Source organism: Xyrauchen texanus, chromosome 2 (assembly GCF_025860055.1).
Source record: "Xyrauchen texanus isolate HMW12.3.18 chromosome 2, RBS_HiC_50CHRs, whole genome shotgun sequence".
Classification (NCBI taxonomy): Eukaryota; Metazoa; Chordata; class Actinopteri; order Cypriniformes; family Catostomidae; genus Xyrauchen; species Xyrauchen texanus.
This window is the reverse complement of record NC_068277.1, coordinates 33,979,808-34,051,896: the sequence shown is the minus strand read 5'-3', so window position 1 is coordinate 34,051,896 and position 72,089 is coordinate 33,979,808. Positions and strand designations below refer to the sequence as shown.

General features: G+C 38.4%; 1 protein-coding gene across 1 annotated transcript; it reads left to right on the top strand.

The window, feature by feature from the left end:
• Positions 1–36,969: 36,969 nt before the first annotated feature.
• Positions 36,970–41,058, top strand: irx6a (iroquois homeobox 6a). The gene is made up of 7 exons (XM_052154987.1): positions 36,970–37,035; positions 37,860–38,123; positions 38,540–38,649; positions 38,756–39,039; positions 39,159–39,767; positions 40,070–40,175; positions 41,019–41,058. Exons 1-7 carry the CDS (start codon positions 36,970–36,972, stop codon positions 41,056–41,058), a joined length of 1,479 nt encoding a protein of 492 aa, XP_052010947.1.
• Positions 41,059–72,089: the final 31,031 nt, after the last annotated feature.

Sequence of the window (72,089 nt, the reverse complement as noted above, 5' to 3'; positions counted from 1 at the left end):
TGTCACAATAAATAACAGGGATGCAAACTCATGAGGGGTGAAAAGATTGTAAGACAATCACTGGTGGACAAACATGTTTCCTGGGGATATTTTTTTTAAAGAATAAGCTAAAAGCTTCAATTTTATTAACTGATTAGTTCAGTGACCCCTTTTGGAAATGTCACTAGGTGGCGAGTGAGTCAGTGATTCATTTTCGTTCATGAAATCGAAAGTTGTTCATGACTGAAATCTACCAAGAGTTTTTATAGTGTTTAAGCATTAAAAGAACAAAGCAGAGCTATAGTCTTCCTTTAGTCTGAGCATTATTTTTCATCCAAAAATACAACAGTATATAATAATAGTCTAATAATAGTGAGTTTAAATTACGTCCTTACCTTCTCCTTTATTAAAACTTGCTTGGCTACAAATCTACTGACTGACTGCTGAACACAAGACCACAATAATAGACAAATAATAATAATTTTGTTTCATTAATGTTCTTTCATCATTGTAAAGCTTTTCACTGTCGAGAGTCGAGTTGAGTCGAGGCATCAACACTCCGTTCAATGACAGCGTCAAAAGCCGCATTGCCCTCCACATGGCAAGAGTTGCAGAAAGCCTCATAGAGGGGCAATTTTATGAGTTTGCAACCTAAAAACGGAGGTGTGCACAATAAACATTGAAAACATGTATTTGGAAGAGAGAGAAAAAGCTTGCCGTTTCTCTGATAGCAGAAAGTATTAAAAGGACTCAAAACACATTCAATGTCTCTTCACAAATTTGGACAGTTTTTAAATATTTGTTGTTGCTTAGTACTCTCAAAGAGGTTATTGGTGAAGCAAAAACGTGTGTGTAAAAACACTTTGGTGTAAAGTGGCATCACTTCAGAGACTTCAATGCATTCTGCAGCGCTGACGCAAGTCATGTGAAATACCCTCAACGCATGTAAATATCCCTCACTTTTGCACATTAATCATTGCTCTTCACAATCACAAAAGTGACCGATGCAAAATGGCAAATATCTCAGAAAGGTGAGGAGATTGGATCCCTGAAATTATTTATTTGTTTCATGCATTTATTTATTTGGTGGAATTTATTCATTTTTCACAGCACACCTTACAATCTTTCACGGTAAACTAGTGTGCCACGGCACAGTGGTTGGGAAACACTGCTCTAGAGGCTCATAGAGAGCAAAAGCACTAAATTAGACAGAAATCAGTCTAGCTAGCTGATGAAGATCTCTCTGCTACAACTGAAAAACAGACAGCTTATTCCATTCCCAAATAATGAACAGCCCAATTCTTTATTTTCATAAATATATCAGGATGGATATACAGTGCAGAATATCCACTGTGTAAAATCTATTATTTTTTACTTTAAATGTTACCATGTTACCACATGAAACATATTTTTAAATACTTGACAAAACATTTTACAGTGTGCCTAACCAGCCATAAATCAAGGTCTAAATCTTCCAAATGGATGGGACTATAAAATACAATTTAAAATAAATATAATCAAATGTTTATATGGCACTATCATTTTGATGAGAAAAGCATACTAAAATGTAAGCAAAAGAAATGTAACGGTCTCCACCATTGATGCGCTTCACTTGGTTTTAATTGAAAACTAGTCAATCAGTTTGAATTATTCTGTTCCCAGAATATTCCCAATGGAAAACAAATTGAATTAAAACTAATTGGAAATGGACAAAACTCAAATGCTCCCTAAAACAAGACAACAGAAAACCCCCCAAAAAGAAACAGATCAGATCAGCTAAATAAACACAATAACATTTAAAATTGACACACATGTATGCACATACTATTCAGACAGCAATGGTACTTTTATAGCAGGCAGAGGGGAATCCCACAGGCTCCACTAGGTGTTTGGCAGTGAGGGAGAGTTTTAGATAAATGACGCTGCCCAAGAGCAGTGCCCTGGGACATGGCCTCAGCCTGCCCCCTGCCTTTGCCTGGCTAAATGGGCCGTTTCTGGGATGCCGGGGGCAGAAGCATATGCCACTAAATCCCTGGTGAGGCCTAGCAGAGAGTAAACAGAGACTCTGCTAATGGAAAACTGCCTGCTTCTGACCTTCAACTGATCTCCCCTCTGCTCTCTCTATCTTTTCAGTCTCAGCCTTGCTCTCCTCACTCCAAATCATTCTCTCTGTTATTCTTTCTAACTATCTTCTCTTCCTTTAAAATTCTTTTTATCACTCTTCTCTCATAGGATCTGCATCATGGTTAGTGTATACTTTAAATACAGCTTCTAAAAAAGTTCAAGAGAAGCATGTTTATATCATTGTGCCAGCAACATACAAATACACACTAGAGTAGGACACTCTGTGAGAGTAAATACAAAGAAATGCACAAAAAAGGTGAAACAATTTTGAAATTGTCTTTGCTATTAAGCCGAATTGCAGATACATTTCTAAATCCAGACACATTCAATCAGGGTAATTCCATTGTGTGGGTGTACAAACATAAACAGCAAACTGGAAGCATTTAGTGATGCACACCAAACACTAAAGTGCAGCTTGGGCTAAATAAGATGTCTGATAGCTAAAATAAACATGATGGCCATTGTTGATGCTGCCCACAATATACTTATGCTGCTGTGTTTGATACTTTTCTCAGCAAGGGAATTACAAATGTGATGTTGTTAGTTTTTGTTTAATATTCTTACGTAAAGTGTGGTTCTATAATATGTACAGAATATTTTTATATGTTTGCATTGACAACGAAACGTACAATGCTGACATATTTAAAGATTGTATGACACAAACATTTTAACATTTAAAAAAAGTTAAAGATGTACAAATGATTACAAATCTGTGGCAGCAGGGGCATGGTTGAGTGCACGTCCGTAGAGAAAGAAAGCGGTAGGAGTGCTTACACCTGAGCTAAATTATGTCTAACACCTGTCTCTAATTCCAGTCAGCATGGGGAGAGCAGCATATTAACAGCCACGCCACTGCCAGAAGGCAGAGAGAGAGCAAGTCAGAACACAAGCCTGGTGTATCTGCAGCAGAGAGACTGATTATTATTAAATTTACCATGTGGCCATGGAGCCGTGTTTTGTTTAAACCTGTGTCCTGGGCCCTCCTTCCTTGAACTTCACACTGGTGCCGAAACCCAGGATAACTGAAGTACGCCCCAAAGGGTCCTCCCAGCTGGCTGAGATCCTCCAGTCCCTCGCCAGTCTGCATTAGACCAACCATCAAGCCTTTATTGAGCTACAACAAGACCAGGATCACCAGTTCTTTGAGATTTTGCGAGCTCAAGCAGAGGACCAGCATGCGATCCGGAGCCTCCATGGCCAGAAAAGTGTGCCGGCCGCAACCCCGGACCTCCCCCCCAACGCTCCTGAAAATGGGCTTGAAGATGATGCTGAGGCCTTCCTCGACATGTTCGAGAGAACCGCAGAGATCTGGAGCTGGCTGTGGGACCAGTGGGCAGCCAGGCTTCTCCCACTACTGTCCGGGGAAGCCCAGCTTGTTGCCGACAGCTAAACTCCTGGCCTACGATGAAGTGAAAAAGGCTATCCTGCAGCGGGTGTGTCATAGCCTGGAACAGTAACCGTCAGAGGTCCTTGAACCTGGGGAAGACCGACCAGCCATTTGCTTTTTCCCAATGGCTCCGAGACGCGTGTCAGAAATTACTGCTGGCTGGGAATCATGACGTCGGGGGAGTGATTGATCAGGTGGTACTGGAGCAGCTGATTCGTCGACTGCCAAATAAGATGGCAGAATGGGTCCAGTGCCACCACCCAGCTTCACTGGATGAAGCTGTCCAGCTTGCGGAGGACCATTTGGAGGAGTACCAGAAGGTCTCTCTCTCTCTCTTTCTCTCTCCCCCCTGTGTGTTCCCCCCTTCCTCTCACTCTGCTCTCTCCCCAAAGCCTGTTCCTGCGGAGGCAGGGAGCTCTGCCACCAAGGCCATTTCCCCGCTCGAGGTGGCGGACACTGTAGAGGTAGGGGGCGGTGTCCACCACCTCGAGCTGGGCCAGCCTGCTGGGGTTTCGGGGATCTGGGGCTCTTCTGGGATAAATGCCCTGTGTTGGAGCTGGGGACGATGGTCCAGATACCCGACACCACGTAGGCTGCCCCCAACCGGGCCGGAGCGTACCGGATACCGGTAAGAATCAAGGGGGGTACTCAGCAAGCATTGGTGAACACAGAATGTAATCAAATCATGGTCCACAAATGCTTGGTACAACGCGAGGCATTGGGCACAGATAAAAGTGTGATGGTGAAGTGTGTGCGTGGGGATATTCCCAAATACCCTATGGTGACCCTGGTGATTAAATTTGGGGAGCAAACCATAGAGTGGAGGCCACGGTTAGTTCCTGCCTCACCCATCTGCTAATTTTGGGGACTAATTGGCCTCAATTCAGAAATATTTTGAAGGAATATGCACGAATGGGTCCTGCGCAAAAGTGTCAAAATATGAAATGTGACATCTTTGATGAAAACCTGCTCCAGAGCACACTGGGGCGAAGGTTCATCTTCCAACAGGACAATGACCCTAAGCATACAGCCAAGATAACAAAGGAGTGGCTACGGACAACTCTTGAGTGGCCCAGCAAGAGCCCAGACTTGAACCCGATTGAACATCTCATCCAACCTGAAGAGCTTGAGAGGTCCTGCAAAGAAGAATGGGAGAAACTGCCCAAAAATAGGTGTGCCAAGCTTGTATCATCATACACAAAAAGACTTGAGGCTGTAATTGGTGCCAAAGGTGCTTCAACAAAGTATTGCGCAAAGGCTGTAAATACTTATGTACATGTGATTTTCTTCTTTTTTTATTTTGAATACATTTGCAAAGATTTCAAACAAACTTTTTTCACGTTGTCATTGTGGGGTATTGTTTAAAGAATTTTGAGTAAAATAATGAATTTAATCAATTTTGGAATACGGCTGTAACATAACAAATGTGGAAAAAGTGAAGCGCTGTGAATACTTTCCAGATGCACTGTAAATGTCATTAAATGGGTCTTTCTTTCAGTATGTTTTTTTTACATACGCTGCTACCAAAAATATGCTTATTAAAAAATTATTATTGTCTATGCAAGAAAACAGCATTTACAGTTATACTCTGCTTTTGACATCAACACGTAAACAGTCAAGTGCACAACACTTGCGTACATTTGAAAAGCATCTAAATCTCTGATAAAAGTGTAAATCGTGGTAATAATAAAAAATCTAAGTGTGCTGATTCTTCTTTCACTTAAGGAATATGTGGAGAAGGCTCTGGAACTTTGCAGATCCCTTTACGGAACCTTGTCACATCGGGATTCCTTTAAATTCTCCCAGCACGACCGAAGATACAGTTATTACTATATCCAATGTTGACTCAGCCACATTGTCTTGGACCAATTCAGTACAAAAGTCCTTTTACAAATCTTTTCTAAGCCTTTCTCTTGTTCCAGAGAGGGCATATTTTTCATCCAAGGGTAAATAATGAGGATTATGGAGAAATGTAGTCCTGTTCTACTTCTGCCCTGATAGTGCGCTTGTAGATAAGAAAGTCTGAAACTGAAGTGACAGTCCGATCTGTCATTGTGAGAGTGAGGAGAGCAGAATATGTGAGCTATATTGGAGTATTAAAGGCCTCAGGCAACGGAGATGAATCAGTGCTTTTTAAAGGCCTTCTGAACCCAGGCTGGCACAAACTGAAAGAGAGACGAAAAATAGAATCATATTATACTCATAGATGTGTCAATACAATAGCTATTGTAATGGCACATGAGTTGTTGTAAGATCATGCTGTTGTCAAAAACTGTGTGTGTGTGTGCGTGCTTGCGTGCGTGCGAGTTAGGGTGGTTTACAAGGGCTTTTTTTTAGGTTACAAATTGGTAATAACAAAAGTGTTATGCTATAAATGTGGTTTATGAGGACATTTGTAGTGTCCCCATAATTAAAATCACTTAAAAAACATACTAACTAATTTATTTATTTATTTATTTTAAATGCAGAAAGTTTAGCTTTAGGGTTAGTAGATATAACCTATAGTTTGTACAGTATAAAATGAATTATGTCTATGGAGATTCCTCATAAGGATAGCCGCACCAACGTGTGTGTGTGTGTGTGTGTGTGTGTGTGTGTGTGTGTGTGTGTGTGTGTGTGTGTATGTGTGAGAGTGATAGCATTGTGACAGGTTTACGTGCCACACGCAAAATGCAAAATTTGTATTTGTTATCCCAAGGCATTTTATGTACCTGTAATATTCTGCTTTGATCAAAAACATCTGCAAAATGTATAAATATTTAATGCACAGTGTATATTCATGTTCATTAAAATCTGTGTAATAATCTGTAAAAAGTTAAATCCGAACATTACTCTATCTAAGGTGTGATGTTTTTTTTTGTCTCTGGAGCAACGCTATCCCATGTGCGTTCATTTGAACATTCTGGGAGGGTATGAGGTTTTCTCAAGCCCTCATAAAACACAAGAGGGTCATATATAATTGTGAAGGGACGAAGATGAGACTGGTCTAATTATCTTTATATGTTGACAGTAATATTTCATGAGTTGGGTGAAGGCCCATGCTAGTGTGCCTAGCGGGTATAATTTGGGGAGATTTATGAGGTGCGGATCTGTGCCAGTTCATGTGCCCGCAGCGATTTCAGCTGTCTCTAGATTGACAGAGCTAACAGAGATATTATTTATTCAGTGTGTTTATTCAATAGCCAAATACAAGAGCCCAGTTGTGACCTCAAGAGTCTCAGCCAGGAGGGAGGATGATCTTCCTTTAAGAAGAAAGAGAGAAAGAGTGCGCGAGAGAATGGAGCTATTGAGTAACAAGAGGAACACAAGCTCTGAAATGTTTTTTTTTTTTTTAAAGAACACTTGAAAGCAGTTCTGAGGTATTGAGCAGGTGGGCAGTGGGATATGAGGAGCAGGAGAGGAGGAGCATGAGAAATCTAGATCACTCTCAATGCAATGGAAAGACCCAAGGGCCTACTCTCACTCCTATACTCCGTTTCGTTTCTCACTTTCATAGGGTCTATCCTAGAGAGAAGGTGGAGCAGTTATAGTTATAGAGCTGACCTCAGAGAGTGACTTTAAGATAGGTGTTCAAAAGATGCTCTATGATCTACAGTAAAAAAGAAAAAAAAATCCATAAAATTTAGGAGGAATAAAAACCTGGTAGCTTCATTTGCCAGAAATTCACTGTAAAAATAAAGAAAAGAAAAAACATGTATTTTACAGTTCGCATGGTATGTTAAACATTTCCATAAACATAACTAATTTAATCAAATATAATCTAATATTGTTTTTCACTGCAATTTTAAAATTAGTTTAACATAAATATGTGTGTCTTGTTAAACATAGGGTTACATGTATTTTGACATAAGGTAAAATATACTTTTTTATCTTTTATCTTTTAGATTACATGTATTGTCTTGTTAAATATAATATAATATAATTATTCACTGTGTATAGTAACTACCAATTAAGTTAACCAATTAACATTTTTGTAGCACTTTATTTTACAGAACTGTTTTACATTTATGCACTATATAATTACAACAACTTTAGTATATACTAGGTACTAACCCTAAACCTAACCCTAACCTTAACCCATATTTTTCTTGATTAAGTACAATGTAAGTATAATGAAAGTACACATACTGTAAAATAAAATGTTTTTTTTTTTACTGTAGTATTTTTACATTCAATATACATTCAATGTTACAATTTACAATATAGCAATGTTAGAGGATAGAACAAACAATTTAGGTGGAAGATGTGCTTTAACAGCCTGTCTGACTTGTGAAACACTGAAACTCAGTGCAGGTGGTGTGCTTCTCAATAATAGAGCTCTCTAAATGGACAGGTTTTGGGTGTACTCAAATATTTGAGGATAGCACTTTATAATAGATTATCAAAAAGTACCAACACTCTAAAAAAATATGGAGGAAACTTCAAAAAAGTATCAATTATAAAGTAGAGCCTCTGAGAAGAGCAGCCAGTCCTGCATTGATACGGATTTCAATGCAAATCACCCGAGATTATCAGGATGAGGTGAAAGTATAACAGCACTGGATATCTATTCTTGTCCTTTCTCACACACCGACACACACAACCCTCAGAAGGATCATTCAGTGAGTAAAAATATTTTCAAGCAGTTCTTGTCACACTGCTTCAAAGAAAACAGACATTACACACTTTCAACACTGTATGGTACTGTCTGAAAATTACTGATCAGATCTCATTTTAGTATAGCCAGAGACATTCTCATGGGGATAATTGTAGAATGTGGAGTGGGTCAGAATATCGCGCGCCCGGTCCCCAATCGGCCTGATGAGGCGCGCGAGGGATAAAGGCGGCCGGTGACGATTGTTCGAGAGAGAGAGAATTACGGGCATGTCCGTCATGTGTGTTTGTTTATGTGTTTTTGAGTTTTCATTAAATTATTATTTATATTGACAAGCCGGTTCTCGCCTCCTCCTTGCCCATCCTTTAACTGTTTTACATTGGTGCCGAAAGCCGGGAGGGAGGAGGGATGCCCGTCGCAGAGTCCTCGACACTGCCATCCACCCTGGGGAGCGCCGCTGCCATCTGCCGGGTGACGGAGTAGCCCGACCGCCTGGATGCGGGGAATGGCCGTCATCCGCGGGGCAAGTGGGGACGGGATGCCCCGACTGCCTGGAGCGAGGGAGCCGCTGCCGGGGGCGGAGGAGTGCCCTGCCATCCCCAGAGACGCAGAGGGGTCGAGGGAGACCGCCGTCCGCAAGGGGAGGAGGGAAGAAACTCTCCGACCGCCCGGAGCGGTAGGGCCACTGCCAGGGGCGGAGGAGTGTCCCCATTTGCTGCCAGGAAAGCGGAGGCGCGTTCTGCCCGCTGGGGGTCGAAGGTTTCACTCCGGTTCGCCCGGGGTTGGAACGGCTGTTGTCTGCCTGAGTGTGGAGGAGTGTTCGAGGACCACGCGACGGTACATCAGAGAACCGGTGAGTGAGCTTTTTCTCTTTCTCCTCTCTCTCTCCCTTTCGCACCGTGTTGGCCTTTTCCCTCACCTATTTTGTTGTTGTTTGTCCCCTTCTGTCTCCTCCCAGGGCGAGGAAGGCGGGGATGACCACGCGAGATACACCCCGCCCCAGGGATGGGGGGGGTGTAAGTCATGCCGGTGGCACCCCGGCCTGAGATAACGCCGGGAGGAATGTGGAGCGGAGGGGGGCGGGGCCGGGTCGGAATATCGCGCGCCCGGTCCCCAATCGGCCTGATGAGGTGCGCGAGGGATAAAGGCGGCCGGTGATGATTGTTCGAGAGAGAGAGAATTACGGGCATGTCCGCATGTGTTTTTGTTTATGTTGTGTTTTAAGTTTCTTACTAAATTATTATTTATTTTGACAAGCCGGTTCTCGCCTCCTCCTTGCCCATCCTTTAACTGTTTTACATAGACATATGCAGGTCAATATGCAGTGACCTTTTCATTATTATTTGATTTTTATTTTATTATTATTATTTTTATGTAATTTATCAAATTTTTTCATACAGACGGTTTACATATTTTTTTTATCAACTTTCCCTTCCTATAAAAAGTTTTAAATAGTTTTATTTTTTCACAAACATATTTAATACAATATAGAATTTTCAATATTTACCAACAACATAAATACTAACAACATAACTCCAAGTGAACCTCATCTGTTTATGATTGGCACATGATCACACACATAAACAGACAAACACAACACACACACACACGCGCGCACACTCACATGCCATATCAGTGACACTTTCCAGGTCTTTCTCCCTAGCAAAGCCCTCTGTTGTGACACAGTCATTACAAATTGATTGCAAAATAGCTAACAATCATGATTAAATCATTAAATTCTTGTCTACGCTTCAGAGAACACTAGCAAAACTAACTTCCCACCAACCAAATTTTTTCCTGAACACGAAATAATGATTTTCTGCCAGTCTTATTACAAAGCCAACATCTGATCAAGCCAGCATCCAGAGGGGATTATCACATGCTGCAGTATTAGAGCTCATTAGCAGTTTGAGTGCAAAGTTATTACACATTGTAATTGGATGGTGAGATTTATATACAGATCTGGATGGTTTCTGTAAGATTGTAATTACAGGCACCGTTGGTTAGCTACTTATCACTGTGCCGGGAGGAGAAGAGAAGAATCGGGGAGCGAGGGAGCATTTCATTAACCCTTAACCCTGCTGGGGGAAAACACTTTATCTAGCTTGCATCTGGGCTAGCGACAAGAGCTACATACGTTCATCAAGCCATTTAGCCCCCTCCCCCAACCACAACCTGCCCACTGACCCCCCCACCCCCCACACACCCTGTAAAAAGAGGAGTGGTTTAGTGTGAGGCCTGAAGAGCTGATTCTGGAGTGTTTGTTCAGATAGAGTGCCTTTTCCTGATGACTGAGCTCCATTCTGTAATTAGCAGGAGTAACAGTGTGGAAAAAGTATGCACCTGCTTAAAGATGCTTTATGGGGCACAGCTCTCGCTCTCTCTTTATCCCTGTGTGTGTTTCAGTTTCATCCCTTTACGTCTGTTGCTTTCCTGTTCATCTGCATTTAGAAAATATAATCTATATCCTGTGAAGATGTGTTTCACTCTTCACCATAATAATAAACCCCAAATCTCAAACATAATAGAAACTCTTCTAAATCTGAACATTAAACAACATTAAACACTAACAAGTATGTCCCTTTATATTCATCTTTCACAAAAACACATACAATAACAATTAATTTGATCATTTACACTTCCTATTGAGTCCCATACAAAGCATGCTGGAAAAAAGAAAATCCCTTTCCTGTTTAATCAATTCTACATTAACACCACAAAAATATTAATTTAGTCCCAACTCAAATGGATTAAATAAACTCCTATTTTGCAAATTTAAACTGATAGAACACAATGAAATCAAGTTGTGAAAAATGTTTTAATTAAGTAAATTGTACAAGCAGCAAAAATACTTTTTTCTTTTTCTTTTTTGAGTGCATATCAGAAGCCAATGATTACTGGGCCATTTGCAAAAATGCAAAAATGCAAAATCTGCTTTTGTAATGACAGGACCGACAGTAAGAAATGATTTTTTATACATTCTTACCCATCTAATGATGCCTTTTTGAGTACAAAGCAACAATATTTTTTTGAAGAGATATTGAATGTTTCAAAATTTATTTTTATTCATAAATATTTACTTACTGTTTCCGATCATCCAGAAATGTCAGTTATATAACTATTTTAAATTCACCAAGAACATCCTAAGACCTTTACGTACATGAGTCCTATGATCACTTTCTGCAATAAATGTAACAAAGCAATTGCCAGGACTTTTTTCTGTTCTCCAAATGCATATTTTCAATGTTTACTGTGTACCCTCACAATTTCTTGACTGGCATACTCTTAAGCAAGTGTCAGTTTATCATCTATTCCATGAGTACTTGACCAATCCACAATAATTGCACTTATTTAAAAAATGAACAATGCCTTTCTTCTGTGTTAACTCCTACACTACTACAGCCACTCTGAGAACTTGGCAGTGCGATACTGCAGATATTGTTGTCTTTTGTATGACAATTGCTTGCTATGTTCCTCATTTGTAAGTTGCTTTGGATAAAACTCTTAAAAGTTACCCTTCTGTGAGCAACAATTTTCATGTGGAGGTCAAAGCAGTGCCTGACTCTGGCACTGAGCAGTGCGTTAACACCCTGACCCAAGTCATGTGGAAGACACTTCACACACAGCATCTTTAAATAAGCTTTCTTAATTAAGCTAATTGTTACACCAGAATGCATTGTAAATAGCATTATTGGTAGACAAATACAGCAGTCACTCTGTGGAGAATCAGGCTTGAAGACTTAGAAACACAGAAGGAAAGCTACAGCACTAAACAAATCACATTTACTTTTCTTGCAACTCAGCAAGAAAAACACTGTTAGCAAGTATGACAGAACACAGCACAGAGAGAGTGAGGGAAAGCCAGGAAGAAAAGAAAACAAATTTCATGAACATCTCATCAAGATGAAACACTGTGCCATTTTTGCTTTATCCTGTGTGAAAACCAGGTCCCTATGAATCAATGCTGGCTTACATTTTATGAGACAAGGAGTTAACTTGTTCAATTATGCCACAGACAGCTCTATTCTTTTGTAACAAGTAATGTGGGTAGGGAAATCGATACTGACAGGCTGGTTGCATGCTGCCTAATTTCATATTACCGCCAGCCAATGGCGGCACTGCCCTGTGATAAAGCTGTGCTGAGTAGTTCATTATGAAGAGGGAGCGGAATCGATACACACACTGCTGTTCCTGCCAGAGAAAAGGACTGTTGATAAGGTTGATTTGCTGTGAAGGAAAGGGAGGATTTGGCTCGTAGACGTGGAAGTTTCAGGTGCTGGATACTTTATAAAGTCAATACAGGAATTACATGATTTAACAGAGTAGATAAATATTTCAAATGGTTGGCTAGTATATTTGGGAAGAAAGATGCTTCTGGTGCCCTTTAACAGCTCAATATTCTCGGTATTGTACCTATGTTAGGGATCCTTTAGAAAAAAAGTGCAGGTAATGAAAATTAGCTTTCGCTTCTCCAAGAGTAAAATTACATTGCTGTCACATCTCTGACAGTTACCAATGGCACACAGCACAAGCAATAACCACAAAAGGTAAACAAACAAAAGCATATTATGACTCGATATATTTATTTTTTCATTGCTTTCACAGGATAATTTGCCCTTTATTGCTCCCATTAATAACCTTTACCAGGTTATGCTTAGTAGGATATGACAGAAGCCATTTAGCCTAGCATGCAGAACTGGAAAAATGGGCAATTCATAAGGGGCCCCACAACACTGTACTGTCTAGAAATTACATTAAGTGCAGTTTAATCTTAATATCCCATCTGCAATGCAGTTTATTGACTTCCTTTAATTTTCAGCTTAAATTCTCCACAGATTTAAGTTTATTGACTGGATGTGTTTTCATGAGTTACCTCAATGGAACTGCAACGTTGTCAGCTATACTCTAGAATGCAATAAAAAGTGAGGGCTCTTAGTATTGGAATATGTTGTTGGTTAATATTGTTTCACATACTCATCTACTAAACCCCTGGCCTATTCAAATGGCAATCCTAAGGCAATACTAAATAAAAAAGCATTTAAATCATTGTTAAGTCTCAGCAGGCATCCATGCACAGACAAAAGCCAGACTACTTCAAACCTCTTTTGATCAGTATAGGTTTGTGGCATCACTTTTTGATGTGTTTCATGAGTGAGTGTGATTCCCTGATGAGGCACTTTATGCTCAAAGATGACTGTAGAGAGGCCCGGCTTTTGTAAACTTGAGAGGGGAGGCAAGAGAGAAAGAGAGTGAGAGCAAGGCAACCAAAATTGGACAATCTAAAATCAATATAAAATAAAAGACAAAGCAAAAATAAACTGAAAGGGAGTGTGAAGGGGGAAAACAAGCTGGGTCTCTAGGGTGTGTGACCCACTTGTGAGTATGCTGACAAATGCTGTAGTGCTAACTGATCTAGTTAATTGGTGACCTCATAAAGGCCATTAAAGGAATAGTTCACCTAAAAATTATAATTATCTCATCATTTACTCACCCTTATGACATCTCAAACCCGTATGACTTCCTTTATTCTGTGGAACACAAACGAAGATGTATTGATGAAAAAATTATGTGAATATATCCTTACAATGCAAGTCAGTGTGGTCCAAAATGTACAAGCTCCAAAAAGGACATAAAGGCAGCATAAAGGTAATCCATACAGCTCAAGTGGTTCATTCCATGTTTTTTGAAGTGATTCAAGCAGCTTTGGGTGAGAACAGACCAACATTTTATGAATTTTTCACTAAAATGTCTCATTGACATTTTAACCACTTTCTGCATTCCAACTCCCCTCATAAACTTTTCTCATATTGCTTATTTACCTATTTAAATTTTATCTGAAAAAGTAGGTCTCCTAAACAAAGTAGGCTTTATGCTTAGCATACAACTATGACTTTTTTTTTTTTAATCACAAATGCCTTATTTTATTGACAAAAAAATATTTTTCAATCTATACCGATGTTCTTCTCTAATGTAAAGAAAATAAAACATTTATTTTGAGTTCTAATGACATCTTGAAACCCTGCACCTCTGTCACAATCATTCAAATTTTAAGGTGTCTTCCTCAAGAGGGTACTTGCCGGCCAAAAAAGCAGAATCATCCTTTGGGCTGCATGTAAAACTCAGAAATGTTTTTACTTAGACAGGAAACATTTGTACATGAAAGGTATGCTTGTTTAACTTATTCATTTCAACGATAGGCTGTATAATCCCAATGGTAATCTGCCTGTGTGTTCTCCAGAATTTTTTAATTTTTTTTTTTACCTTACAATCGACTGTGATTTGTGCTTCCTGAACAGTGCTGAGAAAAGGTGCCATGTGACAACACCATTTGTGCGCCGCTTCAGAATAGGACAATCATTTTCACATTACTAATTACACTAAGGACATTTAATAGTTGTTAAAATGAAAATAAAAACAAAGTATAAAGTTAAAGTAACTTCTGTGTGGTAAAATGACCCTAATGTTGGTCAGGACATTTTCGATTTTCTGAAAGTTGATAGGGACCAACCTGTTCTCACTCCAATATTGACACTTTTGCAGAAGCCGTCTGCTTCTACACGATGATGCCAAAGGTGCACCCTTGCATCCCCTCATTGACACAGTGAGAAACCCCATTGTTTTCAACAATAAAACTTTGTTGTCAGTTATCAATCTTTGAATATTATTTTGTGTGCTTGACCTCAATGTTTGATAATAAGTATAATTATATTGATGTGATATTACTCTATACAATCATTTATAATATGCAGGGTTGGGAGGGATACTTACTAAATGTATTTCACTACAGATTACAGAATACATGCTGTAAAATTTAATTTGTAACATTTTACGTTAGATTTCTCAAGGTCAGTAAAGTAATCTATATACTTTGTATTACTTCAGCACAGGTAGATTTTTTCACTTGTTTTGACTATATTTATAATTTTTTTAAATCTCGTCAATTATAAGATTATTGCCCTAATATCAAAGGTAATCTTTTTTTTATCTAACTTGGATTTTATTGATAAAAATATATGATCATGCCAGCATGTAAAATGGCTAGCAACAGCATTTTAGCTCAGCTTAATCTTGTGAGTCATCCTCAATCCCGTGTGAAGAAGAAGCGACACAGGTGGTGGCTAGAGTGGCATTCCTCCTTAAGAAGGAAAGACGTGACCTCATCGTTGCCATGGTGAGTTTATCGCAGTGAGAACGCGAACCATCCACAAACGCCACCTCAGTGTGTTCGCTGACCAGACACACAAGGTAGTGCCTGTTAATTTATAATTAGTGCTTTGGATGAAAAATATATAATGTTTAGTAGCCCTACATTTTTATGATGTTTGTCTTCAATTGTTTTGTTATTTTCGAGTTTTACCTTAATACATTTTTTTCTAAATGATTTAGTGAGGGGTTTGTGTTTGGTAGTTCGGGGAACAAACATAGTCTCTATGTGATATATAGGTGATACAGTCTATATGTGTTGTAGCTCATGTTACTTGTGTGATTTCTAAAGGCAGCTAGCAAACGTTCAGATTAGCCAATTTTTCTGCTTCCTGACCTGGGCCCCAGTTAGTAAAATACTATCACAATTAAGACTATGAGCCAAATTACTAGAGAGGAGAGCAGCACCTTCCCTGGCAGGATGGAGTCCATCTCTCTTTAGCAGGTCATGTCTACCCCAAAAACTCTTCCAATTGTTTATAAATCCTAAGCTATTCTGTGGACACAACTCAGACATCCAGCCATTCAGTGACACTAATCTACTATAAACCTTGTCACCACAACAAGCAAGGAGGGGGCCAGAGCATATTACAGTGTTTTTGCAAATTCATGCACCTCTTTAATATTATCTCTAGTGACGTCCGACAAGTGCCGACATGAATAACAATTTTAGAAAATCTACATTTATCAATAGCCAGCACTTGTAAATTTGATCCGATGTCAGACACCCGAGCCCCAGAATAGATTCGAAACCCTAACAGGAACGGGAGAGTGGTGTTGCTTTGCTGAGCGAAAATACCATTGAGACGTCACCTAAATGCCCTGCTGCAGGGGCTCTACAGCCAGAATCAAAGTGTGTATGTTGCTCATGGGTCTACTCTCATCCGAAACAGTATCTACTGGCTTCTCTTTCTCACTGACCTCCACTAGCGTTCAGATGCATATCTTTAACTCATTAACCCATTCCGTCAGCCTGACTAATTCCTTAAATGTATCACATTTAAATCCTTCACTGCTGATGAAAGAAGCTATAGTAAACATGAGCGGATGCCACATGTCAAATGTCTGAACGAATATCGGCCAGTTGCTCTAACATTTGTAGCTATGAAATGCTTAGAAAGATTAATTCTGGCGCACATTAAGTCAGTTATTCCAATCAATCTTGATCAATATCAATCAAGCAAACAGGTCCACGGAAGATGCAATTTCAATAGCATTGCACGTTGCCCTAACCCATTTGGACCAGCAGAAAACATATGTTCAGATGCTCTTCGCTGATTTTAGCTCAGCTTTCAATACCATTGTTCCTCACAAACTGGTCAGGAAACTCAGCACCATAGGTTTGGGAACTTCCCTTTGTAGTTGGATTATGAACTTTCTTACAAACAGACACCAGCAAGTTAAACTTGGAAACCAAACCTCCTCCACCTTGATTCTCAATACTGGAGCGCCACAAGGATGTGTTCTAAGCCCTGCACTCTATAATATTTTTTACATATGATTGTTCTGCAACTTGCTCTACTAACACCATTGTCAAGTTTGTGGATGATATTACTCTGGTAGGGCTGATAACTGAAAACAACGAGACGAAAACTTTGCGGAGTGGTGCACTGGTAACAATCTTGTCCTAAACCCTTCAAAAACAAAAGAACTCATAGTAGATTTAAGGAAGACCAGGAAATCCACTCATTCTGCCCTCTACATCAATTGAGAGGAGGTTGGAAGGGCAGAGAGTATAACATTCCTGGGAATCTACATCACAAAAGATATGACATGGTCCCTGAATACATCATAGAAGGCTGGGAGTATTAGCATAGATCAAACTCATCCGGGACACCAGCTGTTGCCATCAGGAAGGCGGTTCAGAACAGTGGCAACAAGGACAAATAGACTGAAAATTCCCTAGTTCTGTTATTGGGGGGAGCACTTCCACCTGTGCTGCTATTGATTGACCCCACCCATAACATACATATTAGGACTGATCTAGGATGAGATACTCATTTTGTTGCAAGTCCTGCCACATTGTGTAATGTCCCAGCAAGCAAATATATGTTTAAATATTATTATTTTGTGCACTTTTCTATAGGTGTAGGGATTTTGTGTGAGCTATTTGGAGATGATGTTACTCGACATTTCATTGTAATTGCAATGACAATAAATTAATCAATCAATCAATCAATCAATCAAATGTCCAAAGTCAAATAGAGGAAGTGATGGAAATGTTTACATTTCTCAACATGAGTATATGGTGTTTGTAGATCCCTTTCGATTCAGTTCACTCAACATTGCTGTAAGTACTATGAGGAAGTGTCCTTCACACGACCTTGTTGAAACCCTTATACAATCATGGCAGTCTTCTGATTGGAAATGGTGTTTGAGGCCTATATAAGAAGCCAGCCTCTCGTGCCCTCCCATCCGCCTCTTCTTTGTTAAGTCTCGAGGCATGGCAGGGCAGGGAGGTTTAGCTGGAAGAATTTGGGGAGGATCTTGTGCCAGCGCAAGGCCCCCAAACTTCTGATCTAACGTCCTCGCCTGTGTGATATGTGTGTGATGAGCTCCAGCCCTCTATTGGAGCGCATAGCCTCATTACGTTTAGCGGCTCTGAAGATGGGGATGATGCTATGTCACTCGCAGCTTCTGGCGAGTGGTTCACAGATGATGTTGCCGCTACTTCCCCCAGCAAGGGTGAAGAACTTGCATACGCCACGGATATGGAGCTTCTTTGCATCCTCAAGCTGTTGAAGAGCTCAGTCCTGAGTGGTCCCCTCCAAAAGAGCCAGAAAAATCTCGCCTGGATCAATGGATTTTGCAAACCGGCCATCTTCAAAAGACCTTAATCCGGAGGAGAGCACCATTCTTCTCTGAGTTCCACACAAAGCTAACAAAGACCTGGGGTGGTCCCTACTTTTTGCACACTCAGATCGGAGATGCTGCCATCATCACTAATGTGGACCACGCTGAGGGAAAATGCTACTCAAAGCATGGGAACAGGCAGTCGCAGCTCACCTCATACCATTCTCACCCATAATACTGCCATGGGATGGAAATCCTGCCCCACCTACCCCTCCAAGCCATGTCGACTGATGTCTGCACTGGCAGGAATAGATTATACAGCAACACCTCAAACTGGATTAGCACACCACAGCATATCGGTGCTGCAGGTTTCTCAAGACAAGCTCCTCAATCAATTGGATGAACAAGGGCCCGATCCAGAGCTGTGCCCCACTACAGATATGGCGCTGCGAGCCACGAAAGCTACCACTCAGGCCATCGGCAAAACAATAAGCAGCCTGGTGGTTCAGCAATGGTATATTTGGCTAGCTCTCACAAATTTGCGTGATGCAAAGAAAGCCACCCTCCTCGACTGCCCGGTGTCGCCCGATGGTCTCTTTGGTAACTTTGTGGAAGGCTTTTTAGAGTGCTTGATTCAACATTTTTTGCCAAAGATAAAATTCTGTTCATCGGGAACAGGATATTGTTCAAAATGTTGCTTCAGTGTGTATTACACAAACAAAGTTTTTTCTCACAAAAGAGAAAAAGTGCCCGTTGTACAAACACAGGATGCTCACACAATTTCAGAAAAAGGGCCATTTCCTCTTCATGCATCATACACCCCACACACTATTTTCAACCGCTTCCCTATGGTGAGTGGCGCTCTATCTTCAATAGCGAACGAATCAATTAGCCCACTGTTCATGCTGTGATCCCTCATGGGGGTGTCAGACTGGGTGTTAAAAATAATCGAGCATGGTTATACGATTCAGTTTGTACGCCAGCCAACTTGCTTCACTGGCATTTTGCAATCTGTGGCCTGACCACAGGATGAACCAGTGTTGTGCGCAGAGATTCCTCCACACAAAAGACAGTATCCTCACAAAAAAACATGATAGAGACTGTCCCAGACTGTGACACACACAGCAGGGTTTAAAGACATTATTTTCTCTTTCCGAAGAAAGATGGCAGGCTTCGGCCCATTCTAGGTCTGAGATGCTTGAATCGCAAGCTCAAAAAGCGTCATTCAAAAAGATAACAGATCTTATCACACATCCATCCTCAGGACTGGTTTGCGTCAATAGATCTGAAGGACACATACTTTCATGTACCAACTGCACCATGTCACAGGTGTTTTTTGAAATTTGCATTCAAGGGAACTGCATATCCTTCCTTTCAGTCTGTCTTTGGCTTCCGGCAAATTCACGAAAGGTATCTATGCGGCACTCGCCCATTGAAAATGAATGGTGTTCATGTTTTGAATTACCTCAATGATTGGCTATTACTAGCCAAATCAGTGGCAATATTGAGCAAATACAGAGACTTCTACAAAGACTGCTTTGCCATTTGAAAAATCTGGGTCTGAATGTCAACTGGACAAAAAGCACACTTTTCCCCAGCGAGCAATTCTCTTTTTTAGGGGTTCATATCGACTCTGTGAGCATACACGCACACCTCACGAAGGATTGTGTACAGACCATTCTTCGGTGTCTGTCACAGTTCAAACTGAGGAAAACATTGCCACTGAAGTCATTTCAGAGAATGCTGGGTTTTATGGCGGCAGCATCCGCCATCATAGTGTTAGGTCTGTTACACATGAGACCTCTCTAGTACTGGCTCAAGTGGCACCTTCCACATCGTGCCTGGAGCCTCGGGCGCATGCGCATTGCGGTGACTTGCTGCTGTCTTTCTGCTCTGGCACCATGACAACGCCAGTCTTCTACCAACAGGGTGTTATGCTGGGTCAAATTTTCAGAAGAAAATTGGTGACCACGGATGCATCCAACACAGGTTGGGGCGTGGTGTACAATGGGCGTCCGACTTTCAACACCTGGACAGGTGTGAAACGAGCATGTAACATCAATCGCCTACATCAAAAACTACTGCTCTCTTTCTAGCTTTGAGAGCTTTTCATTCCGACGTTGTAAATCACCAAGTTCTAATTAGTTCAGAAAACAGCAGTGACATACATAAATCACCAGGGCGGACTCCGATCACCACAATTAATTAGCATGACTCAAAGCCTCCTCCATTGGAGCGGTCGTCATCTCCTCTCATTGCGTGCGACACATGTCCCTGGCCATCTGAATTTCGGAGCAGATCTGTTGTCACGCCAGGGAGTATTACAGATGAATTGGAGAATTCATCCTCAGACAGTGATGAGGCTTTGGGAAATATTCAGTAAAGCAGAAGTCAACCTATTCACCTCCCCCGAGAATGCACACTGTCCACCTTGCTAGCATGTCCCAAGCTCACAAATGGCCGGCGAAACGCAAGTATGCGTTTCCCCCAATGCGCCTCCTTCATTCTGTCATCAGCAAAGTCCAAGGGAACATGAAAACAGTTCTGTTAATTGTGCCGAAATGGCCAATTTTTTTTATGAAATACTGGATGGCCCTCCATGGGATATACCGCTGAGGAGAGACCTTCTCTCTCAAGTACAAGGCACAGCCTTGAGCTGTGGAGCCTACATGTGTGGCCCCTGAATGGAGCATTTCAACCAAGAATGAACAAGTAGCTCTCTGCTGCCATCTAGTTTTTATACTTGTAATTTCGTCTGGTTGTAATTTTTTTTTAAATGAACAGCAACGTTTGTTTCTTGAGACTTTAAGCTTTCAAACGGTATATCATTTATGAAGATTGGTTCAGTATTTGAGAAAATATTCACAAGAAAACTCAAAAAAGTAAATTTTCCCTTTAACGGGTTCTATATGGAACATTTTCTTCTAAGAGTGTACAATAATTTACTGTTGCATTCCAAAAGCCGGAAATGTAAAAAGAACCTATAGTTAAAGGGACTGTTCACCCTAAAAGAAAATTATCTCCTCATTTACTCACTCTAATGTCATCTAAGATGTGTTTGACTTTCTTTCTGAACATAAATAAAGATGTTTAGAATATCTCAGCTCTGTAGGTAGATACAATGCAAGTGAATGGTGACCAGAACTAAAAAAGCTCCAAAGGAGATAACATCAGCAGAAAAGTATCCATAAGACTCCGGTGGTTTCTGAAGTGATCCAGTTGGTTTTGGGTGAGAACAGACCAAAGTATAACTCCTTTTTCACTGTAGATTTCCTTGGCGATCATGATTTCAAGCTTGATTACTCTTATAGCGCCATCTAGTGCTCTTTGAATGAATCAAGCACTAGAAAATGTAATTGAGCTTGAAATCATGATCATGCTTAGAGACTGCAATGCAAGAAAATACAGTGAAATAGGAGTTATGTTTTGGTCTTTTTCACCCAAAGCACACTTGATCGCTTCAGAAAACATTGATAAAACCACTGGTGTCATACAGATTACATTTAAACTGACATCATATCCTTTTTGTACCTTCAAAAGGGCTGATCACTATTCACTTGCATTGTATGGGCCTACACAGCTGAGATATTCTTCTAAAAATCTTCGTTTGTGTTCTGCAGAAGAAAGAAAATCATACACATCTGGGATGGCATGAGTGTGAGTAAATTATTAGAGACTTTTCATTTTTGGGTGAACTATCCCTTTAACCTGAAAGAGAAAAGTGACCATCACAGCATAAAGTTTCTGAAAATTCCCTATATAGCACCCCTGGAGGCAATGCTGAGAATGCAAAGTGTACTAGTATTGAGTTATGTATTGTTGTTTTGACACATTTTGGAATGCAAAAACAAACAAAATTAGCTTGTGTAGAGTATGTTTTGGGCATTAGTCTTCCCAACTTTCCCCTCCAATTAATGCTCCTCATTTGATTGCTTGTTCTAATCCTTTCTATTCTCGCACTCATATTTCTCGTTGTTTGATAATTCATCTGACCTTTCTCCATTCATTTATTTGTCCCTCTTCCCTTCTTCCTCTTAAATCTCTGTCTCCTTCACATGTCTTTCCCCCTTCCCCTGTTCCTACAAAGAGACTTGCCTGCAGGAAAGCCTTATTGAATCATGTTAAACTTTCTCTCCTCTGATTGAATTGCCAGATAAATTGCCTGCGCCCTATGCGAGCCAAGCTACGTGTAAGAGCTTACAGTGATAACCCATTAAGACTGTATTCATTTAAAGAGCTTTCTTTGAGATGGACATCAATAAAAGGCTTTAAAATAAGCCCTGTTGTGTAAACCAAGCATGTTAAAGAGATGCTAGCAAGGCCCAACATCCTGCACTCTGAAGCACACAGCAGAAAGCTTTACTGGGCTCTCTTTAAAATAAGTGACAGGATGAGCTGATATATCACACCATCCCTTGCGAGTGAAGGAGGAATAGAAGCTTCAATTCCTCTCCAAATGACATCTGGACATCAATACACATTGCCTCCCATTCAGAGTGACAGTAAAAGCTCTATTGATTTTTAGCAGATTAAAAACACAGCAGGGAGCAATTTAAAATAGACTCACTTTTCAGAGTGTCTAACCACTATTCCAAGAACAAAATCATACTTGAGAGTCACTCTAACCAACACTTTTGACCATTAAAAAAAGTTGTTTGGTGGAGGAATTACATAATGAGTTTGTTAAAACATCTTGTCTTCTTTTTTCTTTTTTTTTTTATTAAAAGGAGCTGTGAGAGGCAGATTGTAAAATGTGATTCATTGAAGTGTCACTGTGTTTTAACACAGAATCTTAAGTACGTCTTTAAATGCAAATAAATAATTAAATAGCTTAACAATTTTGGACAACCTTTTGTTTAAGAAGACAATTATTTTAAGATGATAATGTTTTATTCATAACAATTTGTAGATGGACAGCGCTCACATACATATACAGACTAAGGTTGGGTAAGTGGTTGGCAAAAGTGAAGTGCTGTGAATACTTTCCAGATGCACTGTATATATAAAATAAAAAATATTCAGATAATTAAAAAGCATTACATTCATGTGGCAGAAGAGTTGATCATTGATAAGATAATACAAAAAGCGGCTTTAGAATACAATGTATTGTTTACTACCATATTATTGATCATAAGTCAATCATTGGCACACAGTTCACAGCAATCCATTTCACAAGTGAATTTGTCAATCGGTTTAAGATTTATTATGAGGGCTTGTTTAATGCACACCTGCGTCAGATATGCTTGTTTAGCATCTCGGGTGCATTGCATCATAAACATAAACATTTTAGATCACTGTGTCACGTTAAATATAGTTTAATACTTCGAACACATCTTGAGATCACTTAGTTTGGATTTGAGCTCCCTTAAGTGTTTTGAACGCAAGAACGAAACGCATGTTTGTGTTGTTCTGTCTCCTGAAGGGTTGTTTTGTTCACTGTATAAATTGCATGTTGCCCATACTGCTGACGTTTCACTTACTGCCCTCTGGAGTAAACAGGTGGTACTACAAGCTTGCATTTCTCAGGAATCTTCCTTATTACGGTCCGGGGGCATTGAGATTAATTGCGTTACTTTTAATTAAATGAATTGCACTGAATTAACGTGTTAAATTGCCAGCCCTAATATATATATATATATATATATATATATATATATATATATATATATATATATATATATATATATATATATATATATATACAGTTATACTACATGCTAAAAATTTTTTTTTATTAAAAACATTTCAAAATACCTTTTATTCTAAAATATATTGATTATTTCAAATCATACAGGAAAACACGTCAATTGACAGTGCAAAGATCAAATAAGAAATGTATGGCTATAAAATTAAATCAATGGCTTTGACTGAGCACGTGTTTAAAAGGGCTCAAACGTGCTTGGCTGCAGGTCTGTGAGATCAGGAGAAAACACATTACATCAGAAAATGTGTTGGTAAACAAACAGAAATCCATCGGGAACAGGCCTCAATAAGCAGCTATACACACACTTAGAAGTGATGCGAGCTGGTCCCTGGGGTTTTACTGAGGTATCAGTTTAAATAAAACTCACACGTTCTCTTTCTCAAATGTATATAATATAAATATACCAAACACACACACAGACACACATACACAAGAACATTTAAGAAATATAAGAAAATTAAGAAGGTTGTATGTGAAAATCAGTTTCTTCATGCAACACAGAATAACAAAAAAGACAGGGAGAAAGGAGAGAAAAGGAAAGGAAATATGTAGGGCAAAAATGAGGTGAAGGAGAAGTGAAGTCAGAGGAGTAAAGAATGTGTGACCAGTCTAAATGCTAAAAACATTTTGACAATTAAACCCTATGGCACTATCCAGGCAGTAAATAGAGTGGGCTAAATCAATAGCGACCAGCCATAAACAGACACATAAGATACAGCTGCACAAAATGCTATGGATTTTCAATGGGGCCATGTAACAGCCACTTTCAAATGCAAATATTAACTTATGAATATTGTCCTCCTGGTGGATGGGCACCTATTGATTGGATAAAACTAACTCTATTGATCACAGAATAGTTAATGGAGATAATTAAATCTATGAAGTACAGTACTTAAGACTGTTTCTAAAGCCCTCCCACAGACTCAGGGGACGCACAGAGGACTTTCACTTTTAACCATGCCCTCATTCAATATAAATTATAGTGTAAGATCTTAATTAACATCTTAAAGAGATCAAATAGCAGACATATTAGGCTGACATGTAACTGATCCCCCCTATGAGTCTAAACAAATGCACAGAAATGGGAAAAATATATATCCTTAATCGATCAGCATAATTCATGGCATTAAGAAGTGCTGGAAACAGGAAAAGGTTGCTGTAAGGATAGCATTAAAGGGCATTGTGCAGTGCTCAGGCCAATGTTAAACAAACTGCCAATCAATATCTCTTTTATTAATGGTCACAATCAATGCAGCACTGACAGACCAGACCAATTAACACTATCGATTGAGAGGAGAGAATGAAGATAGGACGAAGAGAAGGGAAGAGAAGAGAAGAGAAGAGAAGGGAAGGGAAGGGAAGGGAAGGGAAGGGAAGGGAAGGGAAGGGAAGGGAAGAGAAGAGAAGAGAAGAGAAGAGAAGAGAAGAGAAGAGAAGAGAAGAGAAGAGAAGAGAAGAGAAGAGAAGAGAAGAGAAGAGAAGAGGCAAACTGAAGGAAGAGTCTCTGGCAAATCAAAATGGATATTCAAATGGTGCAACATCATCTGCTTCCATTAAAAAGCATCTAAAAAAAAAAAGGCTAAACAGGTTCAAAATGAAAATTGCCTCCTTCCATGTTCCACTTTCACTTCACAGCCAATCAGCTTTCAGTATCACGTTTATGCTCCATCAAGCCTGCTTGTGGAAATAAATGCAAAAATACAGATGGAATAAAAGTTATTGGAAGATCTAAAAACATGTGAAAGACTAAACAACATGATCATTTATTTGATGCAATGAAGCAGTGGAGGATGGATATTGTTTACACATATAGTAGCCTATTAGGTGAGTTGATGTTACTGTACATGGAATGGGGCCCTTCATTCATTTATAAATGTTTACATTGATTGTAGAATGTAGCTGACAGTGAGCCATTTGTTCCGTTCCTTTGTTGTATTTACAAGTGTTGAGTTGGTGATCGGAAAGTGCTGAGTTTATGAGCGGAAAGAGTATTAGGCCTACACATCAGTAGTTATCAAGACTATTTTAAGATATCAGGTACAGGACGTCATCGTGTATGGGAGCATAATTACCAGCAAAAAACATATCATTATACATTATATTTAGAGCCACTGCAACCTTTTATTGGTTTTATCTTTCAAGACTAATTGATATATTTGCCTCCTCTGAAAATTTCATTACGGACCTAGTTTTCAACCAGAAACATCCCTCTCTCTCCTCTCGCTGTCTCCACTACCTTCACAGAATGATGGGGTTTAAAACACCAGGTTCCCACACTGTGTGGCCCCCTGGGGTGCAATGTGGAAGACACCCTGACAGAAAGCAGACCTGGACTATCTCCCAAGAGGAAGGAACGGGTCAGGGGGCAGTGGCCCCTGTCTACCGCCACTGCCTGCATGTGATGTGGGGTCTGCATTGGGAAAGCTGCTGCTCTTCTCTTCTCATCACACACAGAGCATTCTAATAAGGCCAGGCTGCAAATTCTCCTCCTCACGCCCTCAACCCCAGGGAACTGTCCAGATAGTCTGTATGTATGTGTGTGTGTGTGTGTGTGTGTGTGTGTGTGTGTGCACATACACATTTGTGCATGTGTTTGACTATTGATTGCAATATCAGAGATAAAATACATATTCCCACATTGATCATCATTAATCTATATGCATTTTTAAATACTTGTCTGTGGGAAGTTTGGAGCAGCCATGTTGACAGTCTTTATCATCAGTCAACAAGTGTTTCGGCTGTGAACTACACTGTTGATTTTTAACACAATTCACACTGCTTTCTGAAACTGCTTATCATCATGTTCCCAGTTTTTCTAGTTATCTGTACATATTTTTTCCATTTCTTTCCTCAAGAGTACAAATCTCTTCAGTGTTCTCCTTTCTGTGTCATGTCCTGTTCCCAAGGAGACAGGGTCAGAGGGCCATATGGTGAGTGTCAGCAGTGCTGGCGGCTCTTATGAGGGGTTATCAAGGAGCTGAGCTACCTGACCCCAGCGACCTGCTCACACTCAGACAGCAGCAGGAAATGTGACAAGGAGAGCGACCAAGAAGAGAGGAAAAAGTGGAGGGGGCCTTCCGAAATGAACATCAGAGTATCCAATGTCTGTTGTGAACAACCATTATTCCAATATTTATTTGATCTATTAGATATTAGAAATTTGTAATTACATATTCATAGAGGGAATTTTTCTGTTATAGGTTAGTTAAACAAAGATAGCCTTTTCTTGACTGTAAGGGACACTTTGAGTCATGCATTTCCCTTTAAAAAGAACAAACACAGAGATGAAAAGACGGAATGATTCACTTAAAAATTGCTCTTATGGATCAAATGGAATGTCTTAAATAGGATGTTCCAAAACTTCCTGTCAACACTGTAATAGAAATGTCACACTGAGGAACGATTGATGTAAAAACATGTTTGGAGCTGGGAAGTACACAGACTACCTTCTGGAGGAGGATCTCTCAGGCCCTGGGGGAGAGTTTGTCAGCAAAGTATTTAAAGAATGACCATATATATGGTGAAAGCGTAAGCTCACAAATTCCAGTAATCTTAGAATGGATGACATGAACCTTAGGAAATGATAGGGTTACCTTTGCATCAGTCAAAAGAGGCAACAGTCATCATTCTTGCTCTATCTCTCATTCTCTTCTCTTTTTTTCTTCTTTACCTCTCAGCCCTTTCAGCTCATGCCTTCAAAACCTAATGAATCTCAGACGGGCATACCAAAGAAAAAAAAAAAGCTGGTCTTTGCTGTTTGCCTTGTTCCTGGGGTATGAAAGTTTAACTCAGCCCCTCATTTAGAAGGTGCTTTGATGAATTAAAAAGGATTGAGCGATTATACTCTTTCTCTTTCTCTCTTTTTTTTTGGAGGATGGATGAGTTTTATGTTATCCACCAAGGTATAAAATATTCACTGTATGGGACTGAGAGCGTTCATTTGGGGTTTCAGCACGTCAAACAATGAGCTACTCAATAATTTGAGATTTGAAACGCAGTCCTCTAAGAAAATCTTTACATCTCTGCTATAGCTCCACTGTAAATTTTTTCATCCTCTGTCTGCCCTCCCTGGGCTCAAAGTCTTACTCCCCAACCAAAGAAAGAACCAAACAAAATACATACTGCAGATGGATATAATAGGATTTAATATTGAATCTCTTTCCTTGTTGCAATCAGCAAATCAAACCTAGTGGTCAGCAGTGGCAAGAATATTACAGGTTGTTATGAACAGAAGGCAGCGAAGGCAGACGAGGAGACTGGATCTAAACGCAGGCTTACTTTATTTAACAAAATCAAAACAAACACAAAGGAAAACCCTCAATGGGGAAATAAACACAACACCATTCGTTGAACGGCTAACAACGTTCAACGAAAGACAAGGACTGAACCAAAAACCAGGATATAAATACACAAGGACAGGATGATTACAAATGATACACAGGTGAGCACAATGAACAAAATGGCAGTGATGATGACAGGTGGATACTGGGAAGTGTAGCTCTTTTAAACAATAGACTAGTGAGACAGTGGAGCTAAACAAGGGACAAAAGTGAAAACTACGGAAAACAAAAGGGACAAAAATGGAAACCAAAGGGGCAACGGTAAAACCAGACAAGGTAATCCTAACACAGGTAAACAAAATGTTTTATTTTTTTTTTGGTCTATGATGTGCAATTGTTAAAGATTGTTTAGATCTGCAAGAGTGAAGGCTTTTTGACAAGGTGCAAAATGTTATGCTACTTTGCATATTTCTAGTATAACTGCTTGCTTTGTAAAAAGTGGTTACCTGTTATTGTTACCTTGAAGGTATATTCTGGGTTCAAGGTAAGCTAAATCGACAACATTTGTGGCATAATATTGATTAACAAAGAAAATGTATATAAAATGCCCCTTTTCCTTAAAAAAACAGAAATCTGGGTTGCAGTGAGGGACTTACAAAGGGAGTGAACGGGCCAATTTTCTGAGGGTTTAAGGGCAGAAATGTTATTTTAGGGTTTGCTGACATTACATCATCATGCTACGAAGTTCTAAAATTGGCTCTAACTTTATACAGAAAAAGTTAGTTAGTGATTTTATCACAATAATCTTATATATATGTATATACAGGGTTGGGGAGTAACGGAATACATGTAACAGGAATACATATTTAAAATGCTAAATATACGTAACTTTATTCCACTACAGTTACAATGATTACTGAAGATACTTTGTATTTTAATGTCATTTATTTCATTTACATATTTAGTCCTTTCAGATGAAAGCATTTCTACATATACATTTTGAGATCCAAAGTGCATTTGAACAGCAGTGAAACACTTTCTTATGATGTTTCTTTTGATTCATACGAGCAGACAGAGAAGTAAGTTTGAAGTCAGTTTGGAGCAGAAGAAATAGAAATAAAACTTATGTAAATTGTCAGCTTATGTTACCAGAAATTATCATATTTTTTTGATCATGCCTTTCCATTTTCAAAGTGAAAATTGACGTTGGATCATAATTTCTTTTTTTCTAGTAAGACATTTGATATTAGGGCAAAAATCGTATTCTTGATAATTATTTTTGTATTGTTTTCCTGTAAAAATATTAAAAATCCTTAAAACAAGATCAGTTTGATTTATCTTGTTTTAGAAACAACAGTGCATAAGATATTTAGGCTTTTCAGAGAATGTATTTTTAACATGTGTATTTAATCTTATTGTACTGGCAGAGTCTTTATAGTAAAAAATAAATAAATAAAATCTACCAGTGCTGAAGAAATAATCCAAAGTATTTAGAATACGTTTACTGACCTTGAGTAATCTAATGGAATACATTAATTATATTTTACACAAATTATATTTTACAGCATGTATTCTGTAATCTGTAGTGGAATACATTTCCAAAGTAACCCTCCCCACCCTGTATATAATTATATATATAATATATATATATATATATATATATATATATATATATATATATATATATATATATATATATATATATATAATTAGCAATTAGTTTTGAGCATACATAATGAATGGGGTTAATATGTGTGGTTGTATAAGAATGTTGCCTGCCTATACTAAGTACAGGCAGGCTATAAGTACAAACAGTTCTGTACTAATTTCTTGAGATAAGATGGTTCACTAGAATAACTGAATCTGATATCCATACATCAGAGAAAATTGCCAGGCAGACAAAAATTATAAATGCATAATATTGCATTTCATTTACTCAAACACTACCCTTTATGTGTTTACTCTAAATTAATAAAGAAAACACCAATGAGGTTTGATCCAAGTTTCTTGGTCCCCAAAGTAATCTTGACAATCTGCAAATCAGGAATTAGCAGTAACAACAAAAAGCTGTAGCTGGTTTTGAAATTTGATGATGCATGTGCGCCGAGTCAAGGTCAAGGTCTGTGGAAGAGCCATGTCGAGACCAAGTCTAAAATAACCAGCTACTTGAGCAATCAAAGGTATTTAATTTCCATTTCTTTACAGTTAACAAGAGTGTTTGATCTTGGCAGCTATATAACATATGCTTTTAAATTCTGCAAAGGGATTTTTTTTTTCACTATAGTGAGATCCAGATTCCAGTTTGGGAAAAATAACCTCACACAGTTTTGGAGGTACATAACACATGCAACTTGAATGGAAAACAAAAAATAAATTAATTAAATAGCCATGTCTGAATGGCACTCCACGGTAACAGCATTGTGTTCTGGAAATGATCATCTGCAACACTAAAATGAGGAATGGGTGACATTCCTAGCATGTTGCATGAGAGTGAAGTGAAGGCAAGCTGTGTCTGGGATAAAACAATAGTCTTTTTTCCACAGAGCCAATTGGTAACACTGTTAAATGATGTGTGTTCTTGCTTAATCGTTTGTTTAGGTTTAGCCAGGATGTACAGAATGTATGAATGTGGCACCAAGACACACTGATATAGCACCTCACTTTCTTCATTTATTTATTTTTTATTTTGTGCATATTAGACATAGCTAACTCATCTTGGCAATGATCAATAATTTTTATTCTTCAATGAAACAACTGAGTAGAGAAGCTTGAAGCTCAGAAAAAAAGTAGGAGCATGAGTAAGGATTGAAAAGGCATTCTAGTTTTGGACACTGATTTCTTGCTTAGATGGAAACGTTGTTTTTACGTCAGAAAGCACAGAAATAAAGCACTGGGGACTGACACGACAAGGCCCAAAGGGACAGATGAAAATAAAATGTGTGGAGGAAATATTTTTAGAGCCATCTGGCTTGTGTTTGAGACCAAGCATGGAGAAGAAAAATCTCTGGCCTGCAAATGAGGACCAGAGGCCTCAGCAATTGAACTGTCGTTGCAGGAGATGCTGTTTTGTCCTGCAGAGGTAAGGCTAGATTTCAGCAGCCCCTGTCTGTTCCCACTTACCTCCAGGGCAACACACTCTCACCTGAAGATAAAAGCAGTCAGGTCAATTTTTCTAAACCTACAGAATAACAAAAGTTACGTGATGATAACTAACAATTGGTCACTTTCTGTTTTCCCAAATCCCAGGGGTGAAAACCTGAAGCTAAAATGTGCCCGTCATAATAGGGGATAAATGAATGTTCTTTACTGCCTGTACATGTAACTTAATCTTTAATTATCCCGCCCTACAAGGCTCAACATTTTCCCTCTTCTGGCATTCTTTCAATCCAGGAGTAAAATCAAAAGTGAAAGAAAACTTCTCAATTAGTTGAACTTCTTACTAATACTGCATGGTACCCAAGACATGGCTTTGAAGTAAAAGCAAGTGGAAAAGTAAATCTGACATTACAACAGCCTGAATTGCTTTCATGTTTTCAAAAACATAGATTTAACCCTTGTGTGTCCATAAAAATAAAAAAAAAGTCAGAGGTCTTTAGAAGACAAAAATGTCCGTGTCTAAAAACTGCCATAAGAACATAATATATTAATATTATTTTCCACATTAGATTAGTAATTTTTTTTTAACCAAAATCATTCCTGATAATAACTACCAAATATTCATTCATTTTCAGGATTTTAACCCGTTTGTTTATATAATGCCACTGTTGTATTTTTATATATATATATATATATATATATATATATATATATATATATATATATATATTATTTTCCATATACAAATGCAAGGGATACATATATATATATATATATATATATATATATATATATATATATATATATATATATATATATATATATATATATATTTTTTTTTTATCACAGTCTGGGATATGTCAATGATTAGCAACAACATTGTTTGTGCAGTATCAGATTAAAACAAAAACAAAAAAGTCACACTCAGGATATCCTAAGGATATATCAAATATTGCAATATTAATGGGGACATTTTTGTCCTTAAAGTCCTGAGTGTAACTATTTTATGTACACAGTGTATTATAGATGTATTATAGAAACTGAGGTTGAATTATCAAAATTCCCCCCAACAATACACACCTTTGGCTAAATGTATGCCGTTGGCATTAACACAGCCAAAATGGAAAAAACTAAAGTGAAAAAGACAAAAATGCCCCTAAGGTCGCACAAGGGTTAATTTACTGTCCTTGTACAGCAAAACCACAGTCTCTGAATCAAGAACTATGTAATAGAGATTGGGAACTAGCAAAGAACTGTATCCCCCATGTCTCTGTCACAGTTCTTCATCTTGCCATCTGTAAAAAACAGATAATAACAGTGCAGCCTTTCAAAAGTTTTTATGCAAACAAACACCAAGCATGGCTACTTGTAAGTATTGGCACCAGTGTTTGGTTAACTACCCAAAAGCAGCTGCAGATGGGACCTTTCCCAGAGAGCCACAAGAACAATGAGAACAGAAAAAGGGGAGGAAAGGAGTGGTTACAGAGAAGATGAGAGAACTGTATTAACTGTACTAAATAAGTATTAGAACCACACAAATTAGTAGAGATGGTATAGTCTTCTCTGATCATGATGGGTTATTCAGTAATTACTGAGACACTTGTGTAATACAGAATGTACTGTATTTGTTTAGAGTTTATAGCAAGATTAATAGATTTGGTAACGTGAGCATCCTTAACCATTCTCTGATCATTACATGTGTGCACAGACAATCATACTATTAAGCACTTGAGCCTTACCTGACATATTTTTTTACCAATATGAACACAAAATGCATGTGCACAAGCAAGTATGCAGAATTCAACAAAGTCACTAGAGGGCCTACTTAGAAACACTCTGACTGAGACATCCTAGTCCATTTCTCTGCCTGTTCAATCTGTGTGTAACAAGCTACAAATCCCTGGAAGCAACATAGGGACACTGATGATAGATTTACACTGGGGTCTTAAGAGATCCTGCCAGCTAAACAGTCCTGTTCACAGGAGCTCAGCACAACAGTGATAAACAAACTTAATATACAGTACACCACACATTGAGAAAAAAGAAAAAGAAAAAAGAATGTGCTGGGTGTCTTTTGTTGTTATCACAGTTTGAGAAAATTTTGTATTATAATAATAATGATAATAATGAGTGTTAATTAAACAACTTGTTTTTCTAGTACATTATTTCAAAACTCCCTGTAATGTACTCCAGAAAAATTATAGGCTGGTTTTGGGATATGCACCAACTTTAAGAAAATAAAACATAATTAAGCATTTACAAAAAATGGAGCAATTTGATTTAATTCTCGACACTGCGGAACAGACATTGAACTAATTTATATTGCATCAAACACAAAGGTTTTATTAAAATAGGTAGATAGACAACTTTATTATGCCTCTATAAGCAAAGATAATTGGGGATTAAAGTCTCCCTAACTCTGGTCAATTTATCCTTCAGCTGAGATTAAGTTTGTTTTGGATTTTCTGGGCACTGTTGTGGCCCCATCCATTATAATTTGAGTGCTTCTCATTAGAATATTTATTGCCTTCTTTTCAATTTTTGGATAATTTAGCAGTGTTAGTACCTGACCAGGAATGAAGCGAGGAGAGACAGTGAGCAATAATTCAGGCTCTCGTATGTCTGGAATTCATCTGAATATATCAGGGATATCAGACTTGTTTAATGAGATATCACTCTGCTTCGATCCAGGTTGTCCCCTCCCCTCTGCCCCTCTCTGAGCATGGCCTTATTATTATTTTATAAAAAAAAAGCTCTGATCTGTCTTATGAAAAAGCAGAAAAGCTTTGTGAAATTCATTAAAGCAGCCTGAGAAATGTATTAAATGAGAAGGTGAAGCTGGCTGTTGGTTTAACCTTTCTGCTGTGAGGCTTTGAGTCTCCATAATCCCCCCCCCATCCATCCATTCATCTATCTATCTATCTATCTATCTATCTATCTATCTATCTGTCTGTCTGTCTGTCCGTCCGTCCGTCCGTCCGTCCGTCCGTCCGTCCGTCCGTCCGTCTATCTATCTATCATGTATGGAGGACTGGTCATTCTGCCTCTTCAGTTAGGGCTGATTTAACTTTCTACCTCCACCCCCCCAGTACTGATCACCAGGCACTGCTCCACATGTATTATGGATGAGGGTGCCCATATGCACTTGGGCTATCATCCATGCCCTTGCACAAGGCGTTTGAAAAACTATAGTAAACCATCGCATATGAGATTCTGGACTTTCTTTTAACTGGTTCCTCTTTCTTTAATTGGGCTCATAAACTTAGCTATGTGGGACGCATTTACATTACATTTACATTTACATTTATGCATTTGGCAGACGCTTTTATCCAAAGCGACTTACAGAGCCCTTATTACAGGGACAATCCCCCTGGAGCAACCTGGAGTTAAGTGCCTTGCTCAAGGACACAATGGTGGTGGCTGTGGGGTTCGAACCAGTGTCTTCTGATTATCAGATTACCAGTTATGTGCTTAGACCACTACACCACCACCACATTAGAGAGTGTGACCTCTGCAATACTGACACTTTTTTTTTTTAAACTGTAGGGCTTTACATATTTATTTTCCTTTTTGAGTATTAACCTACAAGGTTATGTAGGGGATGCCAGGGGAAGTTGTCACAAAGGCTAGACCTATATCTCACTAACTAAGGTGTTGGGTCAAATGTCTAATAACACACATACAGTAAGGGCATAGCCAGGAAATTACTTTTGGGTGGGCCACAATAAAAATGTATGGGCTAAATTTTCTCCAAATTTTCCTTATCAACAGAAAGGTGGTGCTTTCAAACAGTTCTTTCACACTTTCAGAAAACAGAAATTATACATTTATACATTATATTATACATTTTTTAATTATTTTATAAATATATATTTGAAGTAGTAAAAAAAAAAAAAAAAAAAGCCTCAGTCATTTTGGGTGTGCCCAGGCCCACCCCGGCCGCCCTTGGATGCGCCACTGCTCCAAGGAATAATCACTTTAAGTAAAACGATTGAACGTGGCACTCAAAGTATTGATGGGGTTATATTCAGTTGCTGTCATCGCAGTTTACCAGTTATCCTTCGTCACTCCATCAGAGCCGTACGCTTACCCGCGGCTCTCTGGCGCCTCTCGAAGAGTGAGCTCGTAATCGCAAAAAGATCACGGTGTACATTGTTCTCATCCCTTTTAAGCAGGGGCAGAGAACTCTTCGTCTCACATTATCCCTGGAAATTATAAAATGAGAGGCAAATCGATCGTTGCGATACAGCCACAACAGTGGAGAGAGCGCGTGAGCATTGTGACTTTCTGCGCGTGCGTGAGCACTACGTTATAACTTTACAATCATAGTTATTTCACAGTGAAACGATTAGGATAGTTATTATGACGTTGGCTAATTCTAGGCGAATTATATTGTCTGAGATATTTAATAAAACTGCATGTATTACTCTTTATCCAGACTATTTCGCGCGAGGGAGCGTTATTTCTACCATCCCTTTCAAGTAAGCATCCTTCAATTAGAATGCTGTTCTCGTCGCCTCCCACTACTGGCGTATAATTAGACTTGAGAGATTCAGCTAATTCTCTCTCTCTCTCTCTCTCTCTCTCTCTCTCTCTCTCTCTCTCTCTCTCTCTCTCTCTTCCATTCTGATCATCTAATTTCACCTCAAAGGCATATCTTTACGGTGTAACTCACTGGTTAAACAAGGCCATATCCATTTGTTAATTGATGTAATTACGCATTTCTCATAATGGTCGCGTAGGTCCCGAGATACGCATCAATCAGTTTTCTGTTGACCTGCCAGAGGTTCTCTTCATGTGTGCTCGTCTGCCGGGACTGGCCCTCTCTCTAATAGAGAAAGATAGAAACATCATAGCAATTAACATCAGGTCGGACCTCTGATCGGTCAAACAGACGGGAGCAAGGGTCCTGCACAAACCTCTTCAGTTCATTCCCTCATCAGCGGCGTAGTGTCTTAAATGTAGTCTAAAAATAATCAGCATATTGTAATTGAGAACACAGCAATCTAATATTATAGTTATGATTAAAGATTAGAATTGACAATGTTTATTTATAAACCTACAAACTTATCTCAAATCATCTTTTGCATTTGAATTTATATGCGAACAGACATCCAATGGGGAAAAATACGTCATTTGCCATGAAAACATATTTTTCCAAAATATACTAAATATTCTTAAAGAATGTGTGTTACAGTAATTAATATTACAAGTGTATGTAAACTATGTAGATTTAAATTCTTTATTGGATCAAAAAGTTGATTATAGCCATCTGTTTTAGCAGCTGTGTCAAAGTAATTTATCTTCGCACTCTAAGTCTTAGAATACCATGATGTAAAAATAAATAAATACATAACAGAGGGGACAAGGGTGTGCAAAACACACCTCAAGAAAAGCGCGAAGCATGACGTGTTGGCAAAGACATCACTCTATCCTCTCCGTCCCGGGATTAGGATGACGTCACACGGATACCAGCGCATGGATGGATTCTAAAGAACTAAAGAGGCACAAATAATAGCACAACCACAAGTTCATTTCTTGTAAGTCTTACGTTATCCTTTAAGCTTTCTACAGCTGTTTAACAACAATATGTTTGTACTTGATGAAGCTTAACTGTAATTTCTCATTTCCTAAAGGGGATTATATAGGTATACATATAAAACCAGGGCTGGCGCAAACATCCTCAGTGCATCCCAGTTAAGTGCAGTCATATATTATTGAGCGAAGGGCCGAGTGTGGAAATGTGTTTAAGACGCTGGATTTGAAGTAGATTGTGTTTCAATCGATCAGAAGGAGAAGAATATTGCTTATGGTTACAAAAGAAGCAGCTATGTCTTTCTCGCAGTTTGGATATCCTTACAATGCAACTTCTCAGGTAAGCATGAAAACATAATATATTTGTCCTATAGATGCTTAATGACCGCTAAAGCTACAGTGTGTTCTTTTAACTTTCTGTGTTCATCTCTGGACTGTACACTGGGTAGCAGGTTGCTGTATCACAAAGTGCATCCTAAAGTAAAGTTTGGCTATATCTTGGAGTTTGTCAATATTTATAGTAATGGGTTATTTTAATTATAAATGATCTCACGTGTTATTGTAAACGTGTAAATTACATTTACGGTGTAATTGTTCATGGTGATAACGAGACTCCTCCCTTTGCCGGTAGCCTTTGCTGTCTGAATTACACGTTTACATAATAGCGATTTTGATTAAATGAATTGCGAACAATCATAGTTTTACTTTAATCTTAAAAAGATACAACGTTTCTATACAGTCAAAATATGACGATTAACCCTACCGTAGAGCAAAACTAACAGAAAGTTTTACTTTCTGACTTAACAGGACTGTAACAACTGGACAGGTTTTTTGTGTGTGTGTGTGTGTGTGTGTGTGTGTGTGTGTGTTTTTTTTTATGTTTGTTTGTTTTTTACCGAACAAGTAAATTATCCCACACAAAAATCCTTAACGTTTCCATGAATTTTATTAGGCTAAGTCTCAAAGTAAAATGAAAGTAGCCTACATTTCTAATCTGTTTTATAAGAATTCAACACATAGATTAAATATAATCAGTTTTAAAGGAAAAGTTGTCCAGATCAGGCTTAAAAAGCAAGAAAGCGTCTTAAGCTTACATTTCTGTGTAAAGGAAAGTGTGCGCATACTTTGTAACGCAAAGATAAAATTACACTTTTCTTCATGCAGTTTTTCGTCTCGGCAAACCCCAGTACGACTTGCTGCGAATCGATTTCCAGGTCGGTGACTGAAGGATCGAGCGCGTCTCAGACTGCAGCCTCCTTCTGCTGTCCCTCCTATGAGAACCGGCTGCTGGCGAGCACACGGACGGAGCTCAACGCCGCGCTCGGGATGTACGGCTCTCCGTATGCAGCAGCAGCGGCCGCAGCCGGCCAGAACTACGCCAACTATTTTCCGTACAGCGCCGACCCCTCGGTCATCTACTCCAGCCTGGTATGTGGAGCACTCTCATCAGATATAGCGCGAGTTCACGTTCAGTCGATTGACTTAATCAAGTCACGGCTTGTTATCGATTATTTTGGTTTGTAAGAGGATCAAGCTGTCTTGCTGTCTGGTGTAATAACTTTGAATAATCAGAAGGAATAGACAGAATGAAGCGCGACATTGCACATCGTCTGCTTCGTTTATAAGAGCCTACTTTAATGGGAAGATACTGTATAAATATAAATATGTGTACTGTATATTGTTCAGTATGCAATTAATTAAAGTATTATGGAAATGTTATTTCAAATATAATTAATACATGCTATTTTCAAAAATAATCAGGGTCAGACTAAATACCAGTAATAACAGCTGCCACATATACATTTTAAAGGTATTTTATGGTGTTTTACTTGATTTATTTACAGAACCCACAATATGATATCAAAGAGGGGTCAGGAAGCCTTCACGGCACTATAACACAACCCGCTGCCTACTATCCATATGACCACTCACTGGGACAGTATCAGTATGACAGGTAAGTTTTAAGTCTGTCCCATGTAAAATACGATTTTAATATCATAATTTATATATTTGTAATAAAAATTCTCAAATTCAACATGCCGCTATTTGTCTTGATCCAGGTATGGGACAGTTGATTTTAACGGGTCAACACGGAGAAAGAACGCCACACGTGAGACAACAAGCAGTCTTAAAACATGGCTTTATGAACACCGGAAAAACCCATATCCTACAAAGGGTGAGAAGATCATGCTGGCCATCATCACCAAAATGACTCTTACACAAGTGTCCACCTGGTTTGCCAATGCTAGAAGGAGATTAAAGAAAGAGAATAAGATGACCTGGTCCCCCAAAAACAAAGCAGGGGATGATATCAATAAGACTGACACAGACAGCATTACCAAAGGTGCCTCATATCTCTTCTCAGCTGTGATTTAATCAGAATTCTGTATATAAAACATTTTAACTGTGTTTGTTGTATCATTAGTGAATTTCACTTCTCTACCTCTCACTGCTTTCAAATAGACTCCAAAGATAGTAAGGATGAGCGGGACCTGCAGTTCAGTGACCTGGATGACATTGAGGATGAGGACTGTGACAAGCTGGACAGCGACTGTGAGAAATCGGGCCAGGATGACCTCCCGACTTCCTCCCCTCCAAAGAGAGACTGTAACCCTGACCTCCCTCTCCACTCTAACTTTGCTTATTTTCCCTGTGGCCTAAAGAGTTTGGGGCCTGTGAACCCTGACCACCTGGATCCTCTGGGCCCCAAACCCCAGCAGCAGCAGCCATCACCCCAGTCCACCTCTATAAGCACTGTGGCACTCTCTCACTGTGAGGCATCAGAGAAACCCCGTATCTGGTCACTGGCACACACAGCCGCCGCAGGGGTTGTATTAGGCACGCAGCATGGAGATGCACGGATTGGGCCTGTGGACTGTCAGATGCAGGGAGTCAGGTTGCCCACAGTCGGAGGAGGGCAGAGTAGGGACCTGAGCAATACTGAAAGCCTTTACCAGGAAGGACTGCATGGGATACATAAGGGATACAGTAGTGGAAGCTACAAGACCCTACAGCTACACTCTTCGACATATCCTGTACTGAAAGAATACTGCCAGTACTCCTCAATGGAAGGTATAGCATTTCTGTGTTGAATCTATATTACAGAACTATAGAAAATAACCAAATAATATTACCAAAGTTTAACAGGGTTAACTTTTCTGCTGTTGTTAATTTTGAATGCCAGTCAACATCCTTTCAGTTCTAAGTTAATTATTGCAATGATACATATTCAAAATACAAAATAGAATATTGTGTCTAATTCAAGCTCCATCTGTGTAGTGTCTAAATTGTTTGTGGTTAGTTACCAGTTACCTGTGGGTATGTACATTCAGGGTGACTGAAAACGCATTTGCTGTCTTTTATGTTTACTGCAGGCTTCCAAAGTGCAGGAAAGTCAGAGACAGAACCAACCGAGCTCAATGACACATGTCCAGTACTGCAGGATGCTAAGACCACTGTATTCAGACCTGTGATAAAGAGGTGAGGAAGGTGAGCATGATTGAAAAAACTTTTTTTGCATTATTCGAATTTCAAAAATCATTGTTTACTTTATGGATAATTTGTCCAAATGTGAATGCCACAAAAGGTCCCCAAAGAGAGGTTGTGTACGATTTTGCTTACCTTTGGTACAAAATTGTCCCCAAAACAAGTACAGACACTAACAAATGTAGGCCTACTTACGTTCAGAACCCCTCATGTTGATGTTCTCATATTATTCCTTATTTGCAATTAGAAAAAAAACCAACACATTGATTACCTGCTTATAAACTCCATAGGATATATGCACTTTCTTCTTTCCCTTTTAGAAAGATCCACAAAGAGCAGACATTTAAATGTACCTACATGTAATGTTTTCTTTTCTAAAAATATAAGAAAAAATCCAATCAAATCGGATTACATGATCTGTCACCCCACAGTCTGCATAGATTTGACTGGACATCAAATAATTCCATTACACATACTCTCTAGTAAAGTAACTCTAATAACATTAAACATTTGAGCTGTACAGTCCTTAGCTTGACTGATGAACATTATTGGAGGGTTCTGGCAATATTTCAGTCACTGCGCAACTAAAACAGAATAATGTATATATATATATATATATATATATATATATATATATATATATATATATATATATATATGTGTGTGTGTGTGTGTGTATAGTATCTATGTGTGTAATTTGAGGTAACAAGTTCTACAAATCATCTGTTCTTTGCTACAAGGATTTCATCAAGCAGTTCTCCAGTATTACCTGTCCTTTTCACCAAATATATATTTCACAATATCGCCTCATACATTTCCCTTTATCCCCTTAATCAGGACTGCAGAAATGCCAATAAACAAAGGGACATTTTTATGATCTACATTATGTACTGGAATGGAGGCAATGAAGAACTAAGCTCATGGCAGCAGACACTTGAAATTCTAGCGCAATGATATGTACTCTTTCTGGAACTGTGAAAACTGGAGGCAGCCATAATTTTGCACAATATGATTTGATGGTGTCAAAAACGTTATGCAATGTTTTGTGGATGTATGAGAATAACTTGTCTGTGATTTCTTATTTTTACACTAGCAATCGTAGTTTAGTTATCCTATTTATCTATTTGTTTTTTGATTATGTATCTGCTTTATTTATTTGTTACCATATGTCCTCTCAAGGTTTTGTTGTGTGTTATGTTTATTTCTCTGTGGTTATGTGCTTAATGTTCTGTGATTTACTTTATGAAAGCTGGTGTAAAAGCTTACATTCAGTCTTTTTACTTTTATTTACTTAACAACAATAACGGAGGTGAGATAACTTGCTCCTGAGGAGTGTGCTTTGTATGTTTATATCAAGAAACTGTGTATAAATGTTATGTGTTGTAATTTATAAAATATTTTATAAGAACACATTTTCTGTAAATATTTATTTATATATATATATATATATATATATATATATATATATATATATATATATATATATATATATATATATATATATATATATACTTGAAGTATTGATGATTTTGGAAGGTCATAAACTGAATAGATTCAACAAGGGTGTGAAGAAAGGCGACATCCGTTTGTCATTGTCATTATTTAATCTGTATTGGCATCAAACACATTGTTACTGTTCAGGCTCTGAGTGAGAAAGGAATAAGTTATGAATGCAGCTTTGTCTCCATTGCGCGCGAGCAGGTTCATCATCATCCAGTTCTTGTGTTAACAACGGGGTCACGCGGGAGCATCCATGCCATGAAACGGGCATGAAGTGTTTTGAAGTTGATCAGTCAATTGCTCGAACTAACCTCCCCGGGGATCTTTAAGCACCCAATTAAACGCGTTAAGCAATTGCTATAGAGGTTAAAAAAAACACATTGTTTTTATAATTATAATTATTCTATTTTTCGTTTCTTTATGGTTTTAGACTGATTTTAGTAGCGGAGACAAATGAGATGGTATGTAGAATATCAGCCTACTAAAAGGACAAAAGCTAAAATGGAAAATAAAATAAAGGTAATCACGCTGTTACGTGTTAGGCATGCATTTGTGATGCTACATTTGTTTTCAGAAACCAGAAGATAAATTAAGTCTTGAATATTAGTCTTGAATAAACATGTCAGAGGTAAATCAATAACATAAAGCATAAAAACAAGGCTGGAGAAATGACCTAGTCGTGTTCATCATGTAGCCTAAATTAAGCCACAGAAATATAGACATTATTTCAGGATGGATTGAAAGATTAAGGCATGTAATAAGAGTATTACGACTGTATTAGGTCTATTCAAAGGCGCTGTGGTCAGTTTGTGGGCGAACTGAAAAAGGGGTTGTGCCGACTGTCGATGTCAATTGTTTGCGCTGCAGATTAGATTTTAATAAAATCGCGATAAATAATAGGCCTTAGTTTTTAAACTCTATCAATACATTTATATAGAAAAGCTTCAACAGATGGTCATAATGCCATAGTTGTAAATAATGAGCTAGAACTTTTGTTAATTTAATGTCTTTATTTTTCTAAATGATTAGTGTTATTATTATTATTGCTGGTGTTGTTGCTTTTACTAGGGCGTCAGAGACGCCATAATTCGGCAATAGCCTATAACACAAATGTTTGCGCTTCATTCCATGTCCGATTACATTTTGGGGGATTTTTGAAATCATGATTTGCAGCTGAAGAAATCGTGGTAAAATGTATAAAGAAGCATGACACGATGCAGGTGGCATGCTTTGCCTCTTGGCTCTAGGTTTTTGTTTTTATTAAAGGTCAATGGACTATCGTTTGAATTATCCCTCAGGATCTGCACTACTAAGCAATCTGTCCAACAGGCGAGATCAATTTCTACAAATCTTCCAAAATATAATCTCTCAAAATAATATTCTGTATACTATTTTGATGTAAAAAAAAAAAAAAAGAGGAGATTGTAACTAGGAAAATCTCAAAACCTGTAGCCTAATGCTCAACGGCGTGAGGCCTGTTTTTCTCTAACCATCTTGCTTTGTACGATCTCCACGATCAAACATTTGACCCAGACCTCAAGCCATTATACGATGCAAACAAATACAGCACAATAACAAACCATTTTGTGTATTATGCACGGTCTTTTCCTTTTTTAAAACCGCTAGACCCGTAGCTAACTGATTCTGTGTTGACAAGTGCCACACAGTTGTTTGACGGCCACATAAAGACGTTTGCTGTGTGTTAAATATTTAAAGCAAAAGTAATTAAAATGGGAGCTGTAAAGAAGAGCTGCCAAACATTATTGAAGGTAATGATGCATGTGCAATGGGATTAGTGCGGTAGCGCTATACCTGAGGGAACCGGCAATAATAGCATGGATTCCTGCCACACAGCATCAGGCTCACACTGCAACTAATATATCAATTAAGAGCCTGTCTTACAACAGGTTTACACCATATTAAATCTAGACCAACGAGGGCGGAATAAGTATAAGATTGCATTCGTGTTCAGATGGGGACTATGCAAAATGTGTCTCATGTCCTAAAGTGTGTAATTATCTTCAAAGAACTGCATTTATGACTCACTATGTTTGTCTGTCCTTCAGACTGTAAATTAGACTAATGGATAGGTGAATTGGACACGTGCTATACATAATGCAGTGTACATGAATGTACAGTAAATTGCATTAAAATAGACTAGAAAACATCGCATTTATAAGTAGTTTAATAAGGTCGATCATCCTCATAGATAGATAGATAGATAGATATATAGATAGATAGATAGCTAGATAGATAGATAGATAGATAGATAGATAGATAGATAGATAGATAGATAGATAGATAGATAGATAGATCGATAGATAGATCGATCGATCTGGGTCTTCCCATATGGTCAAAATGGACCCTTTAAGACAATTGAAGGAACAATTAAAAAACATTTTTTTTTTTATTTATTTATGTATTCCATCGTTTTATAATAATTATTATTATTATTATTCCACAAATTATTTTAAGTCATCGAGTGGCCCCTTTGGAAGTTTGCTGAGGCCTCCTATAGGCCATAGAGTGCCCCCTAGTTGAGAACTGTTTCAAGGGACTTATTAGTAGGACTTATATAATAGTTATTGCTATCATATAATCAATATCTCATAAATTACAAATTTGCAAGAAGCTTTTAACCCTAGCCACAAACATCAGGTTAGCTTTATAAAAAATAACAGAGCAACTGACACTGAATAAGTCAGTCACACTGTTTATTCTCAAGGCCATAGATTTGAGGTTGATACATTTTGTGACCTTTGAATGGCAAGATTCACTCTGTTGAATGAAAATGTGGCATAAATTGTTTAGATTTTAAATTGGACTGATGATCCAACACTAATCTTTATAATGTGAATTCAATAAAAGTTACTTTTAGCTAATGATATTCACAGCCAGTGTGGGTTTTGGCAAACACCTTTATCTTGAAACATACAGTATGTGCTGCAGTATTCTGTGTATGGCTAACATGAATATAATCCATGACCATGAGCCATGACAGCTGAATCCCACAGAAGTAAAAACATTTTGTTTGCTGTTAGAGTGATGTACAATTATTGTATATCATTCTCCACTGGCCAGGGAGACCCTGACTATTATTGACAATACCTCAATTATTTGTGTCAAAGGTCAACAGAGGGTTGAGGGTTGTGACTGTCAAAAATTAGGTTATGAGGGGTTTTCTCTCTCACCTCAGACTGTTCACTTGAGCATAGTTGTGATGTAAAACCAGCTAACTGGTTCTGACAGAATAGCAATCGCCAATTCAAACTAATAAGGCCCATGATAACAACAACAACAACAACAACATCTCTGACAACAATTTGCCCAAAGCCAGACAAAAGAGGTAAAGAGAAGGTGCCATTTGATGTGTCCCACACAGTGCCATAGAGGACATTTGAGAGAGGATCTCAGCAATGATGGTTCAGAGTTCAAATGTTGATGAGGGGGACAATGAACACACTTCATTACATTTTGTCAAAGGGCGCAATGAAATGTGTTCATGGCTTTGTTTCTGTGCATGTCTCTTCTCATGGAATTTCTGGTAGCCGATGTTGGAATAAGGTCCTTGCTAATGAGTTGTGTCACAGATAATTACGGTGGCCGAAGAGCTCAATGAAAAGCTGGCTTTGTGTGCATTGCGGGTGTACAGTACATTTCCATCCCTTGCTACTTCCAGTGCACTCTGAGTGACCTGCCTGACCTGACCCTCTCCCGGCCAAGGGTTGATGTCCTGCAACGATAGAGTCCTGCCTAATGTAGAGAACATTGCACAGATCTAGACTAACTCTACCTTTAATAAAGCCAATCATCCACTAGTAGTCTCCTCTTCTACATCAACCTTATCTTTACTCAGGCATAGGACAGCAGACCCAATATTCATAATTAGAGAGATTATCAAAGAGAGAGATGGGAGCACAGCTATGTGTTATTCTTTCTTAGTTTCAGCTATGCATGATTTCATCCTCATTGAGACACAAAAGCCCTACAGGAAAAAATACATATAATTACAGCTGCCTCAATCCCAGCTGAGCCTCTGTCAGGTTACTGTTCTGGTTTGCTTACTTCCAAACTAAAGTGGAATATCTGATACACCCATAAATGTAATTTAAAGTTCTGTCATCATGTCTAGCTACATCTTCGTTTTTCTCTCCTTTCTCTGTTAGTTATCTGCCTTGGCTCTAAACTGCCTGGTGACCTCCATTTCAAACAAACCTTATGCACAGACAGAAATAAGGTGGATTACGTCATAATTAATCATATTTCTGATTGTTATGGTTTGTCATAAAGCTCACAGATAAGTGCATAACAGATCACCTTACTGACCTCCAAACGAGAATCTTCAACAAACAGTTTGCCAGTCTGTCTATTTAGATATAAAACACCCTCTATGAGAGATAAACTCTACGCTGGCTTTTGTAAACACAGTTTCAAAATATTTAAATTGTCATGCAGTTGGCCAATTGTATCATAAGTCCCATGGTTTCTAAAAAGCACATCAGCGATTGAATGCACAAATTACAGAAACAATCAATCCAGTTAAATATTCCAAACTCAGACATGACACATTTTCTGTGTTCCATTATTGCTTGCTTTACCATAAATTATAAAGCAGTATCAGCTCTTCTCTGAGCTGTGTTTGTGTGCATGTCATGCCATGTGCGTGTCTTTGTAAGAGAGAACGTTTAATTGTAAACTGTAATTACTAAGAAATGCACTCTTTGCCATATTCTTAGAAAGAGTACATTCATTTATTTTTGTATATACTGTATACTGTGTGATAACAGAGAGAAAGGAAGCCACTCCCTCTTTTCAACCCTTGCACAAATCCACCTGCCAGAGAGTTGGTTAAGGGAGCAAATAATTTTTGGATGATATTCACAGAATGTTGCCTTTTTCCCTCTTCAGCTTTCCCTGGAAGAAGTCTGCAACAGGCATACAGCTTCTGTAAAATACCTCAAACCAAACTTTATTCTACCAAAGTGAAAACCTACCTCAAAATTCCACCATTGCTATTAGTTATGAGGTGTTTAAACGAGAGAGAAAGAGATAGGAGATTAAGTTTAGTTTAGGCCTAATCAGTGGTCACAGCAGGTCTGTGTTATAGGTATGTTTTTTTACACATCTCACTTCACTCTCCCTGCAAGGGGTCTCACCTCTGTAGGAACATCTTCTGTTATATTAGACTCCACTGTGCAAGGAAGTCAAACAATAATTATTCTGACAGAGAAGAATCTATGCCTACCTTTACCATCCATCAACTTTTATTAGGGTGAATCTGACAATGAAGGGAAATATGTTCTATTGCTGAAGAACTCCAACACTTTTTGGCTAATGATATTCAGACTGCCGCACTTTGTGAAGTTATAAAAACAGTTCTTGACATCCTCATTTCCATAAAACCTCTGGATACTGTACCATAAACTATTTGCAGTTTGATGCTCACACACACACACAGAAAGATAACCTGCAAGGAACATCATGCCTCCCAAAGAGGTGAGTGAGATTGAAGGGTTACAGTGGTAGCATGGTAGTTATGACATTGCTTTTGAACCATGTATTCCAGAACACAGTGTAATCAAGAGGTGCCATTGCAACACGCCCACACACTGTTCTAGCTGGGTAAACAGCATATTCCAGCAGCCTTGGGCACTGAATGCAGACCACACATTGTCACAACTCACTTTTAGATGAGAATACCATAAAAAAGTCCCATTATGTGCGTGTGGGATTTTTCGCCCAGTTAAAAAGCCGTCTGGGCTGTAGCCAATGACAGAGCATCATAATTATGCATTTTATTGGCCATCTCATTCCAGCTATGACTGATTCGGCTCCCAACCCTAAACGTTTCCATTCTCTCTTTCATGTGGTAGGACTGACAGCGCCACAGCTTGCCTGTTTCAAAGGTGGGCTGACAAATATTTACGACTCGATGTGAAGTCACATGTAATCAGCGCTCATGAGACGTTTGAGAGGAATCGGTTATTGGAACACACTTATCTTTTACATTATAAATGATTCTTCAAGAGAAACTCTAGGCCCTTGATGTGGCTGGCCAAAAATAATAAGTGACACATTTCTTTAGCTTCATAGATAATGAGGGGTTATCTGCAAAGGTTGCTCGCTCTAAGAAAATGGTGGAAATAAATCAATGGCCTCCCTCTACTGGTTAAAGTTATCACTGCAATCATGATAACTACTTTAAAAACAGCTTCGGCCTTTTATGCAATGACCCCAAATGATGGAGAGCCAGATAATCTTGTAAAAGAAAATTGTGAGGATGTCTAAGATGAGTAATTACACATTTATTTATGTCACTTGAGGAATTTGTGATAGTCTAGCAGGGAAAGCTTTTGTCACGCTCAGCTACTCTTACCCCTGTCAAATAACAATTCCAAGCCACCCAGCAAGAGCAGTATCATAAATTATCATAAAATAAAATAAATATATTTAAAAGATGGTAAATTATACTTACAGTACATTTGAGCACAAGGCAGAGGGGAAAACACATATAAAGGAGAAGCTGTTTATGCAGACAGCAAGTGAGAATGGAAGGGTAAGAGGTGAATGTGAAATAAAATCCTCTGAGCACCATTAATAAAGCACTACGTAAATGCTCCAAAATAAAAGTCAGTGGTATGATATCAGCATGTGTCAACTCCATTTCCTCCTTTTCACTTTTCATTCTTGAATCTAATATCTCCACATTTTCTTATGCACTGGGTTAGAGATGTAGATTTATGACAGTAATATGTTCCTTCTCATGCTTTAACTGCCCACAAGGCCTGATGTCAGGGACACATTATCCAAAATACATATTTCCCTTTGTATTAGGAGTTATGGGAATAGAAATCCTCAAAATGAGAGCGATAAATCAATATTATGCCATTAACGGGAGCATGGTTCTGTCATTTAGGTCATACAGAGAGTCTGAGAATCGTGAAGTGAGAAGTGTTCAGATGACTTGTGCTCAAGGCATACCACGTGTTTGTTGGTCCTGATATCTATAGCCATTTCCCATCTCTTCTCCTGATGCTTCTGGCATCTGTTAAGCATTTGCCCCCAATTCTGCCTCTTTGTGGTCATCCAGCGAGACCCCACGACAAACTAGAAATGCATTTTCGCAATCTCTGTGGCAGGGGAGGCGATCTCAGAACATCTTAAATTTGTTACTAATTTTAAAACTTGGCAGGGCAGGCCACGTTTCTGCCACCGGTTTTCTGTAGACAAGTCAGCTGAAGCCCAACGTGACCACAACCACAATACAAACAAAGCAGGAGGAACAGCAGCTCCCTTTGTGCCTCACACTGTAAATGTTTACAAAAAAGGGCTTTTTAAAACTAACTGGACATAATGACATTATGCTAAACTAGAGCTCTGAAGGGGTGGAGGTGCATTTGCTCTGCTCTCGTGTTGTACTTCAGTGGCAGATAAAAATGTACTGCTTAAAAGCCAGACGGAAATGGAAGAGCAAATTCTGCAGTCCTGCAAAATTAGTGGTCAACCCTTTTTATCTGCAATCAAAGACAGGCGCTGGAGTTACCCACATACCACACAATACTCTTATGGAAAGCTTAGTTCAAAATTGCTAGATGTCTTGTTGTAACATGTAGTTCAACATTATTATTATTTTCATTATTGTGAGTAGTAGTATTATAATGTTGCAATTCTGTAATACATTTTATACTCATAAATAAAAAGTAATGGGCATATGATTGAGTATAAGTGTTATTCAGGGTTTCCACCTTTTGACCTATTAATTTCTATGATTTTACAGATTGCTCGTAATTACTGGATAATAAATGTTTGTTTTGTTTTTCAAGATACTGAATTTACAAAGTGTAATTTACAGCCATTTAATTTTTTTTAGGTAATTTTTAGATTATAACAGAGCTATTTTTCACTATAGAAATTTCTATGATTTTGCCAAGACATTTTAAGAGTTTGTTCATTTACATTCATTTTTTATTCTGGAAATTATAATTTTCAAATCCCCTGATATTTTCAGGTTTTCCATGACTGTGGGAACTCAATATGTATGTGTGTTATTTGTGTAGAGGCGGCCATGTTTTGGCTCAATAGAAAGACTGTGAGTGCAGATGTCACTAGTGGAACTGCACTGACCTCTAGAGACCGATCTCTTCAGGCACAACATGGAGGTTCACTTACCCTGACAGCTCTGGCAACAGTCCACATGAGTGACAGAGAGAAAGAGTGCACTCAGGTAAATCTGCTAGTCCAGCACAGACCTGCTAGTCCAATTCAATCTCTAAAACACACACGCACAGGCACACACGCACACACACGCACGCACGCACGCACAGCACACACACACACACACACACACACACACACACACGCACACACACACAGTCTTAACCACCGCAAAATCTCTGTGCACTATAATTCACCCCTGAACAAAGCCACTCCTGGTCTAATACGTTTACCATCCTTTTTTCTCCTCTACTCTGTAAGGTTATTGTTGCAGTATACACAGTTCATCCATAGTTCATCCACTGTGGGTGTTTGAGTGTAAATATTTGATTATAGTTTAGATTTATTTGATTAAAAAAAAAAGTTTGTAAGAAATCAACCTGATGTTTATTAGTCATAATAGAGTATTAATCATGCCAGTTTTCTTAAAACATGACACTTACAATATAAAAACTCCTATCGAACTAACAAAAAAAAGTCTGAAAAAAAATATAAAACAGTTTCATACAAAATATTAATGTCTGTGTGAGCCTGTTAAAATCAATTAAATTCTGTAGGATTCTAGGAAAGAGGCCAAATTATATGTATATGTTACTTTTCCTTCGAGTAAACATGACACATTTGGATTAGCAGGCATATAGATATACAGACATTTCCAGCTTTTTCCAACATGTAAACTCCAGTACTCAGGCCTAGGGAAAAGCTATTAACTGCACAAAAATGTTAGTAATGGTTGTGCTTGTAAGTTGAACTATTATTTTAAGGCAGTTTTTCTTTATATATAATTGATGATGTTATGTTTTATACATAACCATGGTAGGTTTATGTATTTGCTTATCACATCCTAAGAGCGCACATCCCTAAATCCTAAATCACGGTCTGTAGAGGAACATGTGGCATCTCATTCAAACTATTAATCACTTTTTAAGATTTTGCTTTTTCAGAGTTTAACTCTATTGCTGTTATTATCATCATAATCATCATCAGTCCTCATATGTGATAAAACATGATGGGGAACATATAAGTGTCTGGGGTCATAAAGGACAAATTTAGCTGGAGCAGTAAAGTCTTACACCCCAGTGGGAACATAATACTGTAATATACATTTAAATGAATATACACAATGTATGAAATAGTACTATACAGACTTCCACCTGTTTAAACCATTTGGGGGGCACAAGGACGGCAATCTGTTTCACCAGGTCTGAGTGTATAAACTTTACATTTTCTGTTGATATGATATTTCAATGCAAAGAAGATCATTACAGAAAAGTGACTATGCTATTTTATGAAGTAACAAACAATAGGCTAATTTTAAGGTGTCATATTTAGTGTTTTTGTGTACTTCTATATCCCAATAAAGGTATCTATGAGTGTAAGTATGACTTTTAATTTATATATTATGCATATATGCAAGCATGCGTGTGTGTGTTAATGCAGAGATGCACAGATGCCCTGCACCATAAGGCAGTGTACTGATTAGGGCCGTATGTAATGCGTGAATCAAAGGGCACAGAAAGGAAACAATCAATCTAACTAATGGAAATCCCTGGTGAGAAGTGTGGCAGAGTCACCCAGCTGTACTATCTCAGTGACCTCCCAGCTTGAACACACACACACACACACACACACACACACACACACACACACACACACACACACACACACACACATGGTTTTAATGTGGATTTTGTGGTTACTGCTATTTTCACACTCTGTTTTCTCTGAAACTGAGCATAGTTTACACAAACCCGTCAGTCACAGGAGAAATCATAATACAAAGCCACATTCACACTTATCTGTTTTGTGTGTGTGTGTGTGTGTGTGTGTCCTGTTTTTTGTTTTCAGCAGAATGTTTTTTGTGCCTGTGTGTGTATACAGTATATACACTCACCTAAAGGATTATTAGGAACACCATACTAATACTGTGTTTGACCCACTTTCGCCTTCAGAACTGCCTTAATTCTACGTGGCATTGATTCAACAAGGTGCTGAAAGCATTCTTTAGAAATGTTGGCCCATATTGATAGGATAGCATCTTGCAGTTGATGGAGATTTGTGGGATGCACATCCAGGGCACGAAGCTCCCGTTCCACCACATCCCAAAATGCTCAATTGGGTTGAGATCTGGTGACTGTGGGGGCCATTTTAGTACAGTGAACTCATTGTCATGTTCAAGAAACCAATTTGAAATGATTCGAGCTTTGTGACATTGTGCATTATCCTGCTGGAAGTAGCCATCAGAGGATGGGTACATGGTGGCCATAAAGGGATGGACATGGTCAGAAACAATGCTCAGGTAGGCCGTGGCATTTAAACGATGCCCAGTTGGCACTAAGGGGCCTAAAGTGTGCCAAGAAAACATCCCCCACACCATTAAACCACCACCACCAGCCTGCACAGTGGTAACAAGGCATGATGGATCCATGTTCTCATTCTGTTTACGCCAAATTCTGACTCTACCATCTGAATGTCTCAACAGAAATCGAGACTCATCAGACTGCAAATTGTAGCCTCTTTTTCCTATTTGTAGTGGAGATGAGTGGTACCCGGTGGGGTCTTCTGCTGTTGTAGCCCATCCGCCTCAAGGTTGTGCGTGTTGTGGCTTCACAAATGCTTTGCTGCATACCTCGGTTGTAACGAGTGGTTATTTCAGGCAAAGTTGCTCTTCTATCAGCTTGAATCAGTCGGCCCATTCTCCTCTGACCTCTAGCATCAACAAGGCATTTTCACCCACAGGACTGCTTTATACTGGATGTTTTTCCCTTTTCACACCATTCTTTGGAAACCCTAGAAATGGTTGTGCGTGAAAATCCCAGTAACTGAGCAGATTGTGAAATACTCAGACCGGCCCGTCTGGCACCAACAACCATGCCACGCTCAAAATTGCTTAAATCACCTTTCTTTCCCATTCTGACATTCAGTTTGGAGTTCAGGAGATTGTATTGACCAGGACCACACCCCTAAATGCATTGAAGCAACTGCCATGTGATTGGTTGATTAGATAATTGCATTAATGAGAAATTGAACAGATGTTCCTAATAATCCTTTAGGTGAGTGTATATACATATATATATATATATATATATATATATATATATATATAGTATATATTTGCATATTTTTTTAGTTTAGATGGTTCTACTCTTAGGGTTCATATTTTCTCCCCAATTTGGAATGCCCAATTCCCAATGCGCTCTAAGTCCTGATGGTGGCGTAGTGACTCGCCTCAATCCGGGTGGTGGAGGATGAATCTCAGCTGCCTCCACGTCTGAGACCGTCAATCCGCGTATCTTATCACATGGCTTGATAAGCGCGTTACTGCGGAGACCTTGCGCATGTGGAGGCTTCACGCTATTCTCCACGGCATCCACACACAACTCACCACGTGCCCCACCGAGAGCGAGAACCACATTATTGTGACCACGAGGAGGTTACCCCATGTGACTCTACCCACCCTAGTAACCGGGCAAATTTGGATGCTTAGGAGACCTGTCTGGAGTCACTCAGCACGCCCTGGATGAACTTGTCACGAACTTGTGACTCTAGGGATGGTAGTCAGTGTCTTTACTCGCTGAGCTACCCAGGCCCCCTGATTTAGTTTTTTAATGTCATCATTTTCCAAAATGAAATGCGGTTATGGAGACCGTTATTGAGGAAAATTCCATTCCCTTTTGGATGTGATGCATAAACATAGTGAAATCAATGTGTTTTCAAATGAAAATGGATTAGTGTGGACGTGACTTCAGAGACCAGATTTCAGCTTTTTATCATTACATTTTACCAAAATGGTGTTTTGCATTTACGCATTCTTAAATGCACCCATGTAGTCTAAATATATTATTCTGTCTTGAAAAAGAGTTCTAATTCATGAGCTATAATAAGTATACACAAACACATATCATTTACAGTTATCTTACAAGCACTAAATCAACCAATAACTGCAAATCTGGCACACCCCTACAACATACCACAAAACATTGCATGGACTAGATATACAGTATCAGACAATGTTATCCGACCCCTAAGAGTAGAACCATCTAAACTCAAAAATATGCTAATATATACTATATATACTGCACACACACACACACACACACACACACGCACACACACACACACACATGTTGTGTTTCCATGTTTTATGGGGACTTTCCATAGACATAATGGTTTTTATACTGTACAAACTTTATATTCTATCCCCTAAACCTAACTCTACCCCTAAACCTAACCCTCACAGAAAACTTTCTGCATTTTTACATTTTCAAAAAACATAATTTAGTATGATTTATAAGCTGTTTTCCTCATGGGGACCGACAAAATGTCCCCACAAGGTCAAACATTTCGGGTTTTACTATCCTTATGGGGACATTTGGTCCCCACAAAGTGATAAATACAAGCTCACACACACACACACACACACACACACACACACACACACACACACACACACACACACACACACACACACACTCAATTAGATATGTCCAGCAGCATAGCAGGTCTTAACACATTCAACGTGTCATTGTTTTTGTGCATCAGTGTTTCAGCTGAGGGCTCCACATGTGTCTGCCATATTTATCCTCCCTAGAGGACTTTCTCTAAGCAGGGGTCCATCAAACTGACACATGAAAAGGCAGATGTATTTAGACAGAGAAAGCTGTGATGTGAGTTTTCTGAGTGTGTGTGAGAGTGGGTAAGTGTATAGTGAATGGCAGCAAGTTTATTTTCTGTTTTCATTTTGACGACAGACAACTTAAGTGTGGTGCACTCTGGGCATCCTTTGTGCATCATATTTTGTCCTTCAATAAGATCAGGACCAATACATGTGCCGATGGGATTTTTGGTCTCAGTGTGACTTTTTGCAATGTCTGGCCTAGATAAAGTAAAAATACAGATGGCTTTCCAAAATGTACATCTCTTAACAAGATACTGTACATCTTATATGATGGCTTCCACACATGCGTGCATTTTATAAAAAAAAACAAAAAAAACACACACAAATCATTACTTGATTTAAACCAAGATGCAACCTTTGACCTCAAGTTGGAGGATAATGTCTAAGCCAAGGGGAATGCATTCCTGATACTGTACACAGCATGAATCAAAGCCTACTCCGTTCTTTTGGACGTTAGTTTAAGATTGCTTCGGTTGCACCGAGCTCCCTTTAGTGCTGAGCAGACTTTCATAAAATTGATTTTTTGAGTACACCCTTTTAGCGACTATAAGCTTGAAATATGAACCCTTCATTGCTGAGAGCATTTCTTCTCCATTTTTCCCCCTCTCTCCTTTATTCCTTTTACTCTTTTTATATTTTTTTTCTCTTACTCCATAACTAATGATCTGGGGAGAGAGTGTGTTTGAAATTCTCCACAGTAACCATTTTCATAATTAAACATTTCTAATTCTGGAGCTTTGGCTTGCTCTGAGCAAACAGGCACCGGCAGCGGAGTGGGAAACGTTCGACGCCTTTCATTAGAGCTCTTTTTAAATCAGTGCTCTGGTTAATGCATTCACTAATGAAGCAAGAGGACATTTAGCATCCCTGCTCATTAGGAGCTAAACTGCGGCCATTTGTTTGTACAGGAGAGGGAGAGGGTTATCAAAGCATTCGGTCAATCACATTTAATAATGAGGAGGTATTACTCTTTAATGAGTTATTTAAAATAATCCGGAATGCAATTCGTCTAAAAACGAATGCCCTTTGAGGATAGTGCGCATTAAACAAAGTTAACCTTTTTTTTTTGGCCCAATAAGAATGCAGGGTTTATGGTTGGCACAAATTACAATACGAAGCATGGGTGCGGTTGTGGGTGCATGCTGTTGACAAATATGTTCAAATAATTGACAACTTTCCCTTCAGCCTGGGAAAGTGGATGATGTATTATAATATGACTCTTTTAAATCACAGGGCTCAGTGGCTTGACACTAGATGTCAATTCATCAACTTCTGACAGCCAGCTGCTTTATTGCATTCAACCTGAAAAATTATACATACAAATGATGATAAATATCAACACATTTGTTATGTGGACTAAAATAGATGGGGCCGCACAATCCACTGCACTGAATGCTTATTGAACCTTCAGTATCAACGCTCTTTACATTATTAACAGGACTGGAAATAATAATTGGCCATATATTTCTCACCATCTGATAAACATCCTCTGCCAAAGGTGCTTGACATTCTGCCATGGTTTGTAATGTAAATGACAAAAAATTTATTTATTCCACATCTTAAAAGCCAATGAAGTGGTTTGAGGAGAGAAAATAAGCCAGCTACAGGTGGAGGTCATTTATCATTTGAATAATCGAGGCAGCAGCGTGGCAGACCCGAGTCCTTCTGAAGTGTGACACATTTTTATCTTCATGCATTTCAATGAAGTCAGACCTGTACATAAAAGGTTATCACCTAGGAAACATATCTGCTTAAGCACAAGTTAAACAGGCGAGTGAGATCAGCATAGATATTCAATTTAGCCAGCCAACCTTGAACTATAAATATTTCAATAAATCCCAATGAGAGCGGGTGTCTCTCTCTATATATATGTATATATATCCCCCTTTCCTTCCTTCTTTGATCCAATTCCATTTTAGCTGTGGGAGATAGGGAAAAGAGGAGAGTGAGAGGGGGATGGGATTTATAAAAGGAAAAGAGTAAAGAGAAGAGGAGCACAGGAGAGGGTGGGGTGAAAAAATGCACCATAGTGTAGTTTAGCTAAATGTGCTGTTTGACGCATCTGGCCCCGAAGCTAAGGGAGGAGAAGGGGTAGATGGAGGAAGACATTGATAGAGAACGTAAGAAAGAAAGAGAGAGAGTGAGAGAAAGAAAGTTATACATGAATTTAACAATTGAGCTGCAGGGAATGGTGGGTCCTCCATTCAGAAGACATGAAATAATCTATAATGTTTTTGTTTTTCTCTCTATCCGTCTTCAAGAAGATCATAATATCAGTTTGGCGTGGCCCTCTGAGTATCATACACAGGAAATTCCTCACACATATTCTTAGGATGTATCCATATACTGTAAGTTTAAATACAGATTAAACTGGAGCAGAGCACAACAGTGCCTGTCTACTTTTACTGTCTTTTTGCTGGAAGTTTTTTTTACCATTCTATTTTTCTTTATGGATTTCATAACATTCTACATAAGAGTTCTAATTCATGAACCAAATCAACCAGGTGACCCACAACATTAAAAATTGATCTATAGCAAAAACATATATTTGAAAATCTTACAAAATGACAATGATACAAAATGACAATGATACAAAAATACAAAAAAATACAAAAATACAAATACAAAAAAAAAGACTTGTGTATCTCACATACACTCACCTAAAGGATTATTAGGAACACCATACTAATACTGTGTTTGACTCCCTTTCGCCTTCAGAACTGCCTTAATTCTACGTGGCATTGATTCAACAAGGTGCTGAAAGCATTCTTTAGAAATGTTGGCCCATATTGATAGGATAGCATCTTGCAGTTGATGGAGATTTGTGGGATGCACATCCAGGGCACGAAGCTCCCGTTCCACCACATCCCAAAATGCTCAATTGGGTTGAGATCTGGTGACTGTGGGGGCCATTTTAGTACAGTGAACTCATTGTCATGTTCAAGAAACCAATTTGAAATGATTCGAGCTTTGTGACATGGTGCATTATCTTGCTGGAAGTAGCCATCAGAGGATGGGTACATGGTGGCCATAAAGGGATGGACATGGTCATAAACAATGCTCAGGTAGGCCGTGGCATTTAAACGATGCCCAATTGGCACTAAGGGGCCTAAAGTGTGCCAAGAAAACATCCCCCACACCATTACACCACCACCACCAGCCTGCACAGTGGTAACAAGGCATGATGGATCCATGTTCTCATTCTGTTTATGCCAAATTCTGTCTCTACCATCTGAATGTCTCAACAGAAATCGAGACTCATCAGACCAGGCAACATTTTTCCAGTCTTCAACTGTCCAATTTTGGTGAGCTCTTGCAAATTGTAGCCTCTTTTTCCTATTTGTTGTGGAGATGAGTGGAACCCGGTGGGGTCTTCTGCTGTTGTAGCCCATCCGCCTCAAGGTTCTGCGTGTTGTGGCTTCACAAATGCTTTGCTGCATACCTCGGTTGTAACGAGTGGTTATTTCATTCAAAGTTGCTCTTCTATCAGCTTGAATCAGTCGGCCCATTCTCCTCTGACCTCTAGCATCAACAAGGCATTTTTTCCTACAGGACTGCCGCATACTGGATGTTTTTCCCTTTTCACACCATTCTTTGTAAACCCTAGAAATGGTTGTGCATGAAAATCCCAGTAACTGAGCAGATTGTGAAATACTCAGACCGACCCGTCTGGCACCAACAACCATGCCACGCTCAAAATTGCTTAAATCACCTTTCTTTCCCATTCTGACATTCAGTTTGGAGTTCAGGAGATTGTCTTGACCAGGACCACACCCCTAAATGCATTGAAGCAACTGCCATGTGATTGGTTGATTAGATAATTGCATTAATGAGAAATTGAACAGGTGTTCCTAATAATCCTTTAGGTGAGTGTATTTCATGAGAGAATGAACTAAATTACCATGAAGTGCTGCAAATTACATAATTAAATAAAAAATTATGTAAAAATAAAACTATGTATTTAAAGTTGATGATTACAAGTATAGAAACAATAGTTTAAATTGAATACAAAATAGTTAGACATATACAAATAAATACGTTCTTTGAGAATGTAGGGAGACTGATTCGATTACATTATTCACAAAGCTGCCCAAAGGTCTTTCTTTAAAGGTTTATAAATTATCAGTAAAAATCAATAAATCTATGAGAAAATAAATAAATAATGGGATTTTTACTTCCAGAAACCGATTGCCCTCAGTTGTCCATACTTTAAGATAAAAACTTTCTTAAAACTCCAAAAGGCAATTACACACATTTGTATACGGAGACCAACAAAAAGATTTAGGGCAGTTTTAGTAGTGTACTGAAGGCATAACTTTACTGACACAAAAATAAATAAATAAATCTACCATATGCCTTGACCACAGGGACAGATGGGTGCAATTAAAGATTAGTTTTCTTAAATTTCACAGAGATAGATGCCAATAATTTACTCACAAATTCCTCATGACTTTACATGACTTTCTTTCTTATATGTTTTAATGACTATCTTGCCCTGTCTTTTCAATACAATGACAGTGGGTAGTACATCACTTTAAAGCTTAAAAACAGGATCTAAAAGTATCATAAAAGAAGTCCATGTGACTCATTTGTCATATTCGAAGCCTTCTGTATGATTGGTTTGGGTGAAAAACAACCCAAAATTCAGGTTGTTTTTCATTGAAAATCTTGATATCCATTGAGCGTTAATGAGTGCTATAATAGAAGCTTGTTCACAGTGGCTTGCGTGTTCACGCGATAACTTGCATTGTCAACCTAGTCCCATAGTATTAACGTTACAATAACTAAGTTTTTGCAAAATTAGTTTTACGTGCTGCTTTCTATGTTGCTGGTGAAATTAACACTAGAGGCGCTACAACAATTGTGCATTTTATTTACTTTCACACAAATCGTATATATATATACAATCTAACTGGTTTGCTTCCCTGATGTTGAAACAACGTTGATTTCAGTTGGGGGAAACAACGTCATAGAATCAACATATTTTCTACTTTTGTTTTCGGGGCGGCTGTGGCTCAGTTGGTAGAGCGGGTCGGCCACTAATTGCAGGGTTAGTGCACACATGACTCCACATGCCGAAGTGTCCTTGGGCAAGACACTGAACCCCAAGTTGCTCCCTATGACAGGCTAGCGCCTTGCATGGCAGCTCTGCCGCCATTGGTATATGAATGTGTGTATAAATGGGTGAATGAGTCACAGTGTAAAGCGCTTTGAATACCGTTAAGGTTAAAAAGGCGCTATATCCCCCTGGAGCAACCTGGAGTTAAGTGCCTTGCTCAAGGACACAATGGTGGTGGCTGTGGGGTTCGAACCAGTGTCCTTCAGATTACCAGATTACCAGTTATGTGCTTAGACCACTACACCACCACATTTGCATCTTTGTTTCTATTAAAGTAAGTAATTGCAATCTCTATTGTGATTCAGGTTTGGAACATACAGAGCCACTTAAGAGGACAGAGAGGGAGACATTTTTCCCCCCTGAAATATTAGCATTCCCTCACAAAAAATAACCATGGTTTTAGTACAGTAAACATAGTTTATCAATGTTATTTGTAGAAAACCATAACTACAAAACTTTACAAGGTTTTATTAGTAACCATATTTTGACCATGATATTTGTAGTGAACCCGCTCTAATAACACAGGAAAATGAGAAGTATGGTAAAATGTGAATGTTGTGGCTCTGGTTTACTACCATAACTGCTGAAAAAAAACACGTTTGACTGTTATGAAAATTAAACCTTGTTTTACTACAGAAATCAGTATTTAACCATGGTATTTATAAACCATAACTACAAAATTTTACATTGTTACTAAAGTTATGTTTACTACAATATTACTCAAGTAAAACCATGATTAATATATTGCAATGGAGTGCAAGACATATAAATAACATTACCCTTGAATATAGAGGACAGAGTAAAATAATTGATAAATTATTGAGAGGCTTAAACGAGGAGCAGGGAAACTTCTGTGAAACTTATTGAAAATACAGTCCTGGCAAATACTGAGGTCATGTGACTTTGTGTTAAAACTCTGACATCAATTTAAAATCTTAATTTAAAGTAACATGGGAGCATTGTGAGAAGTCCATTAACCTCAGGACAAATGTTCCTAGGTTTTATATGCTGTTTTGATGAAATATACATGCTGCAAAATTGTCAATAAAAGCAGTATGTTGATGGAAAATAAAAACTTGAAAATGTAATATTTGGGCTGTAATATGTTAGAAAATAGCAATAAATTAATTTGTTTTCATAATAGGTATTTTTGTTCTTGCCCTTTTAAGGGTTAATGATCAGCAGGCATTCATAAGACCTTTTGGGAGCATTTAATGTGCATCCGTAAGTGTAGAGGTTAAAATATTTTCCATTGACATCTGTTTGTTTTTTTGGTCTGCACCATGCATGCTTCATCCATGCCTCTGCAACCCCCCCTCTGGTAAGATACAAAAGCTTACAAAGGATGAAAATTTTAATCAATGATGAGAAAGCCTTTACCATTCAGTGATGTGGCTCTGAGGAGTTCATCTGTATATGTAAAAGAAAAGGCATCAATCACAGTGAAACTGTGTCTTCTGTATTTGAGCCTCTTTGGGCTGGATTTATATTGAAAAAATCAGCAGAAAAGTTGTAACACTGAAAAAAACATTATTGCCTAAAAATTATTACATTCTGAAGCATGAAGCAAATGAAACGGGTGAAACATGTCTCTCTGAAATAGAGAAATATGTACAAGTGACATTATTAAGCAGTATTATGAACAGTCCTAATACTAATCATCATCATAAAAATCATCATATTTAATCCTTTAGGTAAAACACAAAAAACTGGGAAACTGTTTCCCAGAACAATTTATAGGTACAGCAGATGACAATGTATTTAAATGTATATTATATTGTTGTGAGACATTTATTATAATATGAATAATATTAAAATAATTCTATTATAAAAATAACTTTAGACATCTACCTTTTCCATGCCCATTTGGACCTCTGTGGTCACTAGTGCAGACAAGGACACAAGGTTTGTCCCTAAATTTAAAACACAGTCTTTGAGAAAGTGATGACAGTTTTAACATTTATTCACCTTGTGTATAATTGACTCAGTATGTTGCGTGCATCGAAGGACATTCGTGAGCGGAAGACAGATAATTAATGATCTAACTAAATTTAAAGTTTAGAAAATATTAGTGAAATTGATCATGTTGAAGCTGACCATCTATAACAACTTAAATGAGTCCAACATGGTGAATTATCTAAATTGACCTCAGTTACTGGCTGCCTCACAGAAGACCGCACCTCTTTCCAAAACACCGCACCCGATATGGTTGAAACCGATACAAAGCATGTTCCCACAGATGTCAAACACAACAGTAGCGAAATTGCACCCTCAACTGACAAAATTATAAACTACAATATGCCATTAAGCCTCAATAATTAGCTGCAATGATAACACTATGAGAACGCCCCAAAATAGTTGACAGGCAGAATGTGCCCCATACGCCATCTGATTGGCTACAGGACACTTTTTATTTGACTTTTTACAGAGATTCTAACTGTCACAGTGATCGGTGTGATATCTCAGGGCAGTTATTTCAGTGATATCTTTTAGGGAGTAGGATCACTTTTGCATACCTTTCCATGAAAAAAAATAAATAAATAAATAAACTTTTTAGCACCTTTTAAAAACTTGTCTGACAACATAATTTCACTAAATTTTGTCACCACCTGTTGGGCATTTCACAGAGAAACTGTAACCAAAAGTGTAATGAAGCACATGAATTTGGTTTGCTAAACTGTTGCCATTGTCACATAAATTTCATGAGATCAGGCTGTTAATTGTTTAGCTTTAAAAACAATAGAAGTTCTAGAGTGAAAGTCATACGTGTGAGTTTGAGTAAATGATGACAGAATTTACAGTTTTTGGTGATCTATCTCTTTAATGCACGTGTTTTGCTTTTAGCAGCTGTATTTTTGTACTTTATTTGTGAGGTACCCTAAACAATTCCGTTTGGTGGAGTTGAATGAGGATTAACAGAAAAAAACTATATTAAGAATCCTTTATGTCTCTGTTTTTAATCACAGTCAGTGGTTATGTATGATTTATCTTTTCGCTGCAGCTGGGCTGTATCATCTATATCTCAGTCACTGTCATCTCAAACTACTAAACTCACCTGCCTATCATGTTCTCAAGATTTATTTATTTCCCCAGCACACACACACAATGCAACCACATCTCTCTCTCTCTCTCTCTCTCTCTCTCTCTCTCTCTCTCTCTCTCTATGGCACACCAAGTGACAAGCTGCTTAACTGATTCTCAGTGCATTATGAAGAGAAGAAAGAGCCCCCACTCAGCAGGGCTAAGCCACCCATAGAGACCCCGATCAGTGCTGTGTTGTGACAGAGGACCTGTCAGTGGGGCCAGGGTACAGTATCACTGGGCTGATTTAGTGCCATCCAGACAGGGTGACAGAAGGTGAAAGCTCCAGCTATTTGTCAATGCTGTGCCCGTGTCAAAGTGTCAGGTGTGGGGACAGAGGGGGAGGGCAGCTGGGCTGATAGTAGAAGAGACAGGCCCGTATGGTCCGAGACCCAGCAGCCTGTCAACCAGGAGTTAAAGTCTGGTCTCTTTTGGGGCACTAAACCCCTCCTCTTCTTTATCTCTTAGTCTGACTGTCTCTTCAGCAAGGTGATCTCTCTTTTCTTCCCTGCCTGTTTCTCAATATGCCTTTCTATATTTTCTCAGAGCATCTCTCTCTCTCCAGAGGAAATCTGTTTGTCTCTAAAAACATACCCATCAAAAACACTTCCCTTTATCTTATTCTCACTTGTATCTCCCAGGCCAGTTTAGCTCACAGATCAGAGGTGCCGGTTAGGACAGTTGTACATACCCAAGGCAGCTTGTGTAAACATATCAGAATAAAGACTCCCTATTCTGTGTTTAGAGACCAAAAGAACAACCCTGGACGGCAAATATATATTTTTTGCAGTTTAAGCCACATTGTCTTAAAAAAAAACGACAACCGTAACTTAAAAAAACAAGTGGAATAAAGGTGTAATATTCTGATTGCACCACAACAAAGTATCTGCAAAGTCTTTCACTCAGATAACCATGGTAAAAATATATTTATCCTACGAACTTGAAATCCATAGAGATTAAGTGCAAAAATAACAACAGCAGCAAATCAAATCAAGCAGCATATGAAGTCTCAAAAAAACAACATTAAATGTGCTCATAAGACACAAAGTAATTCATTTCTTTATTATTTCTTAAGCCTCTTTACTTATTTATTGGTTGGGGAGTGTGAGCGGTGTTTATAGTTGGGTCAAACATCGGCTCTCGTGCTTAATAGGGGATTACGGCTTTCTCAGACAAAAGAACACTTATTGACTTTAGCAGCAGTGTAACTGGCATTTCTTCTGCTGGATATCCAGATTCATCTAAATGAGGGTGATGAAGTGATAAAGGATTAGATGAGGAGAGGAGATGGCTGGACAAGGGAGGAGGGAGTCCTGACATCCTGACAGTGATACGCTCTGTTGTTTGTCCCCACTACATTTATTTTCCTTCTATTTTTTACTTTTCTTATTTTTTTGTCTCTTTTTTTGGCTTGTCTAAATGCCAGTACCCCCTCCCCAGGTCCACCCCAAAAAAATAAAAAATAAAATATATATATATATTTATATACATTTCTTGTTGCACTTAAATCTGTTTTGTTTACTATTCTGATGATAGTGAAACTTTGTAATATGGCACCTTTTGTACCACTGTCTCCCTAAGATGATTCGCTGATGTTTTTTCCTCTTTTGTAAGTCGCTTTGGATAAAAGCGTCTGCCAAATGAATAAATGTAAATGTAAATGTAAATCTCAAAAAAAGAGCCCATTGGACTAATTACTAAGATGCACGCACAGACAGCTTTATATAAACACAAACACACACACACACACACACTTGTCTTTTTTGAAAAAGAAAATATATTGAATTAGCAAGCAGTACATTCATAAGGCAACAAAAATGCCACATGTCCACAGTCATTTAGAAGTTTTGGCATGTTGCTTGAAGAATGTGACAACTTCAAAATTACCCATTCACACTCATAAAAGAGCAATACAAATCATACTGCCAGAATGTGAGTAGTCAGGATTGAGGTGTGTGTGTTTCTGCTCTCCTGTGCTTTGTGAAGGAAAGGCATCAGAAAAAAAAATATTTTAAGTAAGATAGCAATGGTTTTAAGGAAGTTCGGCACATAATTTTGACTCTTGAGTGTGTAACACTGGGTCAAATGGAAAGGAGGAGGCGATAACCGGCTTGACAATAAATAATCATTTAATGATACATTAAACCATGAAGACAAAATACATGAACACATTCAGGCAGTTGCCCATAGCTCTCTCTCGAACTGTTGCCTCCGGTCACCTTTATCCCTCTCATCAGCTTGATTAGCCCGATTAGGGGCCGGGCGTGCTTCATCATGGGCCGGCCCTACCCTCCTCCTCCGTCTTTTACTATTTCAATGAAAAGAAAGCTGTTCTCAAAAATCTGAAATATTCTATCATTTCTTCTTTTCCACAGGCAAATGATGCTAACCAGCATGTGTCCACATTTTTCACACATTTTAATCAGATGGGCCAAATACTTTCCTCACCTTCTTACTGTTTAACATGGTTTATTTTAAAAGCTTACCCTGTTTTAACTTCTCAAACACAAGAACAAAATTGAGATATACAATAGCTTTCGGATCTCAAGCGTGAGGAACTGAAGAGAGGGTGTATGTGCAAACGCATGAACAATTAAGAAAAGCCTGGAAGAAGCAACTGTACTAGAATCTATTCAAAAGCAATATATTACCAGTAAGTCAAATGTTTTCAGAAATATGTTTTTATTTATGGATACCCTCCAGTAGTTAAGCTTATGGAAGCCCCATTTTTCAGGAATTGAATATTATAAAGTTGGACTATCCTCAGAACTGATATCATTAAACTGGGTCCTAATCATCAATATTCAATCGTTTAGTCAGTCATTTCTTTTAAAAAAAAATACCATTTGATAGAGTAACAGCATGGAATGGCCAGTTGGAGTTGGTTATTCGTATGGTCTCGCACCGCCAAGGACCCCTCTGTCAAGCTCCTGAAGTTTGCAGACGACACTACTGCCATTGGCCTCATTCAAGGTGACGATGAGTCTGTATACAGAAGGGAGGATGAACGACTGGCTCACTGGTGTAGTCAAAACAACCTGGAGCTGAACATGCTCAAAACGGTAGAGATGACTGTGGACTTTAGGAGGAACACCCCAAAACTAACCCCCCTCACCGTTCTAAACAGCACTGTAGAAGCAGTGGAGTCATTCAGGTTTCTGGGCACTACCATCTGAAGTGACCTGAAGTGGGAGACCCACACTGACTCCAGCAGAGATTGTACTTTCTTTGCCAGTTGAGGAAGTTCAACCTGCCACAGGCTCTGCTGATGCAGTTCTACTCAGCAGTCATTGAGTCTGTCCTCTGCACTTCAGTAACTGTTTGGTTTGGTGCAGCAACAGATTCGGATATCAGAAGACTACAAAGGACAGTTCGGACTGCTGAGAGGATTATTAGTTGCCCCATGCCCTCCCTTCAAGAACTGTACATGTCCATAGTGAGGAAAAAGGCTGGATAAATCACTCTGGACCCCACTCACCCAACCCATTACCTTTTTGAACTGTTACCTTCTGGCCAATGCCAAAGAGCACTGAGCACCAGAACCGCCAGTCACAGGAACAGTTTTTTCCCTCAGGCTATCCATCACATGGACAGATAAATTGCCCTATTGAGCAATAATTATGTGCAATTCACAGCTTAGTCTTTTTATATTATCCAACACATCCTACCTCTCTGCGATGGACTGGCGACCTGTCCAAGATGTCCCCCGCCTTTCGCCCAATGTTAGCTGGGATAAGCTCCAGCCCCCCGCGACCCTGTACACAGGATAAGCGGTTGACGATGGATGGATGGATGGATGGATCCTACCTCTTCTGCATTACGTTAACTTGAACTGTATATAACAAATTTGTATTTTGCACTGCGTGTTATATATATATATATATATATATATATATATATATACACACACAATAAGACAAAATAGATGCATATATATATATATATATATATATATATATATATATATATATATTTTGTCTTATTGTGTATTCTATATATATTTTATTTTCTATTAAATCTTTTTTATTCTATCTTTTAATTCTATTTTTTCTTGTTGCTGTATTGTATTTTTGTGCACTGGATGCTCCTGTCACCAAGACAAATTCCTTGTATGTGTAAGCATACCTGGCAATAAAGCTGATTCTGATGTTGTTCACATAAATCTGTACGACTTCATCACAAATTTACGAATGTGTAAAGCGGAAGTAAGTGCATGTTTTGCACATAAGGCATGGGACATACTTATTTAAAAATGTATTTCAGTTTTTTTTCTGCCTAATGGCCAATTGTCCAATGCGCTCTAAGTCCTCGTGGTGGCATAGTGACTCAATCCGGAGACGAATCTCAGCTGCCTCCACATCTGAGACCGTCAATCCACGAATCTTATCACATGGCTTGTTGAGCACGTTAATGTGGAGACATAGCGCATGTGGGTTTTTCACGCTATTCTCAACGGCATTCATGCACAGCTCACCATGTGCCCCACCGAGAGCTAACCACATTATATCGACCACGAGGAGGTTACCCCATATGACTCTACCCTCCCTAGCAACCGGGCCAATTTGGTTGCTTAGGAGACCTGGCTGGAGTCACTCGGCATGCCCTGGATTCAAACTCACGACTCCAGGGGTGGTAGTCAGCGTCTTTACTCGTTGAGCTACCCAGGCCCTCCAAGGACATACTTATTAATATTATGCCCTTACCCAAACCCCTTGTCTAAACGTAACCCTCTGGGGTCGACGGACGCACCAGCATGTCCTGCTGGATTTTTTTGTCTTTACAGTGGAAACAACATAAAATTCTCTGTCATTTTGGGGGATACAGATAATTGTAAGACATCATTAGAGACTATAAAGGGTTTTCTTTTATTTGTGTACACTCATAATAACAACAAAACCTTGTGCTTTTGTAAAATAAACAAAACAAAAATGGTGTGCTTACAGCAGTCTCTGTGTTCACGAGCATATTTCTGAAACACGTCACAAAAATGAACTGCAACTCTGTGAATACAAACATGAAACATATGTCTAAAGAAAGCTTAAAATGTCTACTTTTAAATAAAACAATTCAAATTTAAAACAAATATTCTCCTGCAATGTAATCTTTATGAAACAAAGCGATGTACTATTTTCCCTGGCTCAGCTAATTATCCCTAATGTGATCACACCCATGGGCAGAGGGCACTATTCATATGGTAATGTGCTGAGACGATCAATGCAAATGTTGAATGTCCCCGACTGTGCCTAAAACATTTTTCTCAGAAGAAGAGTGACTTGATTCAGGAGGATACAATTCCGGATGAGTTAGTCATTTAGTTTTACTTACATTAGTTGACATGCTATTTTATATAAACATGTACATATTTTACAAGTGGGACTGTTTCCAGACTTGCTAGCCAGGATTCAGAGTATTGAAATTTTAAATATGACTCCTAATAAGCAAGTTTTAATTACATTTAAATGTTGTTTCATCTCAAGCAGGTATTTAAATTGTATTGTATGATATAATTATGATATGTAATATTATATAAAAATAATATGAATGTTTAGATTATATTTTAACTAGAGTTTATGCTGCCTTATTATCATCAATGAAGCTTGTGCATGCAAATATCTGTTCAGGTGTAAATAAGTAAAATGCAATTTAAATATGCCCATATTAGAAAATCAGTACATTATAATGATTTCTGAAGGATCATGTGACACTGATGACTGCAGTAATGATGCTGAAAATTCAGCTTTGATCACAAATTGCATTTTACAATATATTCAAATAGAAAACTGTTTTTTTTTTTATTGTAAAAAGAGTTCACAATATCACTGTTTTTGCTGTATTTTGGATCAAATAAATACAGTCTTGGTGAGCGTAAGAGACTTATTTTAAATGGTAGTGTAGGTATTAAATTAAGTAAAGTCTTTATGTAAAGAACATGTATAGTCAAATTACTTATTTAACTTAAAACTTAAGTCTCCTCACATTCATTCGCTCTCTGTCACATTATTCAGTGATGGGCCCAGGGGAGGGGTCTTTGTCTCCTCAAATGTGAATTACAATCAATATTCATGATAATTCACGCCTCCTTGCATATGACCTTTCTAACACTAAAAGTGTCTTACAAAAGTTAAATGACTATATTGTTTTGTATGAATGAGTGATCAGGATGGTTTTATCATTTTGTAGCAAAAACTCTAGGCTACAAGATCCAGTTCTCAAAAGGCTTGTGGACAAATGTTTAGTATGTGTTATAGGTCTTTTTTTTTTTTTCAAAAACCATGCATAAATGTTATTTTCTCAAAAATACAAACATGTACACACATGTTATTGCAGCCCAGTTTGTGCTGAATACAGTGTTATCAGACTTTAGCCATTAATATGTTTTTAAGCAACTGAATAAAGCACAAATGTCAAGGCAAGTCAAAACTTCTCCAGGGCCCAAAACACCCTCAGACCCCAGAGGGTTAACCAATCAGTAGAGTGTGTAAACATGATAGGAAGCTGTTGTGTGTGACAGAAGCAAGTACTTGTTGCTTTTTAGATGGAAACAAGTTGTAGGAATAGCACAATATCATACGAATAAGCCACATTTAGAAAAGTTGGAATGGCCATTTCAAGAAATGTTTTTGAAAAATCTGATGCTGTGATTAAGTTTTACAGTGCAGTACTTGACTGAAACAAAGATCATTCAGACAGGATGTCAATTAAGTTGTAAAATTCCAGCCTGGACTCATAGAATCAATTAACAAAAACATTATCTGTTTGGGGAAAAAAAATGTAACTAGATTTTAGAGTCATACAGTGGACATTTCACCTCAGAACTGCCGAGATGAGTATAAGTGGCCGCATTATCATTTTGCAAAAGTGGTGCCAAAGACCATTTAGTAGTAGTAATTATCTACTTAAATTAATTAGTAGATAATTTAGTAGTAGTAATTATCATGTAGTTTTCACAATAAGTTCCTGTTCTAAAGCTGGACAGTGTATAAGAGCTTGAGAAGTTCTTGATTGATGTTGGGCTCCAATGAGACAAAGACACATTCTCATAGTTGACATTTGATTACAGAGAGACCATAGTTTGATTATCTGGTGGAACAGACAGATAGATTTGGGCTGAGGCCTGAACAAGCCGGGACACAGACTGCATGTTTGTGAGTCCTGACATGCCATCAAGGAACATGGAAAATACATCCATGCATGGATCCAAAACCAGAGGCCAGTCTCAAATAGGAGTGTTGCCACTGGAACAACCAGCTCTGTTTACACATACACACAGTCATTTGACAAACAGTTTCCTCAGTATTTAGCAAACATCCTGCAGCATTTTGCTTAAGTGTCAAAGGGGAACAGAGGGTCCTAACAGGCAGCATGATGGGGTATGAGGCAACTGAGCCTGGCATGGGATCAATATTCCCTTTCATTTCCCCATTAGAGTGTATTTGGGTGCTCTACATAAACACCTATACACATTCATCACTCTCAAACGTTTACAAAAAGAACATTTGAGTGAAAAATTAAGAAAAATGAGAAAAATTAAGTTTATCAAATCTACATATTAACAATATATTATAAATGGATAGATGTGATTGGATGGATGGATGGATGGGTGGGTGGGTGTGTGGGTGGGAATGCCAACTGTGAGCCAGGCCCCATCGTCCAACATCAGTGCCTGACTTCTCAGATGTGGTTGTGTCTGAATGGGACTAAATCCATGCAGCTATATTACAACATCAACTGAAAATTATTTCCAGAAAAGTGGAAGATGTTATAGCAGCATGAGTGGGAATAATCCCTTTGGTTTTGAAATCAAATGTATAACAAGCAGCTAAGAATGTCGGTCTTCAGATGTCCACAAACATTTGGCTATATAGTGTATCAAAAATTACTCTCAACTCTTTTAACACACTTTGCATGATTAAATCCATTCTGCAGAATTTCCCCAAAAATGTATGCAGAAATTTTTGTTTCTTTGTAGAAATAATGAATAATATTTACTTATTTATTTAAATATTTTCAGTTAATAGATACTTTCATCAAAAGCAACTTAAAATAGTGAAAAAAATAAGCGATTGATAATACATACAAGCAATTAATTGGTAAACACCAACTGTGTCTTCCTTTTTAGATTTAATAAATGCTTTTCATGCTATGTTTTCTTTTTGCTGACAATTATACAAGCAATCTCACAGAGGGAATCCAGTGGAGAACAGCAAAGAAAAGGAGAACACAGTTAGAGGCAAACATATTTTCTTGGTTGTAATGTGACAAACATACACATACGCACACCAGGAAATAAGAAAGTGGGATTCTGCCCTGGGCCAAATGAAATTTAGCTTTACACTTTGTTAATTCTGTGTGGGGATAATCAGAGATAAACAAGCCACTATTTTTGACTGAAATTAATCCCTCTCTCTGTTTCTCTCTGCACAAAAATAACTTCTTGAGTATAAGTGTGCTTCCACTAAACTTTTAATGGTATATTTTACTCAAAAACGTGTTAGAAGTCAAAATGTAGATGTTTTCTGCAGAACACACATTCTTAATTCCTAAATGTCCTTTTCCTTTCTCTGTCTATCCACACATTATGACATGCATGGACATCTGACCTGTATCCCAAACAAAGTGGGTAATTGGAGAGAGAGAGAGACAGAGAGAGAGAGAGACAGACACAGAGAGAGAGAGAATCAAAGTGAGAGCTCAATAGAAGCTCAAGGAGATTGAATGTTCATTTATTGCAGGTTGGAACACCACTCTGGGTGTGAATGAAAGGCTGTTCTGTCCTGGAGCAGCCATGCACTAAGACCAAGCTACTCACACAGGCAATGGTCCACGAAAGAGGGGCTTCTCATAGACACCAAATATCTTTAAGCACACACACACACACACACACACACACATACACTTAGTGAAAGTAAATCCACTCTGCATACACAAACTGAATCACTAAAGCTCTTAAAGCCCCTGAGACACACTCACACTTACTGACTGAATCTCCAGTTTCCACACACACACACACACACACACACACACACACACACACACATGTTGTGTTTCCATGTTTTATGGGGACTTTCCATAGACATAATGGTTTTTATACTGTACAAACTTTATATTCTATCCCCTAAACCTAACCCTACCCCTAAACCTAACCCTCACAGAAAACATTCTGCATTTTTACATTTTCAAAAAACATAATTTAGTATGATTTATAAGCTGTTTTCCTCATGGGGACCGACAAAATGTCCCCACAAGGTCAAACATTTCGGGTTTTACTATCCTTATGGGGACATTTGGTCCCCACAAAGTGATAAATACACGCTCA

Bases quoted from the DNA above. Each gene is read 5' to 3' on its own strand.
- irx6a (XM_052154987.1), top strand. From the start codon at position 36,970: ATGGTTACAAAAGAAGCAGCTATGTCTTTCTCGCAGTTTGGATATCCT. The intron at 37,036-37,859 runs GTAAGCATGAAA...TTCTTCATGCAG, and splicing joins CTTACAATGCAACTTCTCAG to TTTTTCGTCTCGGCAAACCC. The intron at 38,650-38,755 runs GTAAGTTTTAAG...GTCTTGATCCAG, and splicing joins GGACAGTATCAGTATGACAG to GTATGGGACAGTTGATTTTA.